Genomic DNA, 70339 nt, shown 5'->3' on the forward strand with positions numbered 1-70339 from the left:
TCTATTGGTGCAGGACCCAGAAGAGATTAAATGCCTCCACACCTGACGCTGAGGGTCCATCTCCCCCTTGCCCGCTTTCCTGTCTAAGTGTAGAGGGACAGGGTGGCCTTAGCCACAGGTAGTTGCAACCTCACAGCCAGTGCTGAAAGAGTGACGAGGGAGGGCTTTTTGGTTTTGTTTTTTTTCGAGACAGGGTTTCTCTGTGTAGCCTTGGCTGTCTTAGAACTCACTCTGTAGACCAGGCTGTCCTCAAACTCAGAGATCCACTTGCCTCTGCCACCTGAGTGCTGGGATTAAAGGCGTGCGCCACCACCTCCTCTTGAAGGAGGATTTTTCTTTGTCTTCTGGACCCCTGTCTCGGGGCCTGCCTCTGAGAATCCCTCCTGCCCCCTCCCTCTCCTGTTCCTGAAACAGCTTCCTCCTTGAGTTGCTCAGCCAGCATTTCATTCAGCAGATGTTGCAGCCGCTCTGACACTTCACTTCCTGTAGTGATAGCTTTTTAACCCTCTGTGATTGCGACCTGCCCAGGATCTCACTCATCCCCTCCGCTCCATTGAATGATAAGCTCTCCCAGAGCGGAGGCTGATTCCTGCTCCTTCCACAGCCTCACAGTGCCCGCCTCCGGGAGCAGGGTCAGTGTGTGCCTCGAGAGGCATACAAACACAGCTGGAGGGGAGTAGTAAGCACAGGCCTAGGCAGGCAGTCCTTAACTGCTGGGTAGCTGCGGAGACTCTATGGGTCCCAAAGCCCCAGGCTACCTTCCCCGTCAAGGCTGTTATTGTGATGGGTTCTAGGCAGAGTGTGTACTGGGGCTGCGATAGGAAGGGCATATCCATCATTACTTCTTAGATCTTGGTTAGAAGGGCTGCTCAAAGCCAGCGCGGGGCTTGTCTGCAAACCTCCAGTTCCAGGCCAGTGGCTGAGGCAGCAGATGGGAGGGACATGCACTGGCTACCTGTGTAGTTGTATCGGTGTGAAGACTGGGTGAGAGGGACGGCAGCTTTTAGCTAGCCCATGGCCACCCATGAGGAGTTAACTGGATGCGGCCTCACGTGGGTGGCTTACAGTCCTCTCTCCCCCAAGATTCCATGCTGCCTTCAGTGGGGACAGGGGCTATGAATAACAACACTGGGACTCTCTGAGGAAGGGGACACCAGAAGCCTCACACTGACAATGTGGGAAGTCCACGATGCCTGTGAAGGGAGCTTGCCTTTGTCTCAAAGGAGGCTAGGTCGGGAATGTAGGGTCCTTAGCATCTACCAGTTCCTGGTTTCTGGCCTGACTGAAATGCCTGGCAGTTTCTTCCACGACTTCCCACCTCCACTACTGCTTTAGTCATGCTTCTGGTAATATGCTCTCTGCTAGGTCACAGTGACGGCACGATTTAGCTCTATTTAAGGAAAGGAACATAATTCTCTTCTTCCACTATTTCTGTGTGATTTGGCTATTAGGCCTTGAAGTCAGAAAGTAGGCAGGCAGCCCTGAAAAAGAGACAGGGCCTGAGTCCTCATAGGAAGAACCCTCAACAGGCTGGGCGTGGTGGCGCAGGCCTTTAATCCCAGCTCTCAGGCAGATCTCTGTGAGCTCAAGGCCAGCCTGGTCTACAAAAAGGGAGTCCAGGGGAGTCAGGGCTGCTATAACACAGAGAAACCCTTCATCAACAAACCAAAACCAAAACAAAACGAGAAAAGAACCCTCTAGCCAGACGGTGGTGGTCAATGCCTTTGATCCCAGCACCCAGGAGGCAGAGGCAGGTAGATCTCTGAGTTTGAGGCCAGCCTGGTCTATCAATCGAGTTTCAAGGCAGCCAGGACTACCCAGAGAAACCCTGTCTCAAAAAATAAAACAAAAAAGTGTTGGAAGCTAATATGTGATCTTATCCCTCACCACAGCTGCCTCTGCACAAAATGGTGACTTTCCCCCCCATTGCTCCATCTGCGTTTGTGAGAGGGCAAGGAAGAACATTCCCTCCATCCCATTTATTCATTTTTCCGTGTAAGCGCCAACCCATTTCATTCTGTAAGTTTTCTGTGTGTCTGTGTGTGTGTGTGCATGAGTGCATAATGTTCTGTGGAAGCATGAAGGTAGGTGTGTGTGCGTGTGTATGGAAGCCAGAGGTCAACACTGGACGTCTTCCTCAGTGAATCTCCTCTTATTTTTTGAGACACGGTGTCACTGAACTTGAAACTCACCAACTGAGATAAACCAGCTGTCAGATGAATCCAGGGATCTGCCTTTCTCTGCACGCCCCGGCGCCCAGAGCAGGGCTACAGACATGTCTTCCACACGCAGCTTTTGTGTGCGAGAGTCTGAACCCACCTTCCCACCCTTGCTTGACAGGTATTGTTTACCAGCTGGGGCATGTCCCCCTCCCCCACCCTGTGAGTTTTAATGTTATGACTGTTTCTGTGATGAACCGTTTTCCTAGATTTGGCCATTATGAGCCCCACAAGGAGACTTCTAGTTCTCAGCTTTGCTCGAATTGCTTATTTTCTGATCCAAGATGTTTCTGAGCTATCTTGTAAATTTCTTCACCCGCACTGGCTCTGAAATCAGCTTTCTCTGAGGAGCGAGCCTTGGTTCCTTTTGGGGTAAATCCAGAACTTCTGCTCATAAATCACTGTCACCTTTTGTCTCAGAAACTGTTTGAAATATAGTTTGAGGAGTGTATTGAGAGACTATATGACACAATGATTGGAGGCCCCTGTGGGGTCCACGGTTTAAAGAATTTTTGGAGACATAAGTCCTACTGCTATTTTATTATTGATAATAATACATTTACATCTATTCACTGACATGGAGAAAGGACAGGTCATGTGATTGTCACACCAGGATGGCCCAGACCTCAAGAAAAGGAAGGGCATTCACAAAGCACTGGAGACCTGGAGGCCAGAGGGTCCTTATTATTATTTATTTGCTCATGTACTTGTTCGGTCGGTTGGTGTTGGTGTTTTAAGACAGGAGTTCTCTATGTGGTCCTGACTGTCCTGGAACTAGCTCTGTAGATCAGGCTGGTCTCAAACTCTGAGAGGTCTGCCTGCCTCTGCTGCCAAGCAGAGGGGACTAAAGGTGCCGACGCCACCCATGGCTTCAAAGACTCTTCCTCCAAGACACTCTTTAACCACAAAGGATAAAGAAACTGAGAAATGTCACCTTTATCGGCTGATCAAAGTTAACACCCCCAAGCTGGGATGAGTTGACACATGTGCCCCCTGATCTGATACACAGGAGGACAGCTTCCTGGATGTGGTGTGACGCCCCACACCTGCCAGCAGAGCCTAATCACAAGTAAAAGACGACACGTAGAGTCAAACTGAGAGATGGTCTATGAAAACTGACCTGCAACCTTCCAGAGCATCACAGTCATAAATGCCCAGGAAGCATGGGAGAGTTGGCTCACACTGAAAAAAAACAAAACAAAACAAAAACAAAAACAGAAGAAAAAGCATAGCTTTAAAGACTATCATGCTGGTGGAAGAGAGCATGGCTGCAGGTCAGACAGACTTAGACTGCTGTGAGAGTGCGCTTTTCCTTCATCCTTCCTTCCTTCTCCTACCCCTCCTCTGTCTCTCTGTCTCTCCTTTTTATTTCTTTCTTTTTCTGCCTTTTTTTTTTCTGTACTAGGGATTGAACCTGGGCCCTCTACATACTAGTTAAGTGTTCTAACTCTATAATCCAAGTTTGATGGTAAATTTCCTTATCTTTAATGTGGTTGTATAAGAAAATGTTCTTACTTTATGAAATGAATACTTGAAGAGTTAAAGGATGAATAGGCACTGTGTATTTAACTTACCAAACAATATAACATGCTAATATGGTCAATTAAAAACAAACAGTGATAAAGCAGTAGGAGAAAATAAAACACTTAATAATTCTGGGTAGAGAGAAAAGGACTCTTAGTATTCTTTTCTCTAGGTTTAAAAGTATATTTTATGTAATTAAAATTAAAATTCCAGGGGGCCCTGAAGCCCTCTTCTGGCCTTTGCAGGCACTACATGCACACAGAGCACAGACAGGCACACACACACACACACACACACACACACACACACACACACGTATAAATAAAAATAAGCCAAAATCTTAAAATAAAATTATTCAAAAGTAAAAGTCTGCAAAGGGAACATGGAAAAATAAACCTCTTATAAGAACCCTGAAAAGATGCTTGGAGGGCAGGCTTTGGAAGGGACTAGGGAGTCAGAGACCAGTGTTTTGGAAAGGTGTGCTATTCTGGATGAACCTGACAAAAGTTATTTCTGGTCTCAGGTATGGCTGTTTCAGGTGTCTGCTGTTTGGAAGTCACAGGAATGAAGCTTTTCCAGCCTGTGTGAATGGGACTGGTGATACTGACATTACCATGTCTAAGGCACAGTCATGACTGTGGGCTGCCCCCTACTGGGAAGGGGCCTAGGTTCATGGTGGCAAACTCTGGTATGGACACATTATACACTTTTGGCCTACGTTTTAGGAAAACCCTGAAAAATACATGATCAGATCATCTTATTTCCCACACAAGAAGGCTGAGTCTCTGGCTGGAGTTCTTTGGTTGAGTCTAGGGCTGGTTCCCCTCCTAAGCCATGGCCCTGTGGGCATGTCTGGGTCTGCCCACTCTGTCATGGGTGCATGTTCTTCCCTTTCCCTGCCCCTATTTGATTCTTAGCTTATTGATCCTATGACTCAGTCAAGACTGAATCAAGACAACAGTTGGCTTGAATCAAGCTTTGCCTTACTGTGAACTGGCTATTTTCTTTTTTAAAAAATATTTTTATTAATTAATTCAATTTACATTTCAGTTATAGGTCCCTCACTCCTTTTCTCCAAGTCCCACCCTCTCCCTTATTCCTTAAACTAGGGGAACCCCCCTAACCCAGATACCCCAACTCTTCTATTGACATGAGGACCAAGTTTGTCATGTTGTGCCTGTGGCCTGGTAGGGAAGTCCCATCAGGGGGAAGTGATCAGAAAGCAGGCAATATGGTCTGTGTCAGAGATATCCCCCACTCCCCTAACAAGTGGGCCCACACGAAGCCTAAGGTATTTATCGGTCTTATCTTCTTGGGGTCTGTGCATTGTAGTATGTTATATGACTAAAATCTACTTATAAGTCAGTACATACCATGTGTGTCTTCCTGGGTCTGGGTTACCTCACTCAGGATGATCTTTTCTAGTTCCATCATTTGCCTGCACATTTCATGATTTCCTTGTTTTTAATTGCTGAATAGTATTCCACTGTGTAAACGTACCACAGTTTCTGTATCCATTCTTAGGTTGAGGGACATCTGGGTTGTTTGCAGCTTCTGCTTATTACGAATAAAGCTGCTGTGAACATGGCTGAGCAAGTGTCCTTGTATGGTGGTGGTAGCAGCCAGTTATGCTTTCCTTCCCTGTCGATCAGGTCAGATCAGCTGTTGGTCTCAACACTGGACCTCAGTCCCGCCATTTGTGAAATGAAGCAGATGTAAAGAAAGAGGCTGGAGTTCTGACCCAAGGCTAAACATCTGAAACCTAACATCAGTGGTTTGAGGCTGGGGCATGGTCTCCTGATATGCCACCATTTGAGACCCTCAGGTGGTCTCTGCCCTCCTAGTAGAGAGCTGGGCCCTGGAGAGTCCCGGGACTCACATTCCTCACTCCTGACAGACAGCCCTCCGCAGCTGCAAGTGAGCGGATGGGAAGGCTCAGAAGGGCCGGAAGCCTTAGCTGTGCTGAAACCCGGTGCTGACATCACAGTCTGAGGACCACGGGTCACACCTTCAGTCTCATTGAAGACCCTGGGGCAGAGTCTCCACCTAAGACTTCCATCCCCTCACCGCAGCCCTTGGCCTCTTCACTTGCTTCTCAGCTGGGGACTCCCTGACTCCTCGTTTTGTCCCTGCCTAGGCCCTGGCTCCTTGACACCAGCTCACAATGGGATGAAAGGCCGAATTTGATGAAGTGACTCCAACAGGCTGACTGACCTCTCTAACGCTTCTGTGTTCTTCTCTGTGGAGTAGGGTGACAGAGGCCTCACAGAGTATGTGACATGCTTAGCTCGGGGCAGTGAGAGTTCTGCAGGCTGTTCCTGCTGAACTTGCATCTCACTCGGTATCCTTAGTCATGTCCCTGCCCTCAGTCTGGCTTACTCTTCAACAGATTTGCTCTGTCCCTAAGCATTCAAGCATCATTTCTCTTGTCCATGTCCCCCTGTGGGAAGGCTCCATTCATTTCACTGGGTACACTGCAGTGAGTCTTCTTTCATGCTGGGGCAGGGTGGAGGGTACCCCAGAACATAGAACACGGGCCTTGGGCCACCTAGAAAGACAGGCATCTCTCCCTCCCCAGGAGCAGTGGACTATGTTGGTCAGATACTGGGTTATCCTAGGTCAGCCATAGGCAGCATAATCATTCCAAGGACCAAACAGCCTGCCAGGAGTGCCCTGCTGGCCACAGCCTACTGGCATTTGAGGATGCTCCACCAGAACAGAGGTTCCTCTCCCTCCAAGAGCTGCATTATCAAAGCAGCATATAAGCACTAAAGAAGATGAAATGAATGCCATTACCAAGCGAAACTAAGATCAAGGCCCTCCTTGCTCCCTGGATGTCGCTATGGAGTTTTCAGAGTCTCCTTCTCTCCAGTCTCCTCCCCTCTTCAAGGTTCCAAGCTCTTGCTGCAGACCCTCCCTCTAGCCTGGCATCAGCCCCACCAGTGAGGGTTGTTTCCATGGTGATAGCCCTTCTTGCCCCTGAGAAGTCCTCTGAACTCCTTCACACTGACGTAAGTCAACATCAGTCCTGCCTGATTTTGTCTATCCAGTCCATCTCTTGGCTTTCCGGAGGAGGTGACAATTGAAGAGAGGCAGTTATGTGGGTCAAAGTCAAGGCGAAGATGGGGCAAGAAGAACCTCCCAAGCAAGGGAGAGATGTTGGGAAAAGATATCTAAAAAAGAAAATGAAGCACGATAACATAATAAAAAAAAGTCCAGTGTGAGGACAGTTTTGGAAAGTAGGCTGAGGTTAGGTCAATCAGGGTCCGTAGGCTTTAACTACAATGACCATTGACCTAAGAACAAGATCCATCAACACAGAAAAATAATAGCTAGAAGGTAGCCAGATTTGAGTCTGAAGGCGTCATATCACTCTGCTCTGTGGAGAGCAGACAGCCATGAGCAGCAATAGCTTCACGTGTGCACAAACACAGCTGCACAGAGCCCTGGCACTCAGAAATGAGCTTGACCAGGGTCTGATGCTCTCATGTTGATGTCTTGAAATTCCAAATAACGTATATTATTGCCGGGCATGGTGATACATGCTTTTAATCCTACACTTGGAAGGCAGAGGTGGGTGGATCTTTGTGAGTTCAAGGCTAGCTTGGTCTCCAGAGTGAGTTTCAAGACAGCCAGGGATGTTACAGACAGAAACCCTGTCTTGAATTTATCTATCTAGCTATCTGTCTGTCTATCTATCTATACATACATACATATATAACATATATGTTATAGGTGCGTTAATCATATATGTGTATGTATGTGTGGAGTGGGGCTATGAAAGTGTGGGCAGATGCCACAGAACACATGTACAAGTCAAAGGATGATGTATGATAGAAGGTTCGCTCCTTCTACCATTGGGGCTTGGGGACTGAGCTTGGGTTATCTGGCTTGGTGGCACATGTCTGTACCAGCCGAGCCACTTTGCTGATCTTTGTGCGATTTTTCAGGAGCAGTCTGGTGTGACGGTGACGCTTCGTGTGTGGTAGCCTCCCCCTGCTTCCCTTGAGCTGCTCCTCTGCCCCTCTCTCCCTGCTCCTGCCTGCCTGGTCTGCCTGCAGCAGAGACCCAGCTGCAGGTTTCTGGAGAGTCAGGGTTAGGAGTATACTCAATAGCATCTCAGGGTGGGGCTCTGCAGGTGTCCCCGACCCAGGCTGACAAGTGGCATATTTGGCAGATATACTTCTGTTCCAGGTACCTAGTGCATTGTAGCCTGTCTGCAACACCCTTGGTGAGTGCCTGTCTGTCGGGGACTGGGAATCAGATCATGAAGATGCCTGGCTCAACCTCCCTGTCCCCGGCAGAACACAGGCCAATCTGGTACCTGGCAGAAAAACAAAAAACAAAAAACAAAACAAAACAGAACTTGATAGATTTCAGTGCTTGTTCCACAGATATCCATACCCAAGGGAGTGCAACTTAAAATAGTAAGTTAAAACTCCGTAGGTATTAAGCATCCCCAAATGTCTGCATTGGCTTTGCTTTTGTTGCTTGCATGGCTTAAAAGGACAGACAAAGCGGCTTCGAGAGCTGAATTTCGCCTGATGGCTGGCTGTGACAACCAGTGCTGTAACCACTGACTTGCAACTTATTTTCAGTCCTTGGGCCTACGACCTCTTGCATTCTTCAAACATGTATGTTCAAAATGTTATGTCAAACAGTCTGGGCTAGCTTGGGTGGGGTTCTCCCTCACAGTGTGGCCTGGGGAGCAGCTGTCTAAACCTCAAGGCAAATTATGTTTTGAAGCCTCAGAAACAGTCATTAAGAAGCTGTGATTTTCAGGCCCAGGTGCCCCTCCCTAAGGACTGGGTTGGTGTGGGCGATGGCTGGTGAGGGAGGCGATCTTGTTAAGTACCATCCTCTGGAGGCTTCTCACACATCTCTGTCCTGTTTCTCTCCTCTGTCTCTATATCCTACAGCTTCACTCACCCTCCCTGGGAGGCCCTCATCCAGGCCTTACTGTTACTGAAAACCCCCTCTCTGTTCACTTCCCACCTCCCTGTCACAGCGAGGTCTTCTGCTTCTGCCCCATAAGGAGGGATCTTTCTGGAAGTTGTCTTACAGTCTGTAATTCCCTCAGGGGAGAAACCAGATCTGCTGCCCTCCTGGCAGACCTGTCCCAGCTGGGCCTGACAGGAGATGGGAGGCAGCATTCTTTGTGGCTCTCAGCTGAGAAGGTCCCATGGTCACCGTGACTCTCCCCAGCCTCTCTAACAGCTCCAAGGGGTCTGTTCTCATGGTGCTGATGCTGAAGTGTGATCTACTCTTAGGCAGTGAGCCAGCAGGGGGGATCTCCCGGGAGGCTGAGGGGCAGGACTTTGGAGAAGACAGCCCGGCTTCCCCTTTCCTCCTTGGATGTGATGCATCTGGAGCTGTAGACTGGGGTGACACAGCTGGTGAGGAGGGAGGCCATCATTGGAAGAGCAGAGAACAAGCCAGAGCCTTAGAGCAGCTTGAGACGCCCTGCCTCCTGACCCCGGGGTAGCTGGCAGTAACGCCTCCCTGTCACACACTCTTATTCCTACTGTGTATGGTGAAAAGCCTCCCCAGCTGACACACATAGCAGTGAACACAGCCACGTGCTGAGCCCAGCTGCCTCCTCCAGCTCAGGCTTCCACCTCTCACCCGGGCAGAGGTGTGGGACAGAACTGCATGTTGGTGACAGTAACCGCAGAGGCTTAGGGCATTTGTGCTATAGACCTGGCACCTCACCAGCCCTGTGCTTCTTCACCCTCTGAATTTGAGGGAGTCAAGGTGATCACTGGATTTCTCGTCTTAAGGATGCGTGTGGGACAGAGCAGGACTGACGGACTTAATGGTGCCCCTGGTTCTTAGCTGTTCTGGCTGCCCAGGCCTAGATGCTGTAAAAGGTAAAGGGTGAAGGAAAGCCTTGTACATGGAAGGTCGGAGGTGGGAGGACTTGCCCCAGCAATGAAGACCAAGCGAGGCCGTCCAGAGAGAGTGCTGGGATGCCAGGCATGTTGGCACACCCAGTACTCAGCAGGTAGCAGCCGAGGCCAGGAATTCAAGGCCCCCAGGAGACCCTGTCTCAGAAAAACAAGACAGAGAAAGGGGGTGTGCAAGAGCAAAGTGTGGATCTAGAGGGGCAAGTGTGCCTCTAGAGAGGGGGGCAGACTGACCCAGCACACTGGACAGAAGAGAGAGAGCGGAAAAAGGCACCTGGGGAGACCAGGAGGAGCCATCTCTGGCTTTTCCTGCCAGTTAAAACAAGGCTCCCGGGAATGGAGGGCTCTGGACTGCTTTCCAAACTCCAGGTCTCGCCCCGTTTTACAAATGGGGACACCGAGCTGGGGAATCTGCCGGCCTTGCACAGGGCCGTCAAAGGTCAAGGTGACCACACCATGAGCTGTCTGCAAGTAACAGAACCCCTGGGTGCTTCGGGGCTAGAGCTGCTTTTCCGGGGCTGAAGGGATGGCTCACTGGTTACGGGTGCCTGGTGTCCCGAAGGCTCAGAGTCCGATCCCAGCATGTGCATCAGGCAGCTAAGCTAACACCTGTAACTCTAGCTCCAGCAGCTCGGGCGGCCTCTGCAGGCCTCTGTACACACAGCTACACATACACATATACACACAAATAAAAATTAGAAACAAAAAATTTAAAAAATGCTTGCAAGTCCCAGGATTCTAGAGAGAAGGGCTTCCAGCACCACGCCCGTTCTGTTTCTTCTTGGGGGTTGTTTAGGGAAGCCTGGGTGTAGCTCTCTCTAAGCCCTGGCATGTGTAACCCACTCCTGGGAGCTCAGCTGCCTAACCCACCCAGTCAGTCCTAAGGTAAGCCTCGGTGAGGGTGGTGATTAGCTGATTAGAGGACAACCCCTGACTCATCCTTTTCACCTGCCCGCCATGGGCTCCCAGAAGCCTTTTCTGCTGAGTGGGCAAACCCTGTCTGGAGATAGTGTTCCCCAGGACCTGCCCTACAAAGAGAAATTCCAGAAGCTTCTTGATGCGAAATGCTTTCCCCAAAACTGGAGGTGGCAGACAGGGAGGCTGAGGCTCTGAGTTAGAAGATCAATCAGGGTCCTTCGGGGACTGAAGGGGAAAGTCCAGATTAAAGGAAAGCCTGGGTCTCCAGACTCCTCTTGTCTTAGATTTGCACAGGGACCAGGAGCCATGCCACATCAGGCTGAGCTCCCTGAGCTGGTTACCTGCTCACTCCCAGTCTGTGCTCTCATAGCTTTAGGACCTCAGCTGTGTCTGCCCCAAGCTGCCAGTAACTTGAGGGTGGGGCCTAGGCCAGGGCGTGAACAGCTAAGGTTAGAATGATCCCAAGAGCCTAACCTCTTGGTGCCCGGGGCAGGCAGGCAGGCAACAGCCTCAGGATACCTGACTTGATGGTTCTAAGGCTAAACTGGGCCAGGACGTGAGCGGGCGGCGGCGTGGCAGGTGTCAGGCGGGGCTGTGCAGGAAAGATGCCGCAGCTCCACTTCCTGTGGGTTAGAGCCCCGCGCCTGCCCTGGGGGAGGTTGCACAAACCCTTCCTGTGCAGGCCCTCAGGCTGCCTGCCTGTCTGCCGGGCCTGTGCACATCCTGCCTCTCTCCCAGCCTGCCACCTGGGCTGCCTGCCCTGGGCCTCGGCCTGCGTCCTCCTCCGTCACTGGGTCTGGGAGAGCCTGGGCTGGACATCGTGGCCCACCCTTGCATCGCTGGGCAGGGTTCCTTCCTCATTTCGCTGCTGATTCTAGTCCCAAACAAAACAGGTTGAGCTTTTCTCCCCTCCCTCCGGCAGTTGTCTCTGGCTTGTGGCTGCCTTCTGAGCGGTGCAGACGGCGCCGGCTGGGAGTGGGAGGGAGGGCCTGGGCCAGCGTGCTAGGACTGGGACGTGCTCCTGGCTCCCGGCCCGTGTTCAGCCCGGCTAGAGACAGGAGTGCTAGCATTTGACACAACAGCCGCCTGAGGATGATGGCCCAGCTGCAGTTCCGAGATGCCTTCTGGGTGAGTGGAGTCGACTGGGGGCAGTGAGCTTGTGGAACAGGTCCAGCTCGCAGGAATCACCTGGGAGGCTGACAGAGGGGTGCAGCCCGTGAAGGAAGCTCTCTCATAAAAAAACGTGCCCTGACTTTGGTCTTAATCATCACGGAGGTGGCCTGGGCCACAGTCTCTACTGACATGAAAAGCTAAAGAGGGGCCCTGGCTGAGATAATGATTTCTCTACAGACATCACCCCCACAGCCGCCAGAGAAATGGCCTCTGTGCTCACAGGCTCATTCTCCTTCGGGACATGCAGCCCAGCAGCAGCGCTTGCCAGGATAGTCTGATGGAGGATCTGAGGATACAGGGAATGATGACAAGGGAGAGGTTGGCAGCCCCCACACCAGGCCAACTTTTCTTTGGTCTGGGACCCAGCTTTGTGTGGGCCGGGCAGGTCACAGTTTCTCTCTGGGCCTCAGTTTTTACGTCTATATAATGGAGATGAGTACAAATATTTGGCACCTGAAGGTGGCCCAGTACAGTCCAGCCCCGATGCCCAGCCAGTGTTACTTCTCTGTCACCACCTCTGATCCCTGAAAGGAGGCAGCTGGGCTGTGAATCTCCCTCCTTGCTGTTCCGAATTCAGCACAGGTGTAAATCAAATCCCATGAAATGAGGGAACCTGGCCAGCCCGTGGCAGTAAAGGGGCTTGGCCCGGGCTGCAGCGTGCCTGGCCCTCTTGTTTTTCCACTTTTCCTTCAGTTTTCCCTCTATTCCTCCGCCCCTGACTGTCCCAGCATGGCTCTTGGAATCAAGCTGAGACCTTTCAGTTAAAGCTGGAATGCGTTTCTCCTGAGGGTGACACCCCAACACCACGGGGGCCTCTCCAGACCTCCATGTGGCTCTGCCTCAGCCGGGGCTCTTTCCTGGAGCTGCCGCTGGAGGATGAGGGTTGGTAAGCCACCCTTCCTTCCTCTCCAGCCAGCTTTGCTCGGGGCCGTGCAAAGTGTAGCATAGGTGGCCTTCCTCCCTTAAAAAACAGAATTCACAGAGGGCCTTGCCTGGAGAGGACACCTTGTGCCTGTCTGGGCCGCAGTTTCTCCATCTTTACACAGAGAGTGTAGGCCCTATCCAGAGCTGTCAATGAAGGCAGCTGGCTTGCCCATCTCATTCACCCAGGATGCCCATTGCTCAAGCTGACAGCCAGAATCCAGCTGCTGCTCCGACTTTGAGCCCTGCAGCCCAGGAGAGCCAGAGACCCTGACCATTTTATCCCTTGTATCTCTGTCCCAACCCCAAACTCCTGGGCTCACCTTCCCCAGATGAAAGCTGAGGCAAACAGCAGACCCAGTGGCAGGGTCCAGGCAGAGGGTGCACTAGAACATCGGGGTGTGGCAGCAGTGGCGGGAGCAGCAACGCCCAGCTCCCCCCGGGCGCTTCCTGGGCGGGGTCCCTCCCATACCTTGTACTTGCCTCATGTCTGGGCTGCTGCAGACCTCGAGACTTCAGCCACCTTCTCCACAGCCGGTTCCCTAGGCCTGGCTTAGGAGACGCCTCCTAGGAAGGCAGAGCAGGGACAAGGAGGAAAGTGGACAGCGGGAACCTTTCTGCCCCGGAACCCTGTGGCCTGACACTCTGAAAAAATAGTCTTAGGCTTAGAAAAATGCCACATGCCTGAAATCTCAGCTCAGGGGGCAAGAGACAAGAGGGTCAAAGTCAGTGCAAAGCAAGCCCTGGTCCGTGTGGTAAGAACCTGTCTCAAGTGAGAAAGAGAAACCAAGGCAGTGGGCGAGAAGGGAACAAAAGTGAGGGAGAAGGATAAAAGAAAAAGCTAGCCAGTCTTTTTTCAGTGTATTTGTATTTATTTTTGCTTTATGTGTTTGGGTATTTTGCCTGCGTGTTCTTACGTCTGTACACCCATGTGTATGCCATGCCTGTGTAAGCCAGAGGAAGGCGTCACTCTGTACTTACAGTGCTGAGCCACCTTTTGGGAGTAGGAATCAAACCCAAGTCCTCTGGAAGAGCGAGCTAATGCTATTAACCATCAAGCCATCTCTCTAGCCCCAAAAGCTAGTTTTTAAGTAGTGAAGGAAGCCTCTGAGCGGGAGGGAACATATGAAGTCTCAGAACACGTCATTTTTCTGGCAACTCTGTCTGTCCTGAACACAGGTAGGAACCAGACATACTTCTAATACCAGTTCATAATAAGGAGGGGAGCAGAGGCTTCCTAGGAATTAAAGACGTTGTTAACTAAAAGCTATCATCAGAGTTCAAATACTTTACTTACAGAAGACGTGTGCGTGTGTGCGTGCCATAAGAGTGTAGGTCAGAGAATGGCCTCTGGTGGGAGTCTCCCTTTTGCCTGTTTGAGACAGGGTCTCCTGTTTGCTGCTGTGTGCACCTGGCTGTCTAGCTGGACCTTGAGCTTCCAGGAATTCTCCCATCTCTCCAACCTTGCGTTAGGCGCCCTGGGACTATAGACATGCGCTGTACCTGATCTTATGTGGGTTCTGGAATTCAAACTTGAGTCTCTATACTTACATGCAGAGTACTTTGCCTACTAGCTCTCTCCCCAGCCCCACCCCAAGCTTCTAAAAGGCTCCACAATGTTTATTTACCCCCAGTTTGAACAAGCAGTCTAGAGGACAATCCTCCCAGCCAAACCGCCACCACCTTTCTGAGCTTAGCTGGGCCTGTTGGCTGAGAACATCTCTGCCGCGCTTGATGCTATTGGTTCTCTCTTGGACAGAAGGACCGAGAGAGTAATGACGACCTCACCTGGGTAGCCGGTGGCCGCTCCCTCCCAGTTGTCTACAGGGTTGCCCTAAGTTCACGTGGCCTGGCCTTGGGTTCTGGGGGAGGGGCTAGAGCATCCTCACAGGGAAGGACTCTGGAGAGGCTCCATCTGAGAAGCCGTGAGGGAAGTGATCATCCCTGCTGGGTGCAGACCTTCTGTGGGCTGTTTCAAGGTCATCCATGTTCCCTCCCATGACCCCTCACCCATTGCCCGTTGGTTCCCCGCCGTGGGCTTCAGTGGCGTTGGGTGCATTAGTTTGTCCCGTGGGAGGAGAGGAAATTCCCTCCATCTAGGAAAGGAACTTTAGCAAGAAGTGTCTGTGGGGCCCTGTAGATACAGCGTGTAGAGGTCTGTCTGGGCCTTGATTCATAGTCGGTGATAGAAAAAGGTTGGTAGAACTGAGCTAGTAGTTGCTTTCTTACCTGGTAGCAAAGGAAAGAGAAATGATAGAAAACAGATATAATAGGCTGGGCACAATGGTCCCACACCTGTAATCTAGTATTTGAGAGGTGGAGGCAAAAGAATAAATAGCACGTTTAGGATACCCTGGGCTACAAGGGGAGCTATAGACCACCAGATACACGGCGAAGCCCTGTCTCGAGTCCCGCCTCCCAGAAAAAGTAGATACAGTGGCTTAGAAGTAGAGGGACGTTTAGCAGCAGAATAGAAGTAGCCCTGTCTGTCATTAGCCCTGCATTGCAATTCGTCCACACAGCCACATGGTACTGAAGGCCTGTTTCTGGCTGTCCAGAGCATTCGGAGGCTAGCTGCTGCGGGAGGAAGTGTGGGTAGCTGGCCATAGGGAGGGAAGGGATAGTTTGATTTCTGTTAAAATACACATGATAACATCGTTATCAACTATGACATTGTAGATCTGCAGGTAATCTGTGGCTAAGACTCAGAGCAGGACCTGCCAGGTAAGACCAGGTTGGGGCTGAGAATACCAGGCTTCCCCCACTGAGAGAGAGGGCTTTGTGCTTGATAGAACCTGCTCAGCCCTGGGCCACAAACTGTAAGCTAGCCCAGGCCACCACAGCCCCAGATGCCAGAGGCCATGAATGTCCCATGGTCCACTTGTCTTTCTGAACTCATTTTCCCTTGGTTTCATTTTCTAAGTCCTATGTGAGTGTGTGTGTTTCAAAATTACATTTTAATTAATTTATAGGAGGGCGCACTCACCATGGCATGCCAGTGTGGGTCAAAGTTCATCTTGCAGGAGTCCTTTCTCTTCCTTCCACCATGGGGGTCCTGGGGATCAAACAGGTCCTCAGTCTCCGCAGTAAGCACCCTTACCCACTGAACCATTTTCCCAGCCCCCACAGATAGTTTTCTGTGGAATTCTGCGCTAGATCTAAAACATACCTTTGAGTTTTATTCCCACATCTAGCTGATAAGACTCTCTTGCCTTCAAGGATGTCACGGCTCAGCTGGAGATCTTGAGGGCCCCAAATGATTGGGCTAGGCAAGGCCTGTTCTCAAACAGCAGTATCCAAGAGAGACCAGCCTGGTCTCTCTGCTCAGTGCTACTTGTGCAGCCAATACCTTTGCAAAGAAATTCTTAAGTATTGTGTTTTTTTTTAAGATTTATTTTTATTTATTATTTATACAGTGTTCTGCCTGCATGTATGTCTAAACACCAAAGAGGACACCAGATATCATTACAGCTGGTTATAAGCCACCATGTGGTTGCTGGGAATTGAACTCAGGACCTTTGGAAGAGCAGCCAGTGCTCTTAACCTCTGAGCCATCTTAGGTATTGCTTTCAAAGGGAAAATCTACTTATAAGCCAGATTTCCAGAAGATTATTCTGATCTCTTTGGGGATAGTTGAAAGGGAAAAAAATGCTAAAAGAGGTTCCCCATGTGATGGCATGTGCCCTCGCTTGTTTGGGAGCAAAGGGGAGATGGCAGAGCTTTTCCCTCTAGCACACAGTCATGTCTCATCCTTCAAGGCTGGGCCTGTCCCTTCCCTGTGTGTCCCCTTAGCTGCTGGTGCCTCTTCCCCTTCCTAGTCCCGAGACTCTGAGTTTCCCCATTTAAGCTGAGAAAACTGGGGGGTGGGGGGTTAAGGGTGGTTTGCATCTCCTGAAGTCATTTGTCCTCTGTCTAGGACTTGTCTACCATGGTGCCAAGATAGTACGTCATTTGCCATGCTGTTGAAAGTCTGTCCTGGGTTATTAAAACTATGAGTATGTCTTCTTCAAGAAAAACAAAAAAATCAATTAACATAAGACCCAAAAAGGAAAGTAGAAAATTCAAGAAAAAAAAAAAAACAAACTAGGAAAGAGTACCTTTACATCATACCATATAAACAGTAATATTTTGCTACTTATGATTAGTTTACATAGGCACAAGCATACGATGTGCATAATTTTGTATTCTCTCATTTTATGTTTTTACTATTTAAATTTTCATTTTAAATAATGGTAAAATGCAAATATCATAAAATGTATCAATTGGATACTTGCCTCTCTGATGTATTCAGTTGAAGAATTTGTTCTTGAATATTTGTATAAAACCACTAGGATGAAAACTTGAGACATGGACTACTTAACAGGAAATTGTTCTAATAGTCACAGTTAAGGGAACTGAAAAGCATTATTTCCAAATCCACTGTGCTGCATAGTTGGCCAAATATGAATCAAACACATCAAAATTCATTCATCTCAGAGTCTGGCATTTTCTTCATGATAATGTACTTGGGAGGCTGAGGCAGGAGGATTGTGAGATTGACTACTGTGGACTGCGTAAGGAGTCTGAGTCTAGCCTGTGCTACATAGTGAGACCTGTCACAAAACAGCAACAATGAGAGGACGTGAAAAGCAAGAGGTCCAATCATGAAAGCTGATCTGAACATGCAGGGGACTGCAGAGAATGGTGAAACCAGGCTCAACTGTGATGTATGGTGAAGCTGGGCCTCATGGTTTTCAACAAACTTACCACCAGCTGGCTGATGGGTGGTAGCCATGATGCCAAAAGGCTGCATTTCCATCTAGGGATTTGACCAGCAGGGCAGGGATAAAGTCTTCAGGTGATGCCATCTATTTCTCAGCGTCACTCCCCATCCCCAAGTCCTGGCTCCACGCGCGTGCCCTGCCCTTTCCCATCTTAACCATCTTTAAGTTGTACAGCTCAGTTGCGCTGGGGCTGTTCACTTGTAGTGTGACCCTCGGCCTCCTAGCACAAACCCGTAGACACGACTGAACCTTTGCCACCTTCAGCGGCACATGTTGGACGGCAAGGCCGCTCTCCAGCTTTTGGAGTTAGTGGACACGAGGTAATTTGCGGATCCAGTCCCAGAGTCTGTGGTTATTCCAGCCAGTGATAGAAGGGATTGGCCTTTGGACATGAAGACTTTCCCTTGGGGATTATCTTGGGGGTAGATGTCTGAAAGAAGCCTCTGCTTTAAAGAGGGGGTCAGTTCCTCAGTGTTGGCGTGAGCAGCCGTTCTAGACCTCTTCAAGGCCGCTGGCTAGGTACGAGCCTTCTCACGGTGGGAGGGGAGATCCGAGCGACTTTGAAAGGTGTGGGCCTATGGGGGACAAACCGGATCCAACAAACCTTTGAGGGGGGACTTGCAGCAGGGCAGGACGCCATTATCTTAGGGAAAAGGGGCCAGTGGCTACATGTGGGCCAGTGGCTGGGAAGCAACGGGGCGAAGAGGGAGTGCAGGAGGTGAAGCAGCAGGCTCCGGTGTGCAGCCTTGGCTGCCATTAGCCACCTTCCACATCTGCTGTGCCTGTTGGCAAGAAAGGGGTCAGTCTGCAGGATGTGTGGTGAGTTGGTTATCAGCAGACACCAGCATAAGCTTGTCCTCACAGCCAGACTCTCTGAAAGGCCACACAGGGGTGAGTGAAAGTGGTTAGCTGCTGGGAGCATAATAGAAAAGAAAATGGCTACTAGGTGGCTGTGAGCATTTTCCTAATATAAATGTGTCTATTACTGAGTTCCCAACTATGTCAATGTAACACTCAGTGAATCAAACAAATCAACGCCGACAAGAGGACATTTGTTTCAAGTTCCATGAAGATTTTTCTTAGTCTCAGCTGCTCAGGTCACCCCCAGAGGAAGTCAGCACAGCATCTCTGTGCCAGCACCAGGATGGCTACCCCACGTGTGTCCCCAGCTATAACCTGCAAGGAGATAGTCAGACTTCTTGGAAGCTCCAGGGCACAAGCAGCTCAATGCCCTTTGCCCTCTGCTCTTGGATTCTAAGAACCTCTTGGTTGGGTTATATAATCTGTGTGGGATGACCTGCCCACCCCCACCTGGCTTAACACTGGTTTCTGTGGGGTCAGGAGATGTGGCCTCTGTCTGCCTTTTCTCATTTTAGTGGAGTAGGGGGTGTCTTTACTCTGCAAGTAAATATAGATTGCATACGTCATTAAAGAGAGAGAGAGAGAGAGAAAACAAAACCAGTGATTCCCGGTTTCAAACCCAGGAGGTATTTTTAGGCAAAGTTTGTGGTCTGATCGCGTCAACCTCTTCCACAGGCTGTGCATGAGGACAGCCAGAGACTAAGAGCTTGGCACCACGGTGCCCAGTCAACTGGCCAGCTGTCTGCAGGTGTTAGGAGATGGCAAAGATTTGTGGCTGGGCTAGCTCTGCTTTTTTGTTTTGTTTTGGTTTGTTTTTTTAGACAGGGTTTCTCTGTGTAGCCCTGGCTGTCTTGGACTCACTCTGTAGACCAGGCTGGCCTCAAACTCCCAGTGCTGGGATGAAAGGTGTACACCACCACCTAGCAGAACTGCCTGGTTCTGCTTTTGTAACACTTGCCTATGATCCCTGGAGGGTATACAAGCTACAGCATCCATTCTGCAGAACATGTGAGGAGATTCTCCATGACCCACTTTGCCCTTCAGGCAAAAACTCAAACATTTCCCTGGCTCTTCTGGCATCTGCATAGAACTAGAGCGGCCCCAGGGAGGCTTAGGGGAGTTGGGGAGCATGGTGCTTGCTTGGATGTTATAGGGTGGGGAGCACTTGGGAGCTAGGAGGAGGGCAGAGCAGAGGTGTGGAAAGGGGGCGGGGCACAGTGGATATTGTGCAAGGCAGCTGGAGGAAGGGCAGCCCAGGCTGGGTTGTGTAAAGCTTCTGTCCCCAGGGTGGCAGAAACGCTTCCTCTTCTGAGCCTTTCCTATGGTGGCAGGGGCTGAAGGCTACAGCTGGACTACCCTCCCACCTCATCCGAGCTGGGTGACACCGCAGAGGGAAGGAAATCAGTGGGAAAGCCGAAAATGTCCTGACTGAGCTGCCTGCATGCCCCAGGGCTACCGTCTGTGCCCGCTGTGGAGGCCACGCCCTCGCAGGCTGTTATTTCTGTCTTCTAGATGTCCAAGGAAACAGGCTCTCTTGATGCCTTGCCTGGTCTCACCCTCACTTTCTGGATGAGCTTGGGGACAGTAATTTCCCTTTCTGAGCCCCACTTTGCTTATCTATTTTGGAGCTATGAGTCACCATCGCCTACAAACTGGCTCAGAAGAAGGGAGGCTCCAGGCCGTGGTAGGAGACCATCGCTGGTTCACCAGAGAGAGCTGGGCCAGGATGGGTCTCACGAAAGATCTTTAACGGGACATGTGTCTCTTGAACATACATCTTTCCAGCATGCCTCTTTGGTTTTAAGTCACAAGATGACCCGTGTCATCTCCCTCAATTACACTAATGGTCCTATGAAATTTCTGTTCTTCTTTTTTATTTAATAATTATTTTTCAGTCAGGCATGGTACAGGAGTAGTGGGTGGCTGTAATCCATAACTGTAATCCAAGCCCTGGGAAGGCTGGGATAGGAGAATCCTGAGTTCAAGACCAGCCTGGACAATGTAGCAAGATTCTGTCTCAAAAAATTAAAAAAATGTTAATAGATCCATAACAATTGAGTTGAGCTGGTTCCATTGGTAAGGAAGGCGCTGTGTGAGCATGAGAACCTGAGTTCAAATCCCCAGCACCCGTGTAAAAGCCATGTATAACCCCAGTGCTGGGAAGGTGCGGACAGGTGGACTCCTGAAGCTGATGGGTCAGTCAGCCCAACTGAATGGATAAGCTCCAGGTTGAGTGAGAGACCCTGTCCCAAAAAATAAATAAAAATAAGGTAAAGAACAACAAGGACCCTAAAGTGGACCTCTGGCCTCCACAGACAGGAACATGTGCACAAATAGTAAACAAGCACATACATACCGCACTCGCACACACACACACACACACACACACACACACTCACACACACTCACAAACACACATTCATGCATGCACACATATGCACACACAGAAGAACTACATATATTAATGGGGCATCATGAAATGGTTTGATAACATATATTGTATAATCATACCCACTTCCTTAAACTCTATCATTTCTTCATTGTGAAAACTTCCAAAATTATTATTCTCAGCTTTTTGGAACAAGTGTATAGTATTGTTCAGTGTGTGGTGTTCCTACTCCAGCTTTGAACAGAAGAAACAGGCTGGTAGGGGAGAAGTGGGACGAGGAACTCAGACCCAGGCAGGCTTGGCTGCTGCCAGGGTTAGAGGAACCCCTTGGGGTTCTGTAAGGGGTTGGCATTAGCTGAGGCCCTGCACCCTGAGGATGGGCGATTGAGCATGTAGGCTGGCCAGCACCATTAGGTGATGACAGGTGCCCCCAGAGATTTGCCAGAAGCGAGAAGTTGGGGTGCCAGCAGGGACCCAGGGCATCTCAGCTGCAGAGACAGGAATGGGAAAAGGAAGCACCCTGGGTGAAAGAGAAAGTAACGGTTGCAGCAGGTCTCAGCTTGCCATGCTCAAGAGACCACAGGGAGGCCCTGTGGCCAGAAGGAAGGACTGAGGCACGCAGAGGAGGCAAGGTCAGAGCTAGAGCAGGACCGGAGCTCTCAAAAGCCCCGGTGCCTGGCTGTGGACCAATTAGGTCAAATTTTCTGAGCGCAGAGTTGGCCTTAAATGTGAATGCCCCTGGAACACTGGTTATGGGCCCCAGTGCTGGCAGAGCCCCTGCTCAGTCTTCATCACTGGCCGGGCTTCCTTGACTCACATGAGGAGCAGGTGGTTTTGAAGGTTTGGTGTATGTGTGTGGGGTTTCGTGGTAAATATTTGTAGCATAAACTTTATCACCTTACCAGCACAGCACTGTCAGAGAATGGCATTAAGCACTCTTACTGTTTCTAGAACTGTTTAGAGTCTGAACAGAAGCTCCCCATAAATGATATAATTTGTCTCTTCCTGCTCTATGTTTGCTTGCCAGAGCTGTGACATAATACCTGGGGAATCATCTTATAAAGAGGAAAGGGTTCCTTGGGACCATGGTTTCTTGGTCCTGTCATGCATCAGAGCCTCATCAGAGCAAAGCTGCTCACCTCATGGCAACCAGGAAGACAGGGAAGATTGTGGGAGAGGGGTACAGGGAAGGAGGAAGACAGGAGGGAAGAAAGAAGTGGAAGGAGAGGAGAGAGAGAAGGAAAGCTGGATCCCGGTACCTTCCTCAGGAGCAGGCTCCTAATGACATAACTTCCTCCATCAGGAGCTACCTTCTAAAGACTCTGCCACCTTCCCATAGTGCCACATGCTGGCGTCCAAGCCCTGACTGTAGGCCTTTGGAGGATCTTCTCTCCTCATACCATTTCATCTCTCCTCTACTTATGTGAGCATTGGGCCGGGGGGCGGGGATGGGGTGGAGACACCCTCTGGATTGAACCTAAGGCCTTGCGTGTGCAAAGCAGGCACTCAAAGGCTCCATCATCACTGATTTTTTTTTTTTGAGTCCTTTTTAATTTTAATTTTTTGGTCTTTTTTTATTAATTACACTTTATTCACTTTGTATCCCCCTATAAACCCCTCTCTCCTCCCCTACCAATCCCACCTTCCTTCCTCCTCCACGCATGCCCCTCCCCAAGTCCACCATCACCACTTCTTGCTCCGTTCATTTGTTGATTTCTGTTGTGCTTGTCGGTTTGGACAGGGTCTTTTTCTGCAGTCCAGGCAGCCCTTGAACGGTGCTGTTCTGCCTCTGGAGTGAGAGCTGTGTACAGCACACCCAGCTCTCTGTGTGCCTCTGTGAGTTTGACTAGTCTAGGTACCCACAACCATACAAGACCCCAGCCCTATTTATTTTCCTCTGTCTGGCTTAATAGACTTGACATAGTGTCTTTGAGGCTCATTCATGCTGTAGTATCTGTCAGGAATTTTCTCTTGTATGGCACAATCATGGTCCGTTATAGTGAAGAAAACATGTCTGGGGGCTTAGAAAATGACCATGTGATCCAAATCAGTTTGGTAAAGCAGAAAGTTTTACTTCTGTAGGAGTTGAACAGGCAAGCTCACCACAGGGATTTTATTCCTAAAGCAAAGGGGTCCTGTGCTTCACACTGGCTTGAGCTCACATTCTTACAGGACTGGCTGATGGAGAATAATGCAGCTATAAGCAGAAGGCAATTTTTGGCAGAAAGGGCAACTCTGAGCACATATTCTGATTTCAAGAAGTGCTGGCCCTGGAGGGATTTGAAATTCTCCCAAGTAGCTTCTTTTTAAAAAAAAAAAATTTTTTTTTCATGGAATTTTGTCTTATTTGACCATTTGATAGGAAAGACAGCACAGTTTCTTTACAACTCAGACAGGGAGTGAGCGAGCATCTGCCTGTGCCCTCATCCAACGACAGACATTCACCGGGTCTTCCTTTCAGCTGTGATGATGAATGCTGCTCTTCATCCAGCGAGGATCTAGAATCAGGTTTCCAGATTACATGCTAAGGCCATGCTCAACTTCCATCTCAATGTAGGGGTCAAACTCAGGGCCTTGTACATGGAAGGTAAATGCCCTACCCTGCACTCTCCCCCAAGCCCACCATCATCAACATTCTAACAAACTGGTTTCCATACTGACTGCTCATTTTATGTTCCTTCGGCAGTTGGGGAGAGTTGGGATTCTTCTACCTCTTTGCTGAGGCTTGTTCATTTCTTTCTCATTTTGAGTCATGGCAATCCTAGGCACGAAGTGACATTAACTGTGGTTTGATTTGCATTTCCCTGATGACTCACAGTGTAGGGCTTTTCCTGTGCTAGGTGGCCACTGATGTATCTTTTTCAGAGAAATGTCTACTCAAGACCTCTGCCCATTTTTGAATTGTGTCATTCATCTTGTTGTTGTTGAGTCCATGCTGTACTCTAGATGCTCATTCCTTAGCAGAGGTGTGATTTTTTTTTCAAATCTTTTATTCCATTTTGTAAGTTGTCTTTTTATTCTCTTTTGACACACATTTACTCATTTTATTGAAGTCTAGCTTACCTGTTTTTTGTTTTGTTTTGTTTTATCATAATGTCAAATTCAGGATGACAGTGACAAAAAAAAAAATTAAACTCCAGGAAGCTTTCTTCTTAGAAAATAAGCTTTCTTCTCTAGGGGTTGGAGAGATGGCTCAGTGGTTAAGGGTACTTTCTGCTCCTCCAGAGGATCTGAGTTCAGATCCCAGTGCCCATAACAGGTGGCTCACATCCACCTTTAAGCCAGCTCCAAGGAACTTTTGTCCTCTGAGGAGAGCTGCTCAAATGTGGCACACACTCACACACATACATAAAACTAAACAAGCAAACAAATACATGTTTAAAAATTACTTGATCATAAGTGTGAGGTTTTATTTCTGGGCTCTTAAAAATAATTTAATGTGTCTGGATGCCCTACCTACATGTATCTCTGTGTAACACTGCGCATACACACGCCTACTGCCCGCAGAGGCCAGAAGAGGCCAGTGGCTACCTAGAACTGAAGTTACAGATGGTTGTGAGCTGCCGTGCTGGGCATCAAACTCCGGTCTTCTAGAAGAGCGGCCAGTGTTCTCAATCACTGACCAGTCTCTCCAGCACCTCTTTCTGGGTTCTTAATCCTACTCCATTGTTCTATGAGCCTGCCTTTGGGCCAGTACCATAGTTTTTATTACTGTAGACCTATAGTAAAGTTTGGAATCAAGAAGTATGCATCTTCAAACTTTGCTTTTTCTTAGGATGGTTTTGGCTGTTTGGGTTTTCAAGTAGGGTGATTTTGTTCTCTTTTAATAGGTGAGGAAACTGACTGAGGTCTGGGCCTTTCTTTGGTTCCTTTGTCTGGCCTGGCCACCCCCTCAGGACAAGGCCCATTGCATCCCTGCCCTGGGTACACTAGGGAGCCCCGTAGCAGTTGGCTCTTCTTGGAGGTGACCTGCCTCTGTCTCTTTGTCAAGCTCTTGATTTCCAGCCCTCCTTCAGGCTCCACAGGCTCTCAGTATTCTTCAAGGATGGTCTGAGGGAAGCTTGGCAGCCCAGGCTCCTTCATGGACCATGATAGGCCCTGCTGTGAATCAGTGCTGCTGTGACCTCTGCCTGCCTGACCTGCTGTGACATTTGGGTCTTCTGGCCTCTGCTTCAAGGACCACAGCCTCTGAAGCAAATGGTATTCCTTTCTTGGTGTCCTCTCAGCACCTGGACCAGCTCAAGGGGATGGAAGGCTCAGAAGGCCAGCTGAGGATAGTTCCAGCAAGCAAGGCTAGAGGTGGCGAGCAGGGATCCTCACAAAGTGCAGACCATGTCCCTGGAGCTGTGTGCAACTGAATCAAGATGGACGGGGAGGGGAGTCCACACAGCCCAGCATGGCGTGATGGGAGGGATCAGAAGTGCCAGGATGACTCTTTGATGTGGGAAAGAGTGGAAAGTGACCCTGGAGACCTGAGTGTGGCTCAGGCCAAGAGCTGAGTGGGAGGCAGGATCTTCCACCAGCCAGTGGGAATGTCAGCCCAGCCTTCAGGTAGTTCCCAGCTCTAGTGGAAGGAATGTGTGTGTGTGTGTGTGTGTGTGTGTGTGTGTGTGTGCACGCACGCACAGGTGCCTGTTCGTGCACGGGAGCCTGTGCATATGCGTGTGGTATGTGTGTGTTTTTAAAGATTTACTTGTTTATTATGTATACAGTGTTCTACCTGCGTGCACACCTGAACGCCAGGAGAGTGCGCCAGATCTCACTAAAGATGGTTGTGAGCCCTGTGTGTGTATTGTTATGTGTGTGTTTTAGAGTGGGACCTTATGGTTCACTGCTGGCTGGCTAGCAAGCTACTGGATCTCACCAATCTCCAGTTCTCCAGTGCTCAGATTAGAGGTGCATTTTACCAGCTGAGCTTTCTCTTAGCCTGAGAAGGATCTGTCAAGTAATAAATGCACAGGATCCCTGGCCGGCCCAGCTTCCCAAGGTCCAGAGGACAGGGAAAGGAAGCTTTTGCTGTAGAGAGACAAAGTTTCCCAGAGCATGGCTCTATGCATGTGCTCACTGGCTGTGTTTAGCAGGGCAAAATGTCCCAGTTCCAACATGGAGTCCCTTTCTTAGAGGGTGCCATCTTCTCTCTCTCTCTGACTTTAGGACCCAATCTATTATATTAATGGTCAGCCCTGTGAGCCCTTCAACTCTTTGCACCTCTGGTTTCTTGTCTAAGAAGGATGTGGTATAAATCAGCTTCTCTGGATAGAAGACTGAGGCTGAAAGACATGAAAGCCTTAAGGGCAGGGAATCTCATGTTCTTGCTGAAGTACCTGGCCTAGCTAGCCAGAACAGGGGTCCACTCTGAGGCTGCAGGAGAGCCTGAAAGATTTTCTCTAGAGGGAGGGAGACCAGAGCAGATGCCCCTTTAGGTCCAGAAGCTCATTTCTGTCTTTTGAGAAAACTTGGTTGCATTTCATAGCCACAGAGCAGGACATCCCACATCAGCCCTGCAGAGCACGAGATGTATGTGTTCACCCCAGTTTCCAGATGGAAAAACTGAGATCCAGATAAGTGTCACAGTGAGGCTTCAGCCCCAGTTCTCCTTTTAATTTCCCTTTTGGTTGTCTTTTAGTCAATATGTGCTAACCACAATAGGCTTCATTTCCCAGAAGCTCGCCGAGTGTCCAGCCTTCTTTCTGAGTCATTCTGTTGAGTTCTCAGAGCCCCTGGAAGGAATGATGGTGTTTACCTTACCTTATGCAAGCAGCGGGCTCCTCACTAGGGGTTAAGTGACTAGCCCAGGGCTGTGTTAGTGGGACTGATCCAGCTCTTCCTGTCCCTTGCTGGAACTCCCTCTCAGGCCAGTGCTCTCCTGAGACATCCTCTGGCAGGAAAGGGGAGGGGCTGTGACACCTGGGGATGACATTTTTCAAGGACCCTTTGGTGCCTGGCTCCAAGCAGAGGAGTCCCTCACAGGCTACAGGAAGGAGCCTGCGTGGACCAGCCAAGAGCGGGCCACGAGCAATGTCTGTCCTTCCTTTGAAGACAGTCTGAGGCCCTTCAGGTTTGCTCTAGGAGGTCTGTGTTTTCTCCTGATCTCAGGGTCAGGGAGGCTTCATTCCCTCCTCTTCATTCACCACCAAAGCTCCCACCTCTTCCTTTGTTCATTTACCCTCACCCAAGGCCCACGCCTCCTACCCTACTCTCTGCGGCGAGCCCTGGAGCGACTGCTGAGTCAGCACGGCAGGGCCCACAGGATGGTATGCCATTAGCCTTGTTGACCTTGGAGCCACTGCTCTGTGGTGGGGAGAGTTGTAGCATAGCACCGGCTTTGCAGGTTCTTGGGGACAAGAGGGGGTCCCACAGCAAGAGCACCTGACCCATGCTGGTTGGTACCCCACCAGGTCCCACATGCCACTGGCTTCCTTCTTCTGGATTTGGAATCTGCCTCGTCCTCTGTTTTCCTAGAGGGGTTTGATTCCTCTGTTTGCCTGACATGCTTCTGCCCGTCCAGCTGAGTACCTCTTCTTTAGACTGTCTGTCCCTTCCTGGCTCTGTTGATTACTACCTTGAAAGTGGACACAAAAACTACAGACTTCTCCATCCGAAGGATTCATTTCCATCTTGGCCTCTGCCTGCAAGGTGTTCTCTCCCCAGCACGTACCGCCTCCCCATGACTGCATTTCTAACATTTTGGTTTCATAAATCAGGACACATGTCCTCTGGTGAGCTTGAGTTGATCCTTTAACAATGCGGCGTAGTGGGGGACACAGCAGCCCCTCCCAAGAACAGGGCCTCTCAAGGACCGTGTAGGGTCTTCCTTCCTCACAACTGAGACCCATTTGCTTTTGTTTGTGTTTTGTTTGTTTTTGACACAAGGTCTCACTGTGTAACCCTGGCTGTCCTGGAACTTGCTATTGAAGAAAGGCTGACCTTAAGCACAAGAGACCTGTCTGTGTCTGCCCCTCCAGTGCTGTAATTGAAGGTATATGTCACCATGCCTGGCCACTGAGGCCCATTTAAACTCATAACACGTGTTATGAGTTTATAACACCATAAGGCCAGCTAGGCCTTATTCAAAAGTGGGCGTGCTCTTTCACACCTGCTTCTCGAATCCTCAGGATCACTCTGTGCCGTGTTCAGTGTGAGCAAGTTCATGTGCAGCAGGCCCACGTCCACACTCACACTGGCTCCTTGGGTGGTTCCTGGAAAGGCCTGACAACTCACAGTGTTCTGTCTGTTGGACTCCCAGAGGCTGCAGGATAGCCATCAGCCACAGCCCTGTGGCTCCCTGTAATTTGGAGCCCACTGTGGAGCCACACACCCCCAAATCCTGGCAGGTTAGCAACGCAGGGGAAGGGCCCTGCAAGGCCAGAAGACATCAGACCACAACATGGTTGGAGGTTCTGGAAACTTGCTGTTAGCCTTGACGCTCCGGTTAGCCCAGCTGAACACAGAACAACTCTCAGCTCAAAGGGAGTAAGAGTTTATTCTTAAGCCAAATATGAATGACCATGGCCCCAGGACAAGTTGCCCCAAAAGCTATAGTCTATGTGGAAGTGTTTCATACCTCAAACAGTGCTGGGTGGATGGACACACACACACACACACACACACACACATTTCATTAGTTGCAGAACAAAGGATCTCATAGATCAAGACACTTACTACCTACATTGGTAGGTGAGTGACAGCAAAGAGGGTTTTGATACTATCTCGTGGCATTCTTAGCTTTGGAATTGGCAGAAGCCAGTGTCCTGCCAGGAGTACACTTTAAAGACTGAGTGTCACAAGTTTATTGGGTCAGACACAGAGCTGCATAGAGAAGGGCTTTCAGGGGCACTAAAAGCAGCCCAAAATGGCTTGACTTTGGTCTGAAGCATTTTAACTCCCCATAATCACTAAGTTGCTACATTTGGCCTTGTAGATCCTTTAATGCAGATGTTTGTCTGCCAACTTCCGTGTATGCTCATCTGCCCCCATGAGTGTACCACAGTCTCTAAAAAGTCTGCCTTCGCCTTATTGACCACCCCCTCTCTCCAACTCCTAGCCTGGGCCATCTCAGAAAAGCTGCCAAGTGCCTCTCTCCCAGCCTCTGTCTGTCTGTACAGGGGCCCTTCTGACTGCATGCCAGAAGGACAAAATATCTAGATGAGCAGATGACCTGAGTCCTCTCCAGGCAGTCCCCTGCCTCTGTACACATCACCAAAAATGGGGCTCTCTCCACCTATGCTGGCACTGCACTGAACTTCTGTGACTGTCTCTGGGCTATTCTGTCTGCCTCAGTGACTCAAGGACTGGGTATCTGGAAATGCCAACCACTGATGTTTCTTCTGCCCCGATGGGCCCCCAAAATCTGTAGAGAGGACAGCATTCCCCCAGACATTGAGTTTATGAACCTCTCCCTACTCTCCCTTTCCCCCTGACTCTCTAGGTTAGTAATTGCCACACTCACTGAAACTTCTGGCTGTCCATTGTCCATCAGTCCATCTGTCTATCTATCCAAGTCAGAGTTGATTATTTGAGCCTTTGACTTATTTAATTAACTGGCCAGTAAATATGAGGGCGAGCCCATCTCGGGGTAATTACTGGGGCAATGGAAAAGCTTGCTTACTGCCCACTGACTTAGCCTTCCTGTGTGTACAGCGGCTCACAATGTCAGCCTCAGAACACTTGTCAGAAACAGAGAAGCAGCCTGGCTAACTGTTGAAGGGCGGCGAGCAATGACTCGTCAAATCCACAAGCAAGGGGGCTGGGCCCCTGTTGGGGTACCAGGAGCAGCCACAGGGCTGCACCTTCTGGAGGGGTTCCTCAGTGCTCGTCTGGCCCTTCATTAGTACAGGCTTGAGCACAGGCTCTGGGTACCAGGTCCTGCAAGGCCCAGCAGTGCACCTGCCACCTTCCTGGAGTTCACCATCTCCAGGGCACTGTGTTCACTCTGCCTTTGTGGTTGGGTTTCTGAAATCACCAGGACAAGCAACAGGAAAGCAGTTGCTAGTGACAGAGCAATGGCAGGCACGGTGGCTGCAGAGTCCCTACTGTCAAATGACTGAGGGAGGAGAGAAGGAATAGGAGGCAGAGGCAGGTGGATCTCTGTGATTCCAGGACAGCCAGGGATACACAGAGAATCCCTGCTTTGAAAAACTAAAAAAAAAGGGGGAAAGAAAGCAGGAGGAGGAGATAGAGGAGGAAGAGGAGGAGCAGGAGAAAGAGGAGGAGGAAGAAGAAGATCCTATGAGACACTAGAAAGGGTTTCACTTGTAGGTAGGATGCAATGGGAAGCTTACTGTGTTTTTCTGACTTGTAGATCTCATTTCTCCAACACGTGGGCACCTCTGGGGCTTTTCTAGCCATTTTCAAATAGAAGCCTGGTGGGTCCAACCGAGTGTTCAAATCTTACTGTGTCACAGAGAGCTGCTGCTCTCCCGGCTTCGAACACGGAGCCTGTGGTGGAGGGTACAGGGCTGAGGAGCTGCCCCTCACTTGCCCTGTTGTTCATTGCTGCCCAGTCAGTGGCTTCCGGCGCCTCGTGGGCAGGATGCTGAGGTGTGGCTCTGAGGGAGCCTTTTCTCTCGGCTGCTGTTGTAACTGGTGGTGATGTCCCAGCTGGCAGGTGCCACAGGACAGCCCTCCCCTCCTGGTGGCCTCTCTGCCTTCCTCACTGTCCCTGGAATGCCCATTGTTTGTCTCCTGCAGCTGCCATTGCTGACCCCCTAACCTGTCCCAACAGTTTGTGCCATGAAGCTGCTTTGGGTGGGAAGGCACGCCTGTCCTAATGTACGCCTGGACAGAGTTAGGCCCCCACTTGGTTCTTGGGTAAAATCTGCTTATTCACTCATTCATTCATTCATTCATTCATTCATTTGGTGCTTGGTGTATTGCATGTCTCTGTGCCACATGTGTGCCTGGTATTCATGGAGGCCAGAAGAGGGCATCAGATCCCCTGGAACTGGAGCTACAGATAGTTGTAAGCTGCCATGTGGGTGCTGGGAATCAAACCCAGGTCCCCTGCAAGAGCAGCCAGTGCTCTTAACTGCTGGACCCAGCTCTCCAGACCCCCAAGTAAAATTCTAATGCAATTCTTGCTGAACACTCCCACTCTGGGCTCGATTCCTCTCTCCATTCTGTAAACATCCGCAGCCACACCCCCTCCTGAATTGCTAGGGAAGATGAAACCACTGGTCCACGTGATGCCAAAGCTCCATCTCACATCAGCACCCTGCTGAAAGCCACTGGAAGTCACTCTCTCTGTCCCCTCCCCGGTTTGGAAGGCCCGAGATGGGTGGCTTCAGCTCAGCTGCCCAGCTTTATTTCTGCCATATGAAAACTAAGACCAAAACCCGGTGTCCTCCCAAGGCTAGAAGCTCATCTGTCTCCCGTCATCTCTGTTCTGGAATTCTATTCAGGAGAACTTTGAAAATGGCTCTCCCCTGCTCCAAGTGGATCTGGGGTGGGGGAAGGGCAGGATGACTCATTTCCCCCAGCCAGGCCACAAGGCCACAGTTCATGGACAATTCTCTCTGAGGGAAGGGTGTTGGCTAGCCAGCAGGGGGAGGCATAGGAGGCTAGCGTTGACCAAGCAGCCATCCTGGGTATGGAGCCTGGGAGAGAGAGTACTGGAGGCTTAGGTCCAGGCTCCTGGTCAGTCTGGGCCAGCCAAGTTCACATTCTGGCTACATTTCAGGTCACATTTCAGGTCATACAACCTGTGTGGGTCCCATTTTCCTTACCTGTAAATGGAGGAGGGAGTTGTAATCCTGACCCCAGGGCCTGCCTCTGGACCAGCTCTGATCTGTGTTCTCTGTCCTCACGTGGCCACCCTAGGCCATGTGCTTCTCAGATCAACTATATAGTGAGAACTGTGAGGCCATTTGCACAAAGAAGGAAGTGGAGGCTGGGAACAGCCAGGGCCATGGCGTGCATGTGTGTAGAGTGAACCACAGCTGGTCTGTGACGTTCCTTCCAGCCTCCCGAGCGGGACGGGGTGCCGGTACTGAGCTCCAGCACCCCGAGTGGGTCTAGCCTACATAAAGCCTCTTGCCCAAACATCCTGGGTGAAGAAAGCAGGGCCAAGAAGGGGAAGTAGCTTGCTCAGGGGGGCCTGGTCAGTGTGGCCAACCCCCAGAGCCACCAAGAGCAATATGAGCAGGAGAAGGAGGAAGTGGTGGTGGGGAAGGCTGCTTCTCCAGCCAATCAGTGGGCCACAGCAGGGTCTGGCAGCTCAAAGGCCTGAAATGGCACACCCTGGGCCCCCAGAGGGGTCAGCGGACACCCCTACATAGCAAGGCACCGGGACTTCTGTGCTCCCTCAAGGCTAAGGCAGGAAGAAGCATCCTCCTGGAGGCCTGGGTTGGCCCCTGGGGCTTGGAGTGGCCACATGCCACTAGGCAGAGCTGACCCCACACCTGGCTCAGGGCCTTCCCACGGAAGGAACCATGTCTACCGACCACCAAGGCCCCTGGCCTGACATGAGTTAGTCCCAGCCCACCAGGCTGGGTGTGTCATCTAGCTGCTTTCTCATGTTCTTTAGACAGTGTGGCTCTGGCCAGCCTGGCACACCTGTGAGCCCCTGATACCCGGATTAAGACCTGGACTACAGCCTTGCTTTGAGGTGGAGACAACTTGAGTAATCATTTTCCAAAGATACCTTTTGTTTTGGCTTGGGTTCTTGGGTGTTGGTTTGCTTATATTTTGTTGTAGTTTGTTTTGGGTGTTTTGTTTTTTGAGGCAGGATCTCACTCCACAGCATAGGTCAGACTTGACCTCATGCTCCCCTTACCCCAGACTCCCAAGTACTGAGATGAAAGGCACTGTGTTATCATGTGCAGCCTGAAAATCTATGGCCTGTGGATGCATGCATGCATACATGCATGAAAGAGAGAGACGGAGAGAGAACAATTTCAGGTGTCCTTCCTCAGGAGACATTCACCTTGCTTATTGAGGCAGAGTCTGTTTCTGGAATTTGGAGCCCACTAATTCAGCGAGCCCCGGGATCTGCCTCCCCCAAGCCGGGGTTACAGGTGTACACCACCACGCCTAGCTTTTTTCATGTTTGCTAGAGATCAGAGCCATGTCTTCAGGCTTGTGTAGCAAACACTTTATCAGGTGAACCATCTCTGTAATACAAAAGCTACCTTTCCTCCTCCATGTATCTCCTGCATGGGGTTTTGCTTTGAGCCACATCAAAATCTGTATTTTTAAATTTAATTTTTTGATGCTTAAAATGAAATTTCTTCTGGGCAGAATGGCTCAGTGGCCTCAGCCTACTGAATGCCTCTGAGGCCCAGTGGACCCGGAATACTCCAAGTTCTGGTGAGTTGCTCTGGCCAGTCTCCCACCCTCTTTGGGTGGCCCCATTGCCCTCTCTCCTTTGCTGGGTCTTGGTGTTTTCAGCAGGGTAAGGGCTGGAATGTCCTGGAGTAGTGTGTGGTAGAGTTTGCCACTGTCAGGCTGATTTCCCCCATGCTCAGTATCCCAGCCACTGAAACCTTTGTTAAGAGTAAATGCAAAGAAAGACTGGGTCCCAAGTTTCAGATCCACTTGCTCATAGGACTTGGGACCTTTATGGTCAGGAAGTAGGATGGTCCAAGGTATGGGGAACAAAGACTGGAAGCAAAGTGATCTGCACGTGCACAAAATGTACAGCTCTTCAGGGTCAGAAAGTGGGGCATTAGTGAGGAAAGTTTCAGCTTCTTGAGGTGAAATGCTCATTCCATGGACCTATGGAGACTCAGCTGAAGAACAGTGGTTCTATGCAGAAATGACCTTCAGTTTCCTGAATAGTGGCCTAGACATACTTTTCATGGCCCACTCATCAGCGGTTTCAGCCTAGCAAAAAGTGGGGAACTGATAATATACAGCTCAGCTGTGTGACCTTCACAATTGGTAACTTCTAAAGAAAACTAAAAGTAAGTGCCTAGGGAGGGCGTGGAGGCTCAGCCAGAGCAGGGAATGGTACCTGCCTCAGTGTTTGCTGGCTGCTGATTATCAAAGCCAGGTTATCCTCCATGGCGTCTTGGAAGTGAAGGTCATAATCTCTGGATGCTGTATTCTAGGAATGTATCAGGTCCTGGAGTGCTGCCTAGGGTAGCTGTCTTTGGCTACTCTGTGGGTTCTTCTTTCTTCCACCTTTCTCCACTCTCATCTTCCTAACACTTGATAGGAAAGGAAAAAAAGGACAAAGGGGAAAGGAAAGAAATCCCTGAATAAAGTCAGGGATTGGAAAGGGAGTGTGTTATTGTTAGACTGCTTTCTGCTGATTAGGGATGTTGAGTTCCTTGGGGCAAGTTTGATCTTCGCCGTCAGGATATCTAGTTTCTTCTTGTTGTTTCCACGACCAATAGCAACCAACAAGCTACCAGGCCTCTTGGGACCCTAGGATTTATGTACCCTCTGAAAAGTCTCCACAATTCCAAAAGTCACACACTTGCAGACAGTATCTGCATCAGGCAAAATCATGCCTCTGCTAAAGCATGGGGCAAATCATAGTCATCTGCTGTGGTCAGTCTGAAGCAGCCTCACATCCTACACCTGGGTTTAAAACAAACATGTATTCTTAATATTTCTGTGTTTTTAAAAGAAATAAAAATTCTAGACGACTTGCCACAGCCTAGGGCTGCAGAAGATCCATACAACTGCAAAGCCCTTCTCATGGCAAAAGCCTAGCAGGTGGCAGTGGATCAAGGAAGAGCTTCATTTTCTTAAAAGATTTGTCTCTAATTTATGTTCACATGTGCATAACGGTGCCTGTGGAGGCCAAAAGAGAGTGGCAAACTCCCTGGCCCTGGAATTCCAGGAGGCTGTGAGCCACCTGACATGGGATGTGGGAACTAAACTTGGTCTTAACCTCTGAGCTGTCCCAGGGCCCAGACAGGGCTCTATTTTCATGTTTTAGTTTAAGGGACAATCATGGGCAGGATTTGGTTGAGCTAAGGGTGGACAGGAGGAGGTGAATGAGGTGGAGGAGAGAGAAAAAAGGAAGCTAGGACACCCCTGGTGTGCTTGGATAGATGGTGGACCTTCTGACTGACTGGTTCTTTCCTACAATCTGGTTCCTTCTTTCCTCAACAGCTCACCCAGCAGTAAACAAATCTGTCCACTGAGAAGGTGGCTGGTGTGGGGGTGAAGGAGGAGAGGGGGGGTGGGCAGGGATGGGAGGCAAGGTAGGCAGCCCCGAGGGGCTAGACACTTCCTTAGAACAGCTGAGTCACTTGTGCTGTGGCTCATTCTGTCCGATGCCACAGCAGCACCAGGGCTGGATGGGAGTCTCTGGCCTTCAGCCGGTGCTGTGGGGTCTCTAGATCTGAAGACCTGGCTACAGGCTATCTTGCTGCCTTTCGTGTCCTCCAGCATGGCTGGTGTAAGTCTGGTTTGGTTTTCCTTTTCTACTCTGGGACTTAGGAGACAGAAAGATCCCCTAGAGAGTCAGGACTGAGTGCAGTGTGTGTGTGTGTGTGTGTGTGCGTGTGTGTGTGTGTGTGTGTGTGTGTACATAGACCCCGTTAGCCCTCCCTGCATGTTTTCCTGAGAGGCACAGTGGAGAAACAGGCCTCTGAGGGGCTAGTTTGTAGTATGTCCCCAGGCAAGCCTTTCCTTTGTCTGGAGCTTAGTTTCTTAAGAGCTGAAGGGCACTGGACAGATCTGTCACAGTTCTGGGGTCTGGGGTTTTGTGGCCTGGTTTACATTCAGCTCAGTGACCCCATGGGGTGCTCAGGGTAGGGGTCTGCGGCTTCTGACTCACTTTTTTCCCCATGCTGCTACAGGATTTGACTTGGGAGTCCTTGGAGAGGGCAGAGGACAGGTAGGGGAAGCTGTGATCTTAGCTCAGAAGCAAGTGGCTGCCCTTGAAGGACATAAAATAACAACAACAACAATAATAATAATGGAGTCTGGTTCAGGCACAACCTAGACTTGGGGGTAGGGGTCAGGAGTGGGAGATGCCTGCCCCAAATGGGTCTGTAGCAGGTTTCAGGGGCAACTCTGGAAGGCTGGGGTCTCAGATAGCCAGCCTAGATCCACATCTCAATGGCCTGTGGGCAGTGGTTCTGGCCTGGCCCTCTGCAAGGCTGCTCAAAGAAGGGGATGTGAGCCTGGGGGCTGACGTGAGCCTGGAGGCTGACTCAAGCCTAGGGGCTGATGTGAGCCTGGAGGCTGACATGAGCTTGGGGGCCGACGTGAGCCTGGGGGCTGCAATCTTACAGAGTCCAACACCTCCAGTTGGCTGAGGGATGTGTGGAAGGGTCCCATTTATGTCCTCTGTATTCTGCCCCAGTCTGATTCCCTGTAGACCTTGAAGCAAGCCAAGTGCCCTGCAGGGAGCTCCCTGGAGGTGGAACCCAGGGCTTCTTGTGAGCTAGGCTATCACCCGACCCCTAAGCCATGCCCTCAGCCCTTTTCTTGACTTCAGCCATGCTCCACACACATTCATAATCTGAGGGATGTGTGGGCACAGGCAGGGATCAGGTTGAGGATCGGTGGTCCCGGGAGAGACTCACTGGCCTCTGACAGGCTCTGTGGGTGGGTGTGGAAGGTGTACTTGGGGAAGCTGGGGTTCCTTTTGGTCGCTGGGGCTTTGAGAGGATCTGAGGAAGGGAGAGGACACACCCGGTAGGGGCCAGATCTCCCCTGTCCACCCAGAGTTAGAGGTCTGATGAACCTGAGGCTGCGGTGAGGTAGACACGCCCCACAGCCTGGAGCCAGCCACACACAGGGCCCGGGAGAGCTGCGGCGGGGGGCCTAGGTGTGCCCCGTGGCGGGGACGCCCTTGAACTCTCCCTCTGTCCTCCGGTTGCCCACACTGGCCGCACAGACATCCTCAGAACCTGCTAGTGGGAGACACGGAAGTCAGGTTGGTAGGGGGCACCTGGCCTGTCTTGGCAAAGCCTACACACAAGATCGGCTGCTTCCCAGAATTCCCACAGATGCCCTTTCACCCCAGTTAAGAGACGACTGGGGGGTCACAGCTAGGGGTGCAGCAGAACTTGAGCCAGGCAGCTGGTTCTGCCACCAGCCACCATTGTTGCCTCCTGAACCTGCTTCCTCCCTCAGGGGAAGTCCTAATGTCATAAGGGTGTGAGCCACACCAGTCCAAGAGAGGGGTTCTGGGGTCCCGCTGTCCCCATGGAGCGGCAGAGGGGCCTTTCTCATCCATCCACTGTCTTAGACTCTTGAGGGCCCCACCCTGGCAGCTGTGGTTCTGGAACCTCCATCCCGGGGTGGTGCCGAGCCCCACTCTGTAAACAGGGACAAGGAGGCCGGGGAAAGGGGCTGCTCTCCGGGCTCTCACGAACGTGCTGTGCTCCAGTGCAGGGACTTCACGGCGCACACAGGGTACGAGGTTCTGCTGCAGCGGCTGCTGGATGGCAGGAAGATGTGCAAGGATGTGGAGGAGCTGCTCAGGCAGAGGTAAGCAGGGCCGGGCCAGGCCGGGCACTTAGGGCAGAGGGGGAGGGAGTCGTTACGTTCCCTAGAGCCCGGATGCCATCAGTATGCGCCTGTTTTCAAAAGTCAGGTGCTGAAGTTGAGCAGTTATGGGGACATGAGTTCAAATCCCGTTCTATAGCGAGAGGGGATGCAGTGTCAGGAGAACCCCCAGAAGCTCATGGGCCAGGACCCTAGCAAATGGTCAGCACACATACACATTCTCTCTCTCTCTCTCTCTCTCTCTCTCTCTCACACACACACACACACACCCAGAGATCTCTGTTGTCTCCAGTGGCCCCTGGGGCTGGGCCTCCCCCAGGGGCGTCCAGCGCTCAGGACAGGACAGTTTTCAGCTGACACTTCCCCCCAGGAGAGAGAGCTCACCCTATTCAGTAGGCGTCTTGCCAGCAAAGTGTGATGAGAGAGCTTGGGTTCTGCGTGTTGGGGGGCCGCGGCTGACCTCGGTGAAAGGGGCAGCGCTCGCTCTGCCGTTACAGGGCCCAGGCGGAGGAGAGGTACGGGAAGGAGCTGGTGCAGATCGCCCGCAAGGCCGGCGGCCAGACGGAGATCAAGTAAGGTGGCGCCCTCCTCTCCCGACGCACCTTCCGGGCCTCCCCGGGGCTTGGGCCTTTCTGCTGGGGTAGCCTGGCCGGGCGTCCGCCCCCTGCCGGTCCTCCGGCATTGCGCTCCGGGCAGCCTGGGAATGGAAAGGCGGCGCACGGTCTCCGCGCACCGCGGAATGGTCGTGGGGTCGTCGAGGCCCTGGGCCAGCCTTGCTTCTTTCTTCCGAAGGCTGGAGGGACCGTGGCCACCGGCCTCGTTTTGTCGCCCCCTGTCTGACCCCACGCCCGTCTGGGAGGGGATAGCTTGCGCGGGGTCTGCGCAGGCGCGCCCGCCCCTCCACGCCGCAGACAGACTCGCCGCTGCCCGCTTAGACGCGCGCTGTCTGAGCGGTGCCTTCCCGCCGTCCCCGAGCCCAGCGCTGACGCCACGGGAAGCTGCCCGGGGCGCCCCGGGGCCAGCAGAGCCACAGAGAGGACAGACCAGAGCAGGCCTGGGTTGGGGCAGAGCTCCGGGCTGACTGGGGGCCCGTGGGGAGCAGAGGGCATCCCCACCGAGACCGTTTGTAGCGCCCTGGCGCAGTGGGGGAGCCGACCCCGTCCCTTCCAGCTGTGCCCCCTTCAGGTCCCGCTGAGCCCTGCACAGGGCACATTCAGAAAGAGCTGTGGTACCTTAACTGTGGACCTAGCATTTGTCATCTGGCCTGGACTTTCGAGAACTCAAATTACTGAGAGGATCACCTGCTTTTCTTTAGCACTTTGTAGAAGACCCTCCCCGTGGGCACCTCCTCCGAGAGGCCCTCCAGGATTGTCTCACTGTCAAGCGCATGGTTCAGACAGGCTCACCCCATCATTCCAACCTGGAGGGCTCTTGGTAGTGTTGCCAGTCTTGGGGAAGGGGGTCTAGATGAGGTTCGTTTGCTCTTGGCAGTTAAGGAATGAAAAAGGCAGGAGGAATCTGGACCGCACTCAGCTATGGCAGACAGAATCAACCGCTTTTGTTTTTAAGGTGTACGCATGAAAGGCAAACAGAAAGGACCCTGCAAAGCAGAGGAGGTGCTGAGGACCCGTGAGGCCAGCCTCTCGCCAGGCTGGGGCCTCGGGGGCCTTTGTAGGGTCAGCGTAAGCATAAATGAGAGGAAGTTTTAGTTGGAGACTGAGTCTCCCGCGCCCGGGCCCTGAATGCCTCAGCTCGGCATCGCAGGGGCCTTTGTGTCACGGTCCATGCAGCAGGGCCAGCCTCACGGTCTTGGCTCTGCAGTCTGGCCACCGCCGCCCTTCCTTGCTCTCTGCCCACCCCGTCTGGTCCTCTGGGTCTGCCCAAACCTCACCTTACCCAGGAAGCAGTTGCCTCCTCCCCCTCTTCCTCGTGCTGCCCCAAGAGGGTGCTGCAGGTGCCTTAGAGGGTGGAGTGGGGCTGGGCTGCTGCCCCGTGAACCCCTCTGTGGTACCTCGGCACCTCAGTGCCCACCTCACCGTCACCCTTCTGAGATGCTGAGGTTCTCCTGTCAGAGGAGATTTGTGTGTGTGTGATGATTTCTGCTCCACTGAGCTCAGGATGAAGATGTCACTGAGGGTGGTGGCAACTCTGATCTCCTACCCAGAACCAGCTGCCCATAGAATCACCCTAACCCGGTACCCACTGCCCATAGGCTCATCCCAACCCAGTACCAGCTGCCCACAGGCACAAGGCCTGCTTCCAACTGGGAGATAGCAGCTTCCTGGCTGCCAGATGGCTACGAGTTGGGGATGCTAAGATGGGAGTGGAGACTTACCGTGGTGCACGCTCTCTGAGCTGGGAACACTTACACTGTGACACTAGACTTGAGCTAGATTTTCCGAGTCTCCTGAGAACCAAGCCAAAGGGCCCACAGGCTGTGTTGTACCTGGAGACATGTGGTAGATGGCAAAACTCAGAACCATCCTAACCCCTGCCCACGCTAGAGAAGGCGGGTCCGCAGGAGGGAGAGCCTTCCTCCGCAAGGCTAGCCTTGATGCGTTATCTTCAAGATCTGTTACAAGTATGTTTGTATGTCTGGGGAGGGGGTGCAGGTGCCCAGGAGGCCAGTGGTGACTCCTAGAGCTGGAGTCACAGGCTGTGAGCAGCCCGATGTTGGTGCTTGGAACCAAACTTGGGTCATCTACAAGAGCAGAATGTGCTCCCAGCCCCTGAGCCATTGTTCCGGCCCTTGGCCCTGAGATTTTGCCTTTTACCATCAGCATGGCTGTGGGCTGTGGGGCGTTTTTTTGTTTGTTTGTTTGTTTTGTTTTGTTTTGTCTGTCTGTCTGGTTTGCCTCTCTGACCCTCACCCTCAGTTTTCTTATCTGTAACTGGCAATAATGCCTTGTGGGATTGGGGTGGGAATCATTCAAGCTAGCCGTTCTCATACTGAGTGTGTTAGCAGCCCCTGGAAGGTAAAGCCTAAGAGGTCAGTGGCAGAGGCCTGCACATCTGCCGGCTCCCAGGCTGCTGCTCCTCTGTGGCCTGGCAGTAACGAGGACCCCATAAACATCCTTCAGGCCTGGTCCCCAGGAGACCTGTCAGGTTGCTACTCCTCCTTGACCTCAGTTTCCCCAAGTGTCCAAGGAGAAGAGGAAGCCTCTATGAAACGTATTTGTCCTACTGCAAGGCACATGCAGGTGGGCTTCCCTGAAAGGACACCCACGGAAGTAGCTGAGATGGGCGCCGTGTGGCCATTTTACCACAAGGGGGCGGAAGAGCACCTGCAGAGAGGCCGTGAAAGCCGGCCACAAAGAGCTACTTGGCTGCTGTCTTGGACCCAAGTGATCCTGGCCATAGTCTGGCCTCAGTTTCCACACCTACCTCAACGATTGGTTCCTCGGGCATCCTGTTGAGGAGGAAGCCGCTGCATTTTTATTTCCTCAAGGGCTACAGGTGGTGCCCAAAGACCTTGGGGGAAGCTGTGTCACCATGCGCTTGTTTTTGAGTCCTTAGGGGTTCCAGTCCCCTTAAACCCAAGCTGCAAGCACAAAGACAACTCCCCCCCCCCCCCCCCCCCCCCCGCCTGATGTGAATCTGCGCACCCAGTTGCGGGAGGGACTCTGGGGAAAGCTCAAGCTGAGCGGCCAGGAAGAGGCTCTTCCTACCTGAGGTCAAGGCAGCAGATTCTGCGAAGGGGCCACTGGAAAAATCTTAGAAGTGGCAGCTTGGGTTAGCGGAGGACCAGGCAGACTGCTGGTGCCTGAGGCTGTCCAGGAGGGCAGCAGATTTGCACATGTTTGAGTGTGACAGGCGGGTAAGGCCTTGCACGAGCCCTCCGTAGTGCCTTACACCCGACTCTCCTTCTCACAAGCATTCTGCGCTGCTAAGGGCTCTCTATAGAAAGGAAGTCAAGACAGGGCCAGGCTTTTGCCTAGGGTGGCACAGTTAGTGAGTGGCAGAGCCTGGCCATGTGGCTCCGGGGTCTGCTGCTGCTTCGTGTGGAAACCGGAGCAACAGGCCCCCGCCGGGTTCCTGGGCTGGTTTCCACACTACCTTCCCCCCTCATAGCTCAGGACTCTGAGCTCCATTCTGAACCTCTCGCACGGTTCTTGTGTCTGCCCAGGACTCCTGTGCCCACCAGTAAACAGCAGTGCAGGCACTTCGGCTCCGCCCCCTGCACCACCATGCTCTGGGGCTGCCAGGGAGAATGCAGAGCACTTGGTTCTGCTGCTTCCCGATATACAGCGAGGGCTTTTTAGTCTCATGTGCTCATCATGTGTTACTCCTGGCACGCCTACACTCAGGAAACATCCAAAACAAGGTTCAAGTAAAATGGGCCCAGTAGAGATTTCTGTGAGAAGCAGGTGGGAGCGTTTGAGACAAGATGCTTCCTGTGTAGTACCTCCGGATGGCCTTGAACTTGTGGCCTGTCTGCCTCTGCTGCCTGGGTGCCGAGGTTCCAGGCTGGGCCACTCCACACTTGCCCAGGTGCTTCCGCCTGCCCCCCAGCACTGTTCCTGCTCCCCTGCCTTGCACAGCCTCTTCTTTTCCCTCCCCTAGGTGCTCCCACCCAACCCCAGCAGTCAGCTGCTTTAGCTTGCCCTGCCCACCCACCCTCTCCACAGGCCTTTCAGGCCACCTGCTGGAAGGCCTTCCCTGGCATCAGACTCATGCAGGCAGCACCAGATGCCTGCACCGGAGGCAGGAAGCTCTCTGTAGCCAGGCCCCTCCTCTCCAGGCTGCAAACAGAAGCCGGGAGTGAGGGAATGGAGGGCAGAGCTGCCATAGTAGTAAGGTTTTCCTACCACAGCAAAGTTTGATTGATCTGTAATCTGCAAAGGAAAGTGTTTTCTAGAATACCAGTTTGTGGTTCCCATGAACAATGACCATGGCCAAAGGCTCCCTTGCATCCAGACTAATGTGTACGGATTAGGGCCCTCCCTCCAAAATAAGAGAGCCACGGGTCGGCAGGGCTTCCGGTTCTTGCAATGCCTGCCCGCTGACCTCCACTTCTGCTTTGCAGTTCCCTGAGGACCTCCTTTGACTCCCTGAAGCAGCGTAAGTTCCAATCATCCACCTGGGCAGCAGGGCCACGGGCTTTCCTGGGGAACCCTCAGCCCTCACAGGGGTGTCTGGGTTCCAGTTACTCGTGCACTTGGGCTATGGTCCAGCTCTGTACCAGGTTGAAAGGCTGGTGGAGGAGGCGAGGGGCGGGAGGTGAAATGTGAGGGTGCCAGACTGGTCCAGGCAGGGGCCATATTGTCTCCCTAGAAACGGAGAACGTGGGCAGTGCACACATCCAGTTGGCCCTGGCCCTGCGTGAGGAGCTTCGGAGCCTGGAGGAGTTCCGGGAGAGGCAGAAAGAGCAGCGGAAGAAGGTGAGGGGGCAGGGAAGATGGTGGCTGAGGTCGCCCACTGTTCTGGGGCCCAGTTGGGAAGCATGGCTTAATGGAAGGGAGGTGTGTTCTAGTTTGCTTTCCTGATGCTGTGACAGACCACTGACGTGGGAAGAAAGAGCGATAGATGGCAGAGGGTCAGGGACAGCACCAGGTGTCCAGAGGAGCCAACCTGAGTGGAGTGGCCCTGGAAGCTGGTTTTGAACACGAGGATTAGGATTGTTGGTTCCGAAGGGACATGGCTGGCCATACACAGAGTGGCTATATGGCAAGGCAGTGGCCTCCTCCTCACGAGCAGTGTGTTAGCACAGGCTGGGGGTGCTCAGCATGGAGGCTGCCAGGCTTGTGGTAGGGCACTTCTATCCCAAGCCTGTGACTGACTGGCTCACCCGAAGGGTAAGAGGCTACCACTGGGGCCAGGCAGCACCTGGGGATCCAGGGAAGGTCTTTCCCCTCCCTGTGACTTGGTTTCTCTCTCGTATGAGATACCATTATTTACATCTCTTGCCTTGACCCTTCACAAACAGGGCAGAAAGGGGTGTGTTCACGGTACACACCTCTGGCTGTTTATCAGGACAGCCTCGAGCTTACGGAAATCTAAATTGCCTTCCTGAGCAGATGAGCCCATGAGCAGAGGGACACAGTGTCCTCGGCCAGCCAGGAACGCGTGCAGATTCCCGTGACTGCCGTTGCCTCTGTGGCTTGCCAGAGCCTCACCAGGACTCCAGGGCACAAACTGGCTCCAGTCCTAAAGCCAGAGGCATTTTACTTCTGCCCACCTGCCAGCTTCTGCTCTGGCTGTTCCACTCCCTCCACCTACCAGGAAGCCCGGGGGTGAAGGCTGTGCCGTATGCACGCGTATGTGGATGCCTGGCCTGTTGTCATGAATGGGTGAACATGAGCGCGGTGACGCATGCGCGGCCTGGGGGTGTGCAGAGAAGGGCTGTGTGCAGTCTAAGCAGTTGGGAGATGGGGCGGAGGACGGACTGTGTGCGTGTAGATCCCGGTGTACGCTGTGAGCAAGTGATGGCTTGTGAATAGGACTTGGGACTCATGTGAGTGTATGTATGTGTAGGTGAGGAGTCACGCTAAGGTCCACAGGAAGAAAACACTAGGCGTACCACTGCCTCAGCTCTTTGTTATTCTGTGTCGGCATTGCACTTTTGTTTGTTTGAGACAGGGCCTCACTGTATAGCCTTGGCTGGCCTCACGCTCACAGGGATCCTCCTGCTTCAGCCTCCCAAGTGCTGGGATTAAATACCTGGCTGGTATTGTTTTGAAGGCAGTATCTCTAGGAGAGGGTGGACACAGACACGTCTGAACGTGAGCTTGGAGGGGTTTTATGGCTCAGGGACAAGGCCAATCCATCCTCTTGGCCTAGGGGAGCGTCTTGAGGCCAGAGCCCCCAGCTCAGAGCCTCGTGTCTCCTGCAGTATGAGGCTGTCATGGACCGTGTCCAGAAGAACAAGCTGTCCCTCTACAAGAAGACCACGGAGGTAAATGAAGGGCCTCGGAGGCCCCTGGGACGGAGGGCCAGACCCATACCTACTAGCTCACAAGTGACCCACACTGTCAGCTGAGGAGTCCGGAAGTAGCAGGGAGGAGAGACGCCTGAGAGGGCACAGGAGTCTGGAAGACAGGGCCCAAAGTCTCTATGGGAACAGCCTGGCATCTGTCCCTGGGAGAGGTGCTTGTTCCACTAACGCCCCCACGGGGAGGGAATCTGGGCTTAGGGAGTCTCGGCCTGGGGCACGCAGCCTCCCAGACACACCTCTCCACACCCTCAGTCCAAGAAGGCGTATGACCAGAAGTGCAGGGACGCGGATGATGCCGAGCAGGCCTTCGAGCGTGTGAGTGCCAACGGCCACCAGAAGCAAGTAGAGAAGGTGTGTATGGCGTGGGAGCGAAGCAGGGCGGGTGGGTATGCAGGAAAGGGCTTGCCATCTCTGGGCTGAATTTGCATCTGGGACCACGCGGGCTGCTCACCTTTTTTTCAGTTCTCTACTCTATGCAATGGGCGTCCTCGAGGACCATTCTTCAGCACAGGTCGTGCGGCACAGGCAGCCTCTGGACAGGACAGGGGTGACTAGGCTACCAGGGCCCTGCTGCACAGACCTGAGGGCTGGCCCGGGAGGGCAGGGGGTTGTGGCTGAGTTGATTCCAGGTTGACCAGAGCCCAGGTTCTGAGCAGCCATGCGGCAGAAGCGCCGTGGCTCTTGGCATCTGTGTTTCTCGTGTTTCCTGGTGGCTGCAGGATTTTTATTTCCCTTTCGTGGAACCAGCCTGGGCCCCTATGCAGCAAGGCCGCTGGTAAATGGTAGAACTCACCGGCCCACACTTTGACCCTGAATGATGACCCTGGGGTGCGCAGGGGGGTACCAGTGACTTGAGTAGCTCCAGGGCCAGGATTGTCGTTCTGGACTCAGTGCCACTCCCCTGTCTCCTCAGAGCCAGAATAAAGCCAAGCAGTGCAAGGAGTCAGCCACAGAGGCAGGTAGGTAGCCCTGGCCACCTCCCAGGCTGGCTGGCAGCCTGTCCAGTCCTTCCCTCAGCTGGTGCTCTGCTGCCTGCCAGCAGTGTCCCCTGCATGCCACTCGAGGCCATTTCTTGTCACTCTGCATGTTTCTTCCTTAGTCATTGCATGCAACACGAGGAAACTGAGGCATAGAGGTTAAAGCAAGCTGCCCAGTGTCACACAACCACCAAGTGGTGCTCACAGCATTTGAATCCAAGCCACTGGGGTTTCAGAGCCTCGGGGGCACACCCCTTCCTCTCTCTCACACACACACACAAAGGTTCACACTCAGCCTTCCCAAGGCCTGGCTCCTGTCTTTTACCTGATGCCAAGATCTGCTCACCATCCCCCCATCCCGGGTATGGCACCTCCTTCCTTCTGTTCCACCTCTCCGACACCTGCTGCTCCCTCAGTACACGCCAGATGACCAAATCCTAACTTCAGCTCGCACAACTGCTTGCAGAGGTGCCCTCTGCAAGCCTCAGTTTATCATCTGTAAAGGAGGGGATGGGACTGAACCTCTGCGCGTGCACTTCTGCTCCAGCCCTTGAGCTCAGCATAGTGGGGAACTGGAGAGTCGCCCTGAAAGGGCAGTATGGCCCCTGGAGAGGGGCCTCCCAGGGCTGCCCAAGAATCCCCTGTGCTTGTAGAGCGTGTGTACAGACAAAATATCGAGCAGCTGGAGAGAGCGAGGACTGAGTGGGAGCAGGAACACCGGACTACCTGTGAGGCAAGTGGCCCAGATGGGCAGCCTGCTCCTCCACACACAGCCCTCTTATCTGTGGGAAGCAGGGGCTGGGGCATGGCACTCCTTCATCCCACTTCCAGACACCTGCTTGGCTGCCTAAGGTCTGTCCCATACTCACTATCTGGCCTTGTGCCCTGGCCTCTCTGCCACAGGGATCTATTCCTCAGAAAGCCCAAACTGAGCTTAAGGCCCACCCTGGGCCCCCAAGGGTGGATTCTGCCCCAGGGCAGAACCCTGCGCCCTTCACTAGCCTCCCTCAGAACCCCTCCCAGGATAGGACTTGATGGAGATGCAGACAGGCATTCCTAACAGCCCCACCGCCCTCTAGCTGCCCCTAGCTAGTGGGGCAGCTAGACTTGGCTGCAGCAGAGTACTTTGAGTAGCTGAGCTGTGGGGCTGCCTGGCCTGGCCTCTCATTACTCTCCCTTTTCTCCCCAACAGGCCTTCCAGCTGCAGGAGTTTGACCGACTGACCATCCTCCGAAACGCCCTGTGGGTACACTGCAACCAGCTCTCCATGCAGTGTGTCAAGGATGATGAGGTGTGTGCTGTGAGGAGGGCAGCACAGCGAGGCCAGGTCTGCTGGGGCCAGCCAGCATAGCCCCAGACCTCTGCAGTTCAAAGAGGAGTCTGACAAGGCGTGTGGCCCAGCCTCCAAGCACAGGAAACCTGGTGCTTCTGCGGTTCTCTGCATCTGCCTTTTCCTACCTGAGCCCATCTACTCTCCACAACACAGCAGAGACTTTAGGGGCTGGAGGCCTCTCTGCTCCGGGCTTATGCTGGTGCAAGCCTGGTCTAGGTTCTCTTGTACCCCTCCCCCATCTCTCTCTCTCTCTCAGGGTCTCTGTCACCTTACAGAGCTGGCCAGGGTGCATCCTATCCCAGGTCAGGAGCCCTGGCTTCTGATCTCTCAGGGTACCCCTGGCCACTCCCGACCACAGGCTTAGCTGAGCCTTGCTGGCTTCCTCGTGGCAGCAGAAAGAGTGGGCTCTAGATACCCTCAGAGCCAAAGCCCAGCTTCACGCGGTGACCTTGGCGTGCCTCTTTCCTTGAGTTTCCTCATCTTAGAACAAGTCAAACCGTGGGCCTCTGAGGACAGGAGTGGGCTGGGGCTCTCCTTCAGGGAAACAAAGGCAGCCACCAGGTCTCAATTCACCTGGCAGGCCTGATATCTCAAGGTTCCGACTCAGAGGCAGGAGGACTACAGCAAGGCTGGGAATCAGGGCGACTATGGCGGGGGCAGATATTGGGGTGAAGCCTGAACACAGCTCTTGCTCATTCCCTACCCCCAGCTCTATGAGGAAGTACGCCTGACACTTGAAGGCTGCGATGTGGACAGCGACATCAACGGCTTCATCCAGTCCAAGAGCACTGGCAGAGAGCCCCCGGGTAAGGCCTAGCCTGAGGGTAGCTCAGTTTCCACAGCAAGGTCAGGTTGGCCCTAGACCTGGCCTGGGCTTTTTGGAACTGTGAATGGCAGGCTCAGGCTGGGATGACTCACACTTGCCTCTTGGGTAGAGATAAGCCAGGCAGAGGCAGAGGGGCAGCGTAGTTCTGCTCTTCCAAAGGATCCTTTCAGTTCCCAGCACCCACATCAGGCAGCTCACAGCCACCTGTAACTCCAGCTCCAGAGAATCCGACACCTCTGGCTTCCACATGAATCACATATATCTACACAGTTAAAATTAAAAAAATCTTTCTAAAAAATGGGGCAGGCACAGTAGGACATGCATTTTAATCGTAGCACTTGGGAGGCAGAGACAGGCAGACCTCTGAATTCGAGTTCTACATAGTGTCAGGACAGCCAGGATTACATAGAAGGACCCTGTGTTCAAACAAAAAATAATCATCCACTCAGTCTTGGTGATACCAGAATGGCTCCTCCAGGACCAGTCTGGGGACGTGAGTACAGTTGGGCCTGCCTTGCTGCTCTGGGCTCATGCATTTGCTCTCTGCAGCTCCCGTGCCCTATCAGAACTACTATGACCGGGAGGTGACGCCGCTGACCCCTAGTGTCCAACCCTCCTGCGGCATGATAAAGAGGTGAGGCACTGATGGACTGAACGTAGCCAGAGCACGCATGCTGGGGCCAGCCTGGGTTCTTCAGCATCTCACAGCTGAACAGACCTGTAGGCTGGTGCCCTGTTTAGGTGCTGGCCATTCCACTGAGATATTCCATGATCAAACTACCCCCAGGGAGCCAGCCCTCGGTCCAACAGGATCCAAGCATTAATCACTCCCACTCCCGCATTCACCCATGACTAGTCAGAGTCCTGGGCAAGCAGCCAGGCTGGCTTCCTTGTCGGTGTGGCCCTACCATGAGGCAGGTTAGTGTCATGACCATCAGGCACAGTGGTGCTGCTCTCCAGGTGGCTTATAAATGGCCCCAAACCCAGACATTAGAATTCACCAGTCACTTACAGGGCCACCTCCACTGCAGTCAGGTACCAAGGTCCTAGTTCTGTGCCCTGTGGGTGACCTGGTTTAGTCATCGTGGGCCCAAGGAAGAGTTGCTTAGCCCAAACTGCCTGGGTCTGGCAAGATGTATGGGAGTTGAACTTTGAAGACAGTTGCTGCTGCTTCTGCACAAAGCCTGGGGGGCCTCCAGTGGGATGGGGCCTGCTGGCTGCAGGCGTGACTGGCGTGTGAGTATGGGAGGATGCTTCTGAGAATGAAGGGACTCTCGGGACTGGCCTGCCGCCATGGAGGCGTAGGTGGCAGCAGGCTGGCAGAGGTCCTGGAGTGCTGAGAATTCCCAGCTAGTCCCTTGGCCTCCTCTCCACTTCCAGATTCTCTGGGCTGCTACATGGAAGTCCCAAAACCACATCTTTTCAAGCTTCTGCTGGTAAATGAGGGGGGAGCGGATAATGGGCTATGGGACATGTCTTCCCCCTAAGACCCCAGCAGGGAGGGGAGACTCCTACCTAGCATAGATGGAACACTAATGCCCTGAAGGGAAAAGGCATGCTGTCCAAGAGTGTAGATGAAGGTGGGATTGAGCCCACTGGCAGTCTCCAGGGACCACTGTTCTCAGAAGGGGGCAGGATTTGGGCCTCATCCCCTATCAGCTTCCACAGACTCTCTGGCTCCCACCCCTGAGCGGAACGAGCTGGTTTATGCAGCCATCGACGTGCAGGCAACACAGGCGAACCTTAACTCATCGGCCCAGGACTACCGGGCGCTCTACGACTACAAAGCACAGGTGAGGGCTTCCCCAGTACCCAGGAACACGCCTGTGGTGTGAGCACTTAGACCAGGGCTCAGAAGAGCTCAGTGAACAGCTGTCGAGCCAGTATCTGCTCAGATGTGCACATGTGGAGTCCACAAGGCTGGCAGCTCAGGGCTGCTGTGGATGGGTAACAGGTTAGAGATCAGGCCTTGCTTTCTAGCTCTGGACCCAGAGAACACAATGGCTAAAGTGAGCCCTTTAGCTGCCCTGGAACTGACTTTCTGACATCCTTGGAGAAAGGTGATCAGGGCGGCCACAGAGCCCCTGTGCTGAGAAGCGGTCAAGCACAAGCGGGCTAAGCGAGGTGTGTAGACCTGGAAGGCAGACCCTGAACTGAGGCCAGTATACCTACGCATGTAGCAGGCTGGGTGCAGGCTGCACTGAAGTTGCATTCAGGGGTAGAGGCCTGGACAGTAATGGGTGTGACAAATGCCCGAGAAGCTGCAGTGGTTGGAACAGTGAGAGAAGCCCAGGATAGCTCTCCAGGACACCCTAAGCAAGTCAGGGGGCCAAGTCCTGTGGGGAACCCTACGACCTGTCTGTCTCCAAAGGAGCTTCCCTGGAGGCGCGAGCATGACTCAGCAGACTGCTCTCCCTGGGAGACAAACATGCATGTCCTGCCGGCAGGGGGGCGGGGGGGGGGCTGCCAGACTAGAGCCCATCCAGGAGGTTCCCCTCCCATCTCACGCACTTGCCATTTCTTGCCCAGAATTCCGACGAGCTGGACATTTCTGCAGGAGACATTCTGGTGGTCATCCTAGAAGGAGAGGATGGCTGGTGGACAGTGGAGCGGAATGGACAGCGCGGCTTTGTCCCTGGCTCCTACCTGGAGAAGCTCTGAGGAAAGAGCAGCAGTCTCCACATACCTCTGCCCTGACTATGAGGTCAGGTCCATTCCCACCATGGCCCAGGCCTCTTGGGGCCAGAACCAAGCCTGGCCACCCTGGGGATGGGATGGGTGCTGGCTCCTCTCGATAAATTTCTTCCAGAGGGAATAAAGGGGCACATTCTTCTTTGCTGGAGTCCTTTTCTCTTACCCCAGTGTCCCGGGGCTCAATTCAGAAGCCAGAGTAGAGAGAGTCTGGGAGAACAGAGCTCTCCACTCACAGACAAGCCTTCAGCGGTAGTCAGTCTCAGCTGGGGACAGAGGAGAGGCCTCAAGCCGGGTACATGAAGCTCCCAGGCTGCCAGAACAACAGTCACATCTGGGACAGCCAGGATGATACGAGTGAGTGGGGCTGCAGAATGAGATCAGGCATCCTGTGGCAGGGAAATGGAACACAGCAGCAGCCAGGATGAGGCAAATGTGTGGCTATAGGACATGGGGACAAGGACACTGCTGGGGACAAGAAATAACTGGCGGGCCTAGTGGGAGGAGCACACTGGGAAGACAGGTTCATGGCGTACAGCCCCAAGTGCTGACACACACTCAGTCGTGTGTGCTGATTCTGTATCGTAGAAACCAGCTGTGAGCCTGTGGCTTTCTTGTTATACTGCCTGCTCTCCCACCCACCGGGCACTGGCATAAAGGCCTATCCATGTACCCAGGCAAATGTCAGAGCAAATACTGGTCTAGAGAAGGAGGTTGCTAAAAGGGGCTCCTGACTTTACCATCAATGTATTTTCACTCCCTGAGCTTCCTCCCTGGAGCAGAAAGGTGGGCCTAGTCAAGCAGGCCTGCCTGGTGACAAGGTTGGGCCTCCTTTGGGTTGTGGTCTCTCACCCACCTCAGGGCATTTTGCAGGCAGAGGTCCCAGGAGCAGCTCTCTGGAGCTGAGGAACAAACAGGCTAGCTGTTCTGAGTCAGCCATCACTGCGTCTTGGCAGATTATGTGGCAGACAGAATGGGAATGGGCTTTGAGCTACTGGAAAGAACAAGGCTGATGTTGACATCCTTCTGGAAATGTCATTTTCCTCATCATGAACATCTGTGAGGTGACCAAACACCACACCCACCTGTGACACACCAGATATGCACATAGGGATGTTTAGAGAGTGACTTAATCCAGGGCTTGGTCCCCTCCCATGAAGGACAACAAAGCTAGCAAATGAAGACTTGGCTATGACTGAGCTCCTTGGGCCAGAAAACCAAAGTGCCCTGACCACCCTTGTCCTACCCTGCCAGGCCCAACCAGACTCCTCACCTACTCAATCCAGATATTCTGGTGGTTCATTCCTGGAATGGGGTTGGTGCTCGCCAAGATGTCCCAACAGAGCTCAGTCTTCCAGAGGGCACATGGCAGCCAGTGAGGCTGAGGGTGAGGTAGGCCCCAATGTAGGCTGAAGGCTGCTCTGCAGAGAGGCATCTGGACCACAAAACTCTGCTGGACATAGAAATGGATGGGAACAGCAGTTTCTGGGGTGTGTGGGAGAGTGCAGAGAGATGGGTAAACTGATGTAGGCCTTTAGAGGTGGGCTGGGCTTTCCTAGGTGAAGCAGGGGCACCTGGAACAGGCAGAGCAACCAAGCAAACTGACTTCTAGATAGTGAAAAGGAAAGAGTGCAAAGTTCTCTATCAGAGATTTCTTTATTCTTAGAAAATACCTTGTCATCTTGATTGAGCATCCCATTCCACTGCAAAGATTTTTTAAAAAACCTTTGGCCTAGATATTTATCATCAACTCTGACAGGTACTGTGTGGGTGGGCCCCACTGGGTGATGGGTAAGCAGTATGAACTAACAGCCTGCTCTCCAGGCATCCAGAGGAAAGAACAGAAAACAAGGCAGAGTTGATACCAAGGGGAATAAGCTCACAAATAAATCCTAGTAAGTTTCACTGCATCTGCAGCTTGCCCGTCCTGTGTATAAGGTTGCAGTAACAGTGGCCAGGAACCAACTGCACACGGAGACAATGCCAGATGGAGGAGGAGCTGGCGTAACTGTATAAATAACTACAGCGCCTCCCTGTCAGAGGGCAGCTCAAAGAGCAGCAGAAGGAAGAATGTGGCCTCGTGTCAGAGCATCAGGGCCTGAAGCAGCTCAACAGTCTCAGGCCTCAATTAACTCTAAATACCCATCACCAGCAGAATGGGTACAGCAGGTCTTATGCAAGGTGTTACCTCAAACAGTTATTGGTCAGATGCTAGCTGAGAGAGAGGGGTTGCCACTTTTACTAGCCAGCCTACAGCCTCTGCATCCTGGCTCCAGGCAGCACCAGCAGCTCATTCAACGTGCTCTCTGGGACAGCCATGGTTGCCACCGAGTCCTTCATAGTGAAGACAGAAACAACCGCTACTGACCAGACAACATCAGCATTACTGGTGCTCAGCACCTGACTCCAACCCCTTTCCCCTAGCTGCTCCTGGGCCAAGCCAGCTCAGCATGACCTACGCCACATTCTGGCTACTTCCCATTGTGGCTCCTAGGTCCCCACACACATGGGGACTGTCCTCAGCGCCTCCAGCTTGGGATGTCAGGAACAGGGCTTTCCAACTGTGCTCAGCAGAGCCCACTGCAGGGCCATGAGAGGAAAAGCTGAGTCCTTCTCCAGCTGCACTCAAGGTTAAACACTGGACCAGCAACGCTGCTCGGTCCAGGCTGCTCAGCAGTGTCTGTGCACTGCAGCCTGTGTTCCTGACATTCTCCTGGCGATTCCAATGTGTAGTCAGGGTTAACGCGCCCTTCGGCTAGACTTCTCGCTCAAAGTTTGAAAAACACTCGATGGTACTACCCTGACTTGCCTCAGACCATGAGTGTCCACCCACTAGGTGCCAGGTGCTGAGGGTGCCTCTCCTGTTATAATTATGTCTCTGTTCTCACTGGATACACTCAGAGCACAGTCTGTATGATCACCTTCCCCACAGCTAGCAACAGCCCTACTGTCCTCTAGGAGTTAGTGGTAAACGCGGTGGTCCCTTTGGAGCGCCCTTAGGAGACCCCAAAGAAACCACAGGAGAAAGCCACAGAAAGCACAGCTGTTTTCAAGTGTGGCAAGGATGCTGGATTACGGGGTCAACGTTTAAAAAGCAGATGTTCCTCCACAGCAACTGCCCACTTGGAGAGGTAGCAGGAAACCAGAGAGGTCTCACAGAAGTTGCCTACGCAGTGTTAAGATCTGCAGAAAATAAAATAAACCTTATCAAACAACGCAAAGGACAGCGCTGGAGTTCAGGAGACACAAATGCTTAGCCACATTTTAAAAGCTCCTAAGACTGGCTAGCAGCCAGATCCACACTCTCCCCTACCATAACAGAAGCAAAGGCAGGCAACACCCTGAGGGTCAACAAGGGTGCGGGGAAATGCAGATTACATGCCTGGCCAGTGACGATATAAACTGCTATCATCTCTTTTTGGAAAGCAATGGGACACATCTGTGAAAAACTCAATGTCACCTTTTGGGGCACAGAATAAATTACAATTCTTACATGCGAAAGACTGACACCGGATGAAAACCGCTTTGAAACTAGGCTCGTGGTAGCTGTGCAGCTCTGATGTGGATTGTTGAAGCTGCTTTGTTTTATGCCACAGGAGTTATCAACTCAGAAGGCCTGCCAGCTGTCTATGTGACAGCAGTTTCCATCAACATCAGAGAGCGCATACACGATCACAAAGGAGCTGAAAACTTCCCATCACCTGGCCACGTCACGGCAGTCCTACCACCATTTGTGGTGCTGCTGGTCTCTGGGTGCCAGTTCAGCAGAGCACAGCTGTGCATAGAACACACCAGAGAGACGGGAGCACTACAGGCTTGTGTATTCATTGTACTGTACTGTGTGGTCGCTGTTCTGTGTGGCACTGCTGACTACAGCTAGGCACTGCCTATGCTAGGCAAGTGTCCTGCCACTGAGACCCTTCAAAAAAAAAAAAGAATGAGTCCCTTTAAACAAACAAAAAAACCATTTTCTATTTACTTGTGTGAGAGGGGCAGAACACACGCATGCGCGTGCAGGTGGGCCTGGAGCTAGGATTACAGGCAGCCACGAGTGGCTGATGTGGCTTGTCTGAGTGCTCAAACGCTTAGCTGCTGATCCATCTCTCCAGGGCCTCAAGCCTTCCGTTTACTTTTTGAGACAGGGTCTCATGAAGTTGCATAACTGCCACTCAACTCACTCTGCAGTCTAGGCAGGCCCTGACCTTGCAATCCTCCTGCCTCAGATTCCAAAGCGGCAGAATTACAGGGACTGTACTACCAGGCCTGATCTTTAGGATTACTTCTTATCATCCGTACGCCTTCATTTGTTAAAGCAAGCGGCCAGGACTGGTGGCATAAACCTGTAACCCAGCTCTCAGGAAGGAGGGAGGCTCATGCAAGTCTGAGGGCAGCCAGGGCTGTGTAGTGAGTTTAGTCAAGACTTGTCTCCTGCACCGTGCAACACCAGCAGAAGCTTCATGTGTGAACCTACTTGCCCAACCACTTGCGCTTGCACAATGAAATTAACGCGGCTCTCAGAATCACGTTTCTTAGAACACACTCTTGCTGAGAAGCCATGTGTGACTCTCACCACAGCAAAGCTGGACAATCCACCACTGGGAACAGCGGTTAACCACGTTCTGAGACAACCACGATGCTAGCACAAGTACCTGGCAGATCTCCAGGCCAGCTTAAGATACCATGTTATGCCATGGGAGGACAGGGACATTCTTAGAGAACAAAGTTCATGTAAGAGCAAACAAAACCAAAGTGGAAGCTCGTGCCCATGCTGCTTCTGTTCCTGTTCTTTGGACAGACGGATCTCTCTTGCTTGGGGAACACTGTTCTTTATAAACTTATTACATTTTTTAAAGGTACCAATAAGCTTCTGTTAATTTTTTTTGTTAAGGCAAAAGCTTTGTCAACTCAGTAGCAGCAGCAGGAGGACCATGGCTCCCCAGGCCTCCTCCTCACAGGGTCTTGAGGGTAGTACTCATTTTTACAGGGCTGCTTCAGAGTTCTCTTCTTCTTCCTTCCAGTAAGCCACCCTTACAGAGCAAACAGTTTAAATGTTCCTGCACATACCATCTCCTTACCAGACCAGCAGCTCACAGTGAGCTTCACGGGCAGTGGGCTGTGGAGACATGGACATTATGCCCTCCTTGTGTGAGGTCCTGGCTGAGCCTGGGATTCAAAAGCCTCCTCAGGAGGAAGAAGCATCAGGTAAGCTCACCCTGAGCAGCGCCATTTAACGGAGGACTGCAGTCTTCTCTAAGGCCAACGACACTTGAGAAAACCATGCAATTACTCCTGGTCAGACATGACAGCTAAGTAAAACGCCGATCCCAACAGGCTCGGGACCTTCAGAGGGGACCAACACTGCAGAGAACATCATGAGGCCAACTGCTCTGAGTGGCAGATTATGTCATCAGTGATAAAGGCACAGAACTTGGCAACTGTACTGTGATTGTCAGACACTATTTTGGGGAACACCTGCTGAAATACTTGAGGCCATGGCGTTTGTGGAGAGACATTTAAGGGCATTTAAGGACAAAAATGACCCATTACATAGGGCAAAGGTGAACAGGCACACCTGGGTAAAGGATAACCAGGCTTTTCAATTTTTATTTTTGCAACGTTCTGTAGCCTTTAAATAATTGCCAAATAAAAATTTCGAGGCAATAGGACGCAAGAGTGGTTCCCAACTATAGCAAGCCGTGGAAACACCTAGCCAACTTCAACAGCTTAGGGCCTGGCCTCTGTCGCTCTAGATTCCACCAAGTGCTTCCATTGTGCAGATAGGTGAGAAATACTAGACCCCAGGAGAACTCACTCTTCACCGGCAGCTCCTGCGCCACACGTGGGACATGAAGACTGCGGGTGTTAAGCAGGCAGAAGTTTAATCTGTAGGGCTCTGGCCAGCAGAGATTACCCTGCTAGTGGTTCTCAAGCCAAGAAAAAAAATCACATGTAAAGTTAGCAGGGGCAAGAATGCACCACCCAGTGATTCCTGGCTCCCAGCTCCCCCATTAACATGGCTCTTCTGGGTCTGCCTGGCAGAGTGCAAAGATGATGCTGTCTCACAGGCATGCAGTTGAGTGTGAGCGTCAAAGGACTGTGGAATCTACTCCTTGGACAAGTTCAAGGAGTGGGGTACCAACTGGCACACATCAAAGCCGTTTTCTACTCTAAAATTAGTTGGCTCATGCAGAGAAGGAGCAACTAATGTTGCTAAGTACATATCGCTGGGCTCAGTCCCAACCTATGACTGGAGAGCTGTAGCATGGTCGTTAGCAACAGCTGTGATGACTGTGTTGGGGAAGGAGGCTGAGGTGAAAGGTCACAAGTATCCCTGCCCATTCTCAACAGGCAGAGGGAGAGGCACAGGTCAGGAACAAATCACGAATTCTGGTAGCTCTGAACTTGAGGAAGCCTGTGCTGCTTCCCTAGGATTTAGGTTCAATGCCTCCTCTTTGCACGCTCCATTTCAGAAGGACTTAATGATATTCAGCAGCTCAAAATTAAAAGGTTCCATGCTGACCGTAAACTCGGCCCTCTCCTCTATTTCTGTGACTGGCCAGCTCCCCAGCTGACTGAGCCAGAAATCTTGAGATTCATCTTTAGAGACCTCTCTCTCCTGTGTTCACATGGAGTCACTGTAAACTATATTTCCTGTTTTCTGCTACTCCCAAATAGTTTACTGCATCACCCTAATGGAAGCCTCATCACATTCCCTCCAACCCAGGCTCTGAATTGCTACCGGGGCCACCCAGGCCTGGCCTACTGCCATCAGCAGTACATTCAGGCTTGCACAAGTCCTGTAAGACCAGAGAGGGTCTTTGTCAAATAAGCCATTTTTCCTGTGTCTTAAGCCCTGGCAGAAGCAACTGTATGTCCTGCGCGTCCTCCCCAGACCCTTGCTTCTAGGCTTGAGCATTTTCCCCAGCCCATAGAACTGACACCACTAAACCCTCTGTATAACACAATGCCCTGATCTCTCTGGTGCCTCCTTTGGGCCCCTTTCTTTTGCACTATCACTGCACTGATGGAAATTACCTGCTCCTGCACGTTTCCTATGCTGGGATTTCAGAAAGTCGTTGGGATAAGGCCAGCATCCCTGTGTGTTGCACAGCATCCCTAGGCCTTTGCACACTGCAGTTGTTCTAAAACACTCTAGAAAGCACCTGTGGTTTGTTGAATACCACAGCCTTTAGAATCTGGCAGCATATACTGAAAACCCATGCAAACCATGATGAACTGCAGTCAAAAGCAGCATTTGAAACATTATACTGCTGCTCTGGAACTGAAATATCCCCAAATAATTAAAAACTACACGGTGAGGGCTGATACAGAGTTTATTGAATTAAATTTTTCTATTTACAATTGGGATCACAGCTACATACTATTTTGCTAGTCTACATGGGTACATTATCTCTAACGAGTTTAAGACTTATGATGAATGGGTTCAATCACACAGAAACACACTCAAGCTAATTGCTTTAAAACAGTAGTGCATACATTATAGTCTGCCTATAAAGCTTTGATTAAAAACCACTAGTTTCAAAGATCAGTCTCTGATTTTGAAGATGAACAAAGACATACACTGTATGATTCTAAAATCTATTTTAGCCATTTTGTACAATTGCTATGTTATTGTACTACAGTATATATTCTTTAAATGGACACTGGTGAGGGGCACCAGACAGCTGGAGTCCTCCCTCACACCCCCAAAACCTTTGGCCAAAAGTTCTCGTTGTGAAGACGATGACCCCGTGATACTACATTGTCCCATCACTCCTCAGAGGCAACAGAAGCAGGCCCACACCCTCCTCTAGCTCCACCACACTATGAAGCTTGTAAATGGATCTGAGATTAAGGGCATGGACAGTCAGCTAGAACAAGGGTAAGGAAGCCACAGGTGGGTAGGTAAGTCAGTGGGTACATGAAATGCCAACCTGCTGTCCAACACCAGTGTACGTGTGCTTTGACTAGATGAACTCAGGCGCCAACTCCTGCAGGCCCGCTCAATTCACCCTCCAAATCAGAACAAGGATACTAAAAATTAACTCAGGCTTTGCGCTTCTGCTATGCGTAGGTTCCACCAGTGATGAGCAGCTCATAGGCAGGATCTCTACTCCGTCTGCACAACACGATGCATGCGCACAGCATGCCCAACAGCTGCAAGAAGAAAACAATATGAAACGGCTGACAACCCCTTGGCAAGTGTATTTCTTTATTGGCAATGAAGTTATTTCAAGTTTTAAGGAGCCCAAATTGTCAGAAAGCAGTAACAACAGTGAAAGAGGAAATTTCTTACGAACACACTATGCCTAACAGAAGAAACTAAGTACCGTGTCAGCGTCCTGTTTATATCCAGGACCTCTGTGATGCTGGAATCTCAATAAAGGCTACTTTATTGAGATTCTCCAGTAAAAAGACACTGTGGCGCTCCCCAAAGCATTTCTACAGTGAAGGAAATGGCCAGTGTCTGCGCACATGTGGCTACTGAGCACTTGAAATACAGCCAGGGCCACTGAGTTGCATTTTAAACGTTTGACTTCAATTAAACATATGGCTGTGGCTTCCAAGCTAGACAGCACAAATCTAAAGAAACCTGCTTGATGGTCTCTTTTTAGGCATCTGGATTTGGAGACAAAGGCTTCATTAAGAACCCAAAAACAACTCATAGTAGTGGAAAGCCAGCCTTACTGTCAAAAAATGTATTTTGAAGGCTTCTGCATATTATCTACTACTTTTGATTCTGTTGACATAATGCTTCTCAAGGGCCACTGCTCTTTCATAATTTCCATTTCAGTAAGTCCTTCTGGAGTAGCATATTGAGATAGAGGCATGTTACATTGCCAAACAAAAGGATTAAACTAAAGTATTAAAGACAAGTGATTCCAAAATTCTCCACCCAATCTCTCACAACATACAAATAGTAACTAATGTTTGCTGTTCCAAGACCCCACAGACAGTGAAGGGCCTAAGTTATTGGATTTTAAAAGGCAGAGGACTCGTCCACAACTCCTGCTGCTTTCTCGGAACACCAGGGACCCCAGTCTGCCAATTCCCCTTAAAGCACAACAACAGCCCTAAACTGTCCCCCATGCCCTGGGTTCCATATTCTGGCCCAAAACTTCTGCAAAATGGCAGCTATGAATATAAAAAACTCAAGAAACTAGACAACAAGCCAAATGATCCAATCTAAAAATGGGGCACAGATCTAAACAGAGAATTCTCAACAGAGGAATCTTAAATGGTCAAGAAGCACTTGAAGAAATGTTTAGCACCCTTAGCGATCAGAGTCTAAGATTCCAGCTTACACCCATCAGAATGGCTAAGATAAAAAACTGAAGGACAGCACATGCTAGCAGAAATGTGAAGCAAGGGAGCACTCCTCCATCACTGGAGGGAGTACAATCTTGTTCAGCCACTTTGGAAATCAATACAGCAGTTTCTCAAAAAATTGGGAATCGATCTACCTCAAGACCGAGCATACACCCTGTGCATATACCCAAAGGATGCTCCCCATTACCACAAGGACACTTGGTCAACTATGTTCATAGCAGCTTTATTCATAATAGCCAGAAACTGGAAACAACCTACATGTCCCTCAAAGGGACAAGAAAATGTGGTATATTTACACAACAGAGTATTACTCAGCTATTAAAAACAACGACATCATGACATTTGCAGAATGGAACTAGAAAAGATCCTGAATGAGGTAACTCAGACCCAGAAAGACAAACATGGTACGTACTCATAAGTGGATATTTAGCTATAAAAAAAACCACACTACAATCCACAGACTTAAAGCTAAGCAACAAGGACGGCTCAAGGCAGGACGCATGAATATCCCTGGGAAGGAGAAACAGAATAGACATTGTGGATGGAGCGGGGAGGGGAATGGATGGGGGGTGGGAGTGGAGATAGGAACAAGAGGAATCAGGTGGGGGGAGGAAAGAGAACACTAGGGAAACAACTGGAATGGACAGGGGGTGGGGGAAGGCATCTTTGGGATGATCTAGAAACCTAGGGTAATGGAAACTCCCCAAAATCTATGAGGATAACTCCTAGTAATAGCGGATATGGAGCCTGAACCAGTCACCTCCAGTAACCAGGCAAGACTTCTAATTGGGGTATTGGGCCACAGAACCTTCGATCCACAATTTGCCCTGCCTACAAGATGTGCAAGGGTAAGGATGGAACAGAAATTGAGAGAGTGGCCACCAGTGACTGGCCCAGCCCGAGACCCACGCCATGAGAAAGAGCCCATCCCTGACACTGCTAATGATATTGTGCTATATTTGCAGACAGGAGCCTAGAATAATTGTCATCAGAGAGCCTTCAACCAGCAACTGATGGAAACAGATGCAGAGACCACAGCCAAATTGGGTAGGTCTTGGGGAATCCTTTGGAAGAGGGAGAGGAAGGCTTGTAGGAGCTAGAAGGGTCAAGGACACCACAAGAAAACACTCAGAAACTATCCTGAGTCCACAGGGGCTCATAGAGCCTGAGCCACCAACCAGGGAGCCCGCAGGGCACTGCCCTAGGCCCTCTGCACATATGTTACCATTGAGGAGCTTGGTCTTCATGTGGTACTCCTAACAGTGGGAGCAGGGGCTATCTCTGACTCTGTTGCCAGTCTTTGGGACCCTTCCCCCTCCTGGCTGCCTCATCTAGCCTTAACAGGAGAAGATGCACCTAGTCTCACTAAACTTGATAGATCAGGGCCGGCTGGTATCCATGGGCGGCCTCTACTTCTCTGAAGAAAAAAGGAGGAGTGGATAGGGGAATGGTGGAGGGGAAGAGCTGGGGGAAGAGCAGGGAGGGAAACTGCAGCTGGGATATAAAGTTAATTTTTTAAAAGGCATGGTCTCTGTACATACAGGGGCAATCTGATTTTAGCAAATGTCCCTGGAAGTTGGAAGTATGAGACACATACAGAGAATATGGTTGTTCCCAATCTGAACTCTCCTGCATTTAGAGCCACATGCTAATTCTGCATCCCATCGGCCGCTATTGTACACATTCAAGCTGGGAGGCTGCTGCTCAGCTCCATCAGCACCGTTATATTAGTACTTAACACGTGACTGCTGGTCTACAGCATCATACAGACTTTAGAAGCAGAGGTTGTTGAACATTTGCTAAATCTAATTCTAGATACATCTACTATCAATTCTTAGAGAAATACATTTCTGTTCATTACACATCAAAGCATTCTTTAGAATAGCTATAAAACCAAACACTTATGTTTTCAGGCAGTATTAAACTAAGCAATAAAAATACTAAAATCACAGACTTGACAGGAGGAAAAAAGCTCTCCCTTCCTATCCTACCCACCTTACTCACTTCATCTCAGCTGGCTCACTTCCGCTGCGTGTCACAGCCTCAAAACAAGGTCGAAATAAATCTCATTTCTTTCCTCTTCTGTTTCACTTAAGTCAACTTGTACTGACTTTAAAGCAACTTAAAAGGCATAACAAAACCCTACTGATTGGAAATGAGTCCATTTAACAACATTAAGCTCTACCCATAAAGGTCTTATTCTCATCATTAAGTATTACAGAACTACTTTACAATGCTATGTTGTATTAACACTGCAGTGATTACTGAAAATTCACAAGACTTGGAAGTATTACGAAACATTATAGCTTGAATACTCCTTAAAATGAAAATGTCCCTTTGTAATAGTCAGGTCATGGGAAGCAATCTTTACCTAGGCCAAGTAAAACACCAAATATAAAATCTTAAAAAAAAAACAAAAAAAAGGAAAGAAAGAAAGAGAGAGAGAGAAAGAAAGAGAAAGAGAAAGAAAGGAAGGAAGGAAAGAGAGAGAAAGAGAGAAAAGAAGGAATAGCCACATAAAAACATGCTTACTGTATAAAAAACCAACTGCCAAATAAGTTGTTCTATGATAATTCTACTTAGTGAAAGTGGAAAGGGAAAGTAGGTATTTTCATTCAAAATTAAATCCTTGTACTGGAAGCACCCTCCTTTGAGAGATAGGGCTAAGTGTTTATCAAAACTCACTCATATACTCCCAACCTTCAGTTTTACAGCCACACACTTAGCTATAAATAGACTATGACATGCAGAACAGAGAACACCAACACTTGCATTTTTATAACAAAGTATTCCCCTAAAACAGAGACTATATAGTCATGAAACAAGGTAAACTAAAGATAACCATCTGTTTTTGAGGAACAACAGACAAACTGTCTGACTCTCTTTATACTTCATTTTGAACTGTGGTGAGGAAAGTTTCAAAAAGTAAGAGGGAATGCTGTGGTACTGAAATCCCTTGGTTTTGCTTGTTTTAATACTATTGGGGCTAGAGAGACAGCTCAGTGGTGAAGTGCACTCATTACTCTTGCAGAGAGAATGAGTCTGGCCCCTGCACAGGACCGGGTTTGGTTCCCAGCATCCCGTACAGTGACTCACAACCATCTGTAACCCCAGTGAGGGGATCCAACAAGCACAGACATGAATGCATGCAAAACAACTTCAATTCATGAAACTGAGAGAAATGAGATGCCTCTACAAAGAGTGCGGGGGGAGGGGAGCTTAAGAGGGCAATGCAAGCAAAGCCAAGGCTCAGACGGCCAGATCCCACAGGCCCAAATGCCGGGAAGGCGCAGCAGCCCACCTGTAATTCCAGTGTACCATGTGTATGCCTGGTGACCGTGGATGCCAGATGAGGGCACACAGTTCCCTGAAACTGAAGGTACAGACAGCTGTGTGCTGACGTGTGGGTGCTGAGAATCATGGCTGGGTCCTCCGAACCCAGGCGTCACTGACTCCCCACTTGCAAAGAAGTATAACATTATGCTGATTAATAAGCTGACAAGAAATATAAGAAAAATGTTTTTGTTTTTGAGGTCCTTTTATTTTTTCAAAAGACCTTTTAAAAATTTATAACTACAAAACAGACGCCATACATCCTGCCATAAATAAAAACAAACAGTGAGGCAGGACTACATCAGCAAACTGAGAACAAATGTTTTCAGAAGATGTGAAAATGTGGTACAATCATAAGCCATCAGTTTTTAAAATAAAACCATGGAAAACTCCCAAAACTCCAAGTGGCATATAGAAGACACCCTTGAGAAGGAACATGCGGCTCTGCCGTTTTGTGCTGTTCTCATATATTTAAAACCTAATCTTGCTTACAGGATAGGTCTGCTCCATATTCAAAATCCACACGGGCTTGGGTTTTGTTTGTTTGTTTGTTTGTTTGTTTTCTCAAGAACCGTGATAAGAGGCACCAATGACAATACAACTTTGTTTTTTTAAAAAAAGCATTGCCTTTTTAAAACACGATTGTAGGGGCTGGAGAGATGGCTCAGAGGTTAAAGCATTGGCTGCTCTTCCAGAGGACCCGAGTTCAATTCCCAGCAACCACCCAGTGGCTCACGACCATCTATATCTGGTGCCCCCTTCTGGTACACAGGGTGTGCATGCAAACAGAACATTGTATAGATAATAAATAAATCAATACATCTTTTTTTAAAAACCATGACTTTAGAGGCAAAAAAGGAAAGAAAAATGTTAAACTTCTATTTAAAATGCTGTTATCATAATTAGCTATGGTTTTCTTTTACTTTTTTGTTGTTGTTTGGGTTTTGGTTTTCAGTTTTTCCAGACAGGGCTTCTCTGTGTAGTCTATGTAGGCTGTCCTGGACTCACTTTGTAGACCAGGCTGGCCTTGAATTCACAGAAATCCACCTGCCTCTGTCTTTCAGAGTGGCAGGATTATAGGCATGAGAACAGCAAGAATTTTCTTTTTCAGAATTCTCTTTCTTTTTGATACTACACAAACCTGAATAATTTAACTAGGCTAGAGCAAGGGTTAGTAAATGTTTTCTTAAAGGGACATAGAAAATATTTTAGGCTTTCTAAACCAAGAAATCTGGTCTCTGCTGCAACCACTATTCAACTGTACCATTTTCTATCTGTATTCTACCCAGCTAGAGGGCCAATTAGTCAGGGTTTAAAAAAACAAAAACAAAACAAAACAAACAAACAAAACCCTATAAATCTGTTCTGAAAACTCCAACTCTTTGATTTATAACTGGAAACAAAATACTAATGGAATCGAAGTTCAGACTTCAGTTTTCCACTACCTGTGTGGTGGTCATATTATTCTTACTCTTTTCCTGGTTTTTGTGGCAAAACAAAGGGAAAAGACTGGAGAATCTCGACGTATTCTTTTGTAGTACAAAACTTCCACGTCATGTTACAAATATAAATGCTACTGAGTCACCTCTGTCATTATTCCAGTTTTCCACACGCAGAACACTACATTTTGAACACTGAAGCCTCAGAATATCTACAGACACTCTTAAAGAAAATATATTGGGGAAAATCTATTGTTTTGCTTGCAGCACAAGTTTTTTCATTTTCCAAACCACTAGGTTTTGAATCTTCGAAAGCTCAGAATTCCTGACTTAGCCTTGCTACTCTGAAAAACAAATAAAATCATATATCTTTACAAGCTACTACTTACACCTGGACATGGCTAGAGAAATACCTTCCATCAGTCGTCCATACACACAGGTGTGTGTTTCCTGAGGCCAAGCCCTACATAATCCCAAAGCTTTTGCTGCACTGTAACATATACAGCTTTGTCATCAAACAAAGTTACCAAGAAAGCACAGAACACAGTCCTACTTGGGTAGACTGCTGTTCTCCCATTTCATTGTTTTTAGCTAAATGAGTATTTGCATACACAATGAAAATGTGGAATACATCCCTGCTAAATTACTGCTATGCTAAGCCACAAAGTAAATGCTTGGGATGGCAGACCATAGCAAATATGAAGCTAGGCTTTTTAATGAATCATTTCACTACTGTTTGGATACCAGCAAAATAAACAATCACCCTTTGCCACTTTAAAGGCACTTTCCAGTAAATATAGTAGCTTTTGCTCAAATATGCAAAAAGCAGGAAAATCAAACACCTTACATTTAAAGTAGCAATTATGCTTCTTTATATAACAATTAAAAGGTGTCATAAAATACATGTGAGGCTAGAAACCTATTTTAAGAACTAAAAGCTTAAAAAAACAAAACAAAACAAAAAAACCCAGAAGCAGGGTATGGTGGCACACACCTCTAATCCCAGCACTTGGGAGGCAGAGGCATGTAGATCTCTCTGAATTCAAGGCCAGCCTGGTCTACAAAGTGAGTTCCAGACAGCAAGGGCTACAAAGAGAAACCCTGTCTCAAAAACAAAAAACAAACCAACGAACAAAAACCTTCAGAATATATCTGACAAGAAAAGCTTTAGAACTAGCTGGCTATCCTCAATTAGACTCCCCTTAGCTCCCAGCAATGGCACAGCACATTTCTGTATGTGCCAAGTGATGTCAATGGCTTCTTTTTTGCATGATAGTATGTCTGAAACAACTAAGTCCACAAATATAGAAAGGGCTAGAGCCTCAATTTTTACTGGAAGATCTTTTCTATAAAGCAATAAAATTGTTCCTTTTAGAAGAGACTAGTATGAAAGGTCTTAATGTTTGTGAACTGATTCAAGCAATCAGGTACACCACGTTGCACCTGTGATGTCAGAGACGCTGAGAGAGGAGACTACTTACACCCAGAAGTTTGGAGACAGCTGTAGTGGAAGTTTTGGTTTCTTTCAAAACTCAGTTATGTACAAATGTTTTTGTTTTAACCCCAACTAGGGGATACAGGGACTGCCTCAGTTTAGCCACAGCTGATAATTGCCTTGGAGAGGGACGTGGTCGTTGCCAGCTGCCGTTAGTTTAACCCTGAGGACTCTGAGAGGGTATAAATAGCAGAGCCCAGCGGGAGGGAAGAAAGCCTCTGTGAGAAGGAAGAAGGCTGCTGCTGCATCTGCTGGTCTGCTGTTCTGCTAGATACCCTGAGGACTGAGACGGATTTCCCAAAGACCCGAGGACCACAACCAGCCAGAACTAAGTCTGAAGAGGTCTATGTCCCCTGTCCTTCTAACCTCCTTTCTCTTCTACTTACTGTTGGGGGTTAGTAGAAGAGAGGTAGAGGCATGAGGAAACCCAAATAAAAAAATAATTTAAAACTAGTGCCTACAGCCAGCCTAGTTATTCATCATGTGGCTACCTCAAAATAAATAAAAGTGTTTAAAAATAACAAGTGGGGGGGGAGCTCAGTGGTTAAGAGCACTGAATGCACTTCCAGAGAGCCCAAATTCAATTCTTAGCACTCACATAGTGGCTCTCAACCATCTGTACCTCCAGTCCTAGGGGCCAATACCTTCTTCTGATTTCCACTGGTACCAGGCACACACATGGTGCCCAGACACCCACACAAGAAAAATACTCACGCATATAAAGTAAAGCAAGATAAAGATAATTTTAAAAATTACTAATAAGGATTTGAAACTTGTAGCTCAGTTTGAGTGCACTTGCCTGGCACACATGGGATCCTCGGTTTTTCCAGTACAGCAAAAATAAATTTAAAAAGCAAAAACAAAACTCAAGAACAGAAAAACAAGAAGTAGAAAGTGACACAGTATACAAAAAGCTGAAGTGAAAGCTTTCCATTTTCAAACTAAAGTACAGCAGTGTTTTTAAAAGGTCAGTGGAGTTCTGTGAAAATACCTTCCAGGAATGCCCCATGGCATAAGTTTGTTTTTTTTTTTTTTTTAATGGTGTCCTCGCTAATCAATAGATGAAACTAAAGCAAGGAGTCCCCTCTAGTTACCCTCCCCATAGAGACCACTGGTTTCTTTAAACCATGCTGGGTCTAGTCCAGAGGCAAGATTTTGGAAATTGGTGGCTGGTATATGAAGATTCTCTCTGCTTAGTAACTAAACCCTCAGGGCTGACAGAAGACAAGCGCCCTCTGATAACAGCTCCTTGGCTAGCCCTGCTCACCTGAATAGCTGCAAAGGCCAACGCTGCCCAGATAACATGCATCAGAATTTCTTGTAGCTTCTTCACAACCAGAGCCTCACATCCCTGTAACACACAGCCTTATTAGACTTGTTTTTAAAGAGAAAGCTGCACCAATTACTACTCACACAATGGAAATGAAAACAACTAATGATTAAAGCAACTTATAGATACCTAATTAAAACAAACAACAACACATTAAAATGCCATTAAAGCTAAGTTAAAAAAAAAAAAAAAGTCCTGCGGCAGTGATTAACTAGAGGAAAATAGTTTAAACTCACCTCAGCATAGAGGTCGGAGGGGTTGGCCAGGCTGCCATTACAGCTTTTGGCAGTCTCTCTGCAGCAGCTAAGAGGAACACTCTGGTTTTTCGTTTCTTTGAACCAATCTGTATTTTCCCAGTCTGAATAGTTATGAATTCCACAACAGTGCAACTGGGTAAGAGAGAGATTCCTTAGGTAACGCAGGTGTCTGTGTTGAGCTCTGCACTACTGAGCTTTAGCAAGCTACTCCAGATCAGTGACACAGCAGAGCCTTCCACAGTGAGGGACACACAACATCTGTACAATCCAGCATGCAGCCACTAGCAACATGAGGATGGGCTGAGCACTTAAAATGTGGTTACTAAGCCAGGCCTGGTGGCACACGCCTGTAATCCCAGTACTCGGGAGACACAGGCAGGTGGATCTCTGTGAGTTCAAGGCCCACCCTGTCCATAAAGTGAGTCCAGGACAGACAAGGCTATACAGAGAAACCCGTCTCAAAAAACCAAAACAAACAAAAAAATGTGTTTAGTGTGACTGAAAAACTGCATTTTCATCTCAATTTAAATATGGCTGACTTCTAGGATCTATACACAAAAAGTACGCAGCCTAAAAGAGGTAGTTTCTCATTAAGGAAATCTGAGAGCAGAGAAAGAGAGAGAGAGAGGGAGGAGAGAGAGAAACAGACTTTACTATTTTAAATGTTGTGGCTATGGGCATGCAGGTGCAGGCAACTATGGAAGCCATGTGGCATGCCCTAGAATTTAAGTTACAGGAGTTACAGGAGGCTGGAAACCAGGCAACGTGCTGCAGGGAACCAAACTCAGGTCCTTGGCAAAACAGTACATGCTGCTAAGCAGGGAGCCATCTTTCAGCCCCTCAAACCTCACGTTAAATAGCCAGCTGAGTTAAGTATCATTTCCAATGGGTACATGCTGAAGAAGTTCTGTTTGGAATATGTGTGATTTACTTTAAGAAAAAAAAAAACAAACAAACAACTGAAACAAGACGGCAAAAAGCAACACACAGGAGGCAGGGTGGCAGGCACATGCTTTCTTATGGCTAATGGAGGCTCATTACGTCTGTGAAGGTCCACATGGCCCACAATCACATAAAAAGAGCCAGCTTCTGTGGGCTGGGGTGTGAACAGCCTCTGAGGAAGCTCACCTGTCTCTGTACATAGTCAATAGCACGGCTGGCAGCGTCAGAGTTGGTCCCATTGTAGGTCTTATACACTTTCTGAATGCTTCGATCAACCTCATTCTCCACCTGAATCGAAAGAGTTCATCCATTAAAAATACTGCTCAAAGTAACAGTCAAGGTTGCAACTAAAAATTCCTAAATAGCATGTTTGCAAGTTGCCAGAAGGAAGAAAAAGAGACGTCCTGCTCCACTCGGATTCAAGCTGGCAGCAAACAGTTGAGATCTAGTAAATCACTCAGGCTGACAGCCTTCAGGTTGATGATGCAAAAGAAGCTAGCACAAGTCGCTCAAAAGAGACAAAGCAAGTGTGATTGGCCAGATGCCCCATATGTAGATATCAAATGTCTACCAAAAAAAAAAAAAAAAAAAAAAAAAAAAAAAAGAATTTGTACTCAGCTATATTGAGAAAAGAACTTGTATAAATAAACGCCTTTAATCTCAGCACTCAGGAGGCAGAGGCAGGCGGATTGATGTAAGTTTGAGCCTAGTCTGGTCTACAAAGCAAGTCCAGGACAGCCAAGACTACCCAAAAAAACCCTGTTTTGAAAAACCAAAAAAGAAAAAAGTCAATTAACTCTAGGTATTTTAAAGCAGTAGCTTCACCGAAATAAGCCAAATGAAAATGCTGACTCTGGTCAGATGAATCTCTTTCACTTTACCTGACTAGCTTGAGCCAGCTTTCAAAGCACTGTGAAAGTTCCCGTGGACAACGTACCTTTGCTCTGTACACGTATCCCAAAACCACCACCACAACTTCTGTGACAAAAACCACGAGCAGGATGAAGACGAACTGTGAAGAAACACCATCAGAGGTTAAAATCATTTCTATGGGACAACCTCTAGACGTCTAAGGCACAGAACTTCCCTCTCAAGGAAGAGGACAGGTAAGACAGCCCCCCAGGCGGGCACGCGGCAGCGGGCATGAACTCACCGTGGCCAGTCCACAGCGACTCTCCCGGATTGTAGCGCAGCAGCCGATGAGGCCAATAATGAACAGCAAGGCTCCCACAGCTATGATCACCACGGCAGGGAAGAGCGTGTACACGTCCTCAAAGAAGTGGTCGTAGTCGTCGTAAGTGATGAACACATAGGCTCCCACGTAGCAGAGAATGCCAGCTGCCCCCTGGAAGAGCAAGGCGAGGATGCTGGTCTGAGGCCCACCGCTGCAGTTCTCCTACTCTTGCTTAGGTTAGTTTTCCTCTCCGAATGTGTCTTGTGTATCCCAGCCAACCTTGAATTTCTTCCGTTCTTCCTGCCTCCACTTTCAAGCGCTGGGACTGTGGTGGGCACCATCCCCTCAGCTTAGGTGGTGCTGGGCCCTAACCCAGGGCTTGGCTTATGTTATACACTCTACCAAATGAGCTTGTCTTCAACCCCAGGTTATAATTTAATGAGAGTTCCCATCACTCTTAAATCAGTAAAATTAAAACATTCCAGACTTACTATTAAAAAACCTTTGAACAAGTGGGAGTCTTGACACTGGGGTCATGGGTGCTGGACCACTTAAGGGGAAGATGGGTGCAGAAAGCCTTATTCCAGCTCCAGGCCCCTCCTCCAGGGGCACTTTATGCATTCTTCAATACTTTTGGTTTTGTCAGCATTGGGTCCCAGCTCTGTGCTGACAGCTACCTGCATACAGACAGTGCCAGGCTAATGCTAAACTGTTCTAAGGAGCAGAATTCACAGAGCATTCACACACTGTGATTACTTCATCTTTGAAATTTTAAAACATATAAATGTTTGAGCTAGCACACAGCTTCCAGAGTTAACATTAACGACCATTCAATCCTCCGAACCTGAAAACTCAGTTCAGTTCTGAAGGCTATGAGGTTCAGTAGGCCTGTACACCATAGATCTATTTACAACACATTATCACAATCACTGTCGGAAAAACAATACTCCAGTGACCTGATTTATAAACCTGTGGGTATATGTGTGCGCTCTCTCTCTCTCTCTCTCTTACTTTTTGTTTGACAGGGTTTCTATGTGTAGCCCTGGCTGTCCTAATACTTTCTCTACAGACCAGACTGGCCTTGAACTGAGATCCACCTGCCAATGCCTCCCAAGAGCTGGGATTGAAGGCATGGTCACCACCGCCTGGCTAACTCGTGATTTTTTAAAAAATAACTTTACTTAATTT

General features: G+C 50.2%; 2 protein-coding genes across 3 annotated transcripts in view; one reads left to right on the forward strand and one right to left on the reverse strand.

The window, feature by feature from the left end:
* Window positions 1-11412: 11412 nt before the first annotated feature.
* On the forward strand, window positions 11413-49976 carry Pstpip1 (proline-serine-threonine phosphatase interacting protein 1). Of its 2 annotated transcripts, none has more exons than XM_055622003.1 (15): window positions 11413-11695; window positions 36972-37072; window positions 37588-37662; window positions 42117-42151; window positions 42365-42471; window positions 43923-43985; window positions 44277-44375; window positions 44938-44983; window positions 45655-45734; window positions 46194-46292; window positions 47044-47140; window positions 47710-47794; window positions 48541-48596; window positions 48820-48953; window positions 49690-49976. In XM_055622003.1, the coding sequence occupies exons 1-15, from the start codon at window positions 11660-11662 to the stop codon at window positions 49819-49821; spliced, it is 1245 nt and encodes a 414-aa protein (XP_055477978.1). In that variant the 5' UTR covers window positions 11413-11659; the 3' UTR covers window positions 49822-49976. The 2 variants fall into 2 exon arrangements, with proteins under 2 accessions (XP_055477978.1, XP_055477979.1); XM_055622004.1 differs by having other exon boundaries at window positions 48829-48953.
* A 7191-nt stretch (window positions 49977-57167) lies between these two features.
* The window catches only part of Tspan3 (tetraspanin 3), a 25678-nt gene continuing 12506 nt past the window's right edge, over window positions 57168-70339 (reverse strand). The window contains exons 2-7 of the mRNA XM_055622339.1: window positions 69131-69322; window positions 68915-68989; window positions 68164-68265; window positions 67015-67167; window positions 66716-66799; window positions 57168-58008 (exon numbers count right to left, since the gene is read on the reverse strand). Of these exons, the coding sequence (XP_055478314.1) occupies window positions 57916-58008; window positions 66716-66799; window positions 67015-67167; window positions 68164-68265; window positions 68915-68989; window positions 69131-69322 (699 nt within the window). The 3' untranslated portion in view covers window positions 57168-57915. The remainder of the gene's footprint in view (window positions 58009-66715; window positions 66800-67014; window positions 67168-68163; window positions 68266-68914; window positions 68990-69130; window positions 69323-70339) is intronic.

Source organism: Psammomys obesus, unplaced genomic scaffold, assembly GCF_907164565.1.
Source record: "Psammomys obesus unplaced genomic scaffold, mPsaObe1.curated_primary_1811, whole genome shotgun sequence".
NCBI lineage: Eukaryota > Metazoa > Chordata > Mammalia > Rodentia > Muridae > Psammomys > Psammomys obesus.

Coding starts and splice junctions, on each gene's coding strand:
- Pstpip1 (XM_055622003.1), top strand. CDS start 11,660: ATGATGGCCCAGCTGCAGTTCCGAGATGCCTTCTGG. Junction 42,152..42,364: donor CTTTGACTCCCTGAAGCAGC/GTAAGTTCCAAT, acceptor TTGTCTCCCTAG/AAACGGAGAACGTGGGCAGT. Junction 48,954..49,689: donor TCTACGACTACAAAGCACAG/GTGAGGGCTTCC, acceptor TTTCTTGCCCAG/AATTCCGACGAGCTGGACAT.